The 64,892-nt window shown below is 36.6% G+C and overlaps 1 protein-coding gene across 1 annotated transcript; it reads left to right on the forward strand.

The window, feature by feature from the left end:
• The first annotated feature begins 26,241 nt into the window (after nt 1-26,241).
• LOC129275241 (pancreas transcription factor 1 subunit alpha-like) lies at nt 26,242-33,239 on the forward strand. The gene is made up of 2 exons (XM_054912035.2): nt 26,242-27,049; nt 30,225-33,239. Exons 1-2 carry the CDS (start codon nt 26,602-26,604, stop codon nt 30,533-30,535), a joined length of 759 nt encoding a protein of 252 aa, XP_054768010.1. The 5' UTR covers nt 26,242-26,601; the 3' UTR covers nt 30,536-33,239.
• The last annotated feature ends 31,653 nt before the right edge of the window (nt 33,240-64,892 follow it).

Consider the following 64,892-nt stretch of genomic DNA (forward strand, 5'->3'; position numbering starts at 1 on the left):
GTTATTGCGGTTTTAAAAAGAACTATAGGCGTATCAAGCGATCTTTGAAACGCCAAGTCTTCAAGATGCAGTAAAAAAATTATGAATACGTCAACAAAATAATATAATACACAATTTTAAAAGGCCTTTGAAGACATTAATATTTTATAAAATAAGGTAGATTGTGGCTTACTGAAGGAGTCAGATTTCAAATTGGAAATGAAATAATTCACTAGTAATTAACCAGTTTTATTATGTAAGCATGTAGAACAACTTCCTGAATGGAAACATAGATTTGGCTGAAATAAAAATAAAAGATTTATGAAGAATGAGCAAAAGTCCCTGTAGTCCCTTTTTGCATGAAACGTATCTTGGATTTAGTCCCATGCATGAAAACGTAAATTTCATGTCCAATTTTAATCAACTTCTTGAAACCTTTGCGAGTTGAGCTATATAAAAAAGAGATGATAAGCACTCCTTGCTGTTTCAGTTTGGGATGGTGGTGGTGGTGGGGGGGGGGGGTTTGAACACAATACCAAAAGGAATCTCATCGAAACAGACACAATATTACTATTCTAGTAAAAAAAAAAAATCCAAATATCATATGACCTTGCTGGTGCCGACACCTGTTGGCACATTGGAAAATTTGACACAATTCTGGTCAAAATGACCATACTTTTGTCCAGCAATTTGAACTCTGAATTTGTGCTAGAATTGAGTAGGCTTAGTTTTTGTGCCCATTATTATGATCTAGTTTTGAAATTATCCGAGTTTCTTTCTCTCTCTCTCTCTCTCTCTGGAACATGTCGAATATACCCAATTTGATACCCAATTTGACCCAATCTTACTTGTCAGTCAAATGCAATTAAATCGAATTCTCCATCATCGACGTGAAATATATCAGAATATTTGATAATCTAAAGTTTTGACCAACAGTTTAGTAATTATTTACAGTGTTGGGTAAAACGGGAACATGTTTGTTTGGTCGAATACAATGTAAACAAATATTTCATGGATACATATTTACCGAACACTGAGTCATGGCCATGTGGAGTAGGGGTGCTGAAGTACCCCCAAGATTTTCCTCGGGGGTGCTGCGTGTACCTCAGGCAGCACCCCATGGAATTCTGGTAGGTGTTAAAGAATGGAGAAATGCAACGAAAATGACCTAGATTTTGGAGTAAAACCCCCTTTTTCAAACTTACATCAGCACTCCCAGAAAACAAAATCGTTCCCAGGGCCATGCACTGAGTACAAATTTATAAAGTATTTGGGGCTATTTTACCCAAAGAGCAGGCATGTTGGATACAGCAAATGAATGCTGCCAAAAAAAACAAAACCATGCATGCCTAGGCTATCAACGCTCACGACGCAATAGGGTTCTCACGGAGTAGAAGGTATCCAAAGGTCGCAGTCATATATATTAATCGATATTATAATGCTGCCTTCCGTGCCTAAAAATAGATCAAATTTGTAGAATTTGTAGAATTACTGTATTTCATTTCTTTTATCAGACATTTCACAATACTCCACTAACGTACTAACGGATTTCTTCTTTATAGGGCAAGAGGGGAAGGGGGGGGGGGGGCTCCAAATCTTTCACGTAAATATGATTTTAAAGTTGTCATCGGCCTTGTGTTAACATCCTTGCCTAATGTCATCGACATGCTGCAAGTTTTTTTTCTTTGGGACCAGAAACATATATGTCAACCGAAAAAAATTCACCCAACAAATTTATGATGAAATTGCTTTGAAACAAATGACCCTTTTCAAGTAATTTGCATTAAAAAAACACGAGAAAAATACTTGGTGCGCATTATGCATAGATTGTAAGTTTCTTGAATATTTTACTCATAATGCCAATTTGTAGACTCACACGTCATAACGGAATAGCGAATTTGTTGTGTTCGAGTCCTGTACAGTAAACGAGTCTTAAATATGATAAAATATATCAGCAAATTCTAACTAATAACTCCAAGATTCGGGAAACATGAGAACCCAACTCCATTAACCAGGGGCGCCGGATCCGGACTTTCATTAAACATGCTAGAAAAAAAATTGTGCCGATATTTTTCTAATTTCTGACAAAATAAAGAGTTTAAAAGCCCTTGGCGGGGGGAGTGGGGGCTGGGCGGGGCGGGGGCATTGATAAAAGAGGAAGACACATATATTTTTATCAAGGGGCTGGGGTGTATTATCCTCCTTCAGCGATCAACGCTTTAACATTTATCAGCCCTTTAACGTACATTAATGAAGTAATGACAGAGCACTGTGACGAAAAATTTTCTCGATATGATCAACTTTTAAACGGAGTTCACGTCATGGCAAAGGGCATGGTTTCCATTTCAAATACGATGTGAGTGATGAACATGATCACAGGCAAAGATGCGGTGGTATTGAGATTTAACATTTTATGAGAGCGAGTCAGATACTCCGAGTAAAGTCATTAATTAAGATGGGTCGTAAACTTTTATTCAGATGATTAGCAATATGAGTATAAAATGGGGTAAAAATTAATGTTATTTTAATGCGTCAACTGTTTAACACAGGAGTTTTGATATAGACGTAATCTATTGACAAGATTTTTACGAAAAATTATGTGATGAGAGATGCGATAAAATTAAATATTCCGATTGAAAATGGTTTCAGATTAGGGGGTCATATAACATACTTTGCGTTCATGTTATGTAGTTTTTCACTTTTTATATGCATCCAGTATACTTAATTTTGTAAAACTTTTATTTAAAAAAAGTACAGCAAGCAATTCTGTTTCAATTCTGTCTCATTTAATAATTTGTTAAGAATTTGTATATGTGTATGGACATGACATGATATCAATATAGATTTAATTCTACCATTACTTTATCAAGAGGATTATAACATTACACTGTTGGGCAACATACTGTCCACGCAACAGTTGGTTCGTTTTGCTCACATTATAAATATTTGTAATAAAACATTATTGCATAACATATCACAAACATAGATATGATTATACAAAATTACATTAGAACGAGACAAATACAAGGGAAATTCTCTAGGATAATGTTACTGTTTTTCTTGTGAAGATGCACTCATAAAAATGTTGGGCAAAATACTGTCCACATCCAATTCTGGGTAGTTTTAAACCAATAATGTGTGCTTTGTGTGAAAACTACACAGTATTGGTTGAAACTACCCAGAGTTGGATAAATGTTTTAACCAATTATTGTGTTGACAGTATGTTGCCCAACATTTTAAGAGTGTGTAATGTTTCACTGCGACTACATGCAGAATGATACTCTTTTGTGAAACAAGACTTTTTATTTTCAAAATAAACACACTTCGCCGGGTCGGGCATGATGTGGCTCAGTGATTAAAGTGTCTGCTTCATTAATGGTAGGTCACGAGTTCGAACCTCGACCGAGTCATGCAACGGACTTCTGAAATGTGAGCTTCTTTAGCATTGTATAGTATACAGGTGAAGCAGCAAATGAATGTGAAAGGGGGGGGGGCAGGTGCCGCTATGGATCTTGTATTTAGGACCAACTGCTCATGCTGATAGGAAAGTTTTGTTAGTAAAAAATATCATCGTGTTTATCGCGATTGTTATTTACAAAATGGAAGAAAAGAATTGGCCTTCATTGGAAAACTATTAAACATGTTAAAGCCATTAAAAACAAGAAGATGCTTAATTGGTATCTCGTAACAGACGGTGATTATCATAATATATTCAGGTATTGCACCGTACATAAGTGACAAAGTAGTATTTGTAGTACACAACCAATATCACTTGTAAACGAAAATACAATCATGAGCGAGGGTGTGCCAATGAAGCTTGTTCGATTACGTTATGTTTTTTTTAAGTGATGTACGGTACCTTATTACAAATGTTTTTGAACATTACAAGAAACATATTACTTTTGTTTTTCATCAATGTGTGTACCATCCACCATCTTAGCAAAACATCAGTGTCTCAATCAATATTTGCGAGAATGGTTTTACGACGATGATAAGGAAAATAAAATAATACAGTCGTTGATTGGATTAAGTGATTGGTAGTAAATTCATTCTTTTTTTTTAAATACTTCTTTTTTGATTGATTCGATTTTTTTGAATTATCATTTCATTGTTGTCCTACTATATGAACTGATTGAGAGGGATCGTTACATTTTGATGTTTACCCTTCCCCAACCAACCTCGTCCAACGGGAAGGTTTTTTCCCCAAAATCGTATCACGTGATGAGGTAGCCCACGTGACAGATGAGGGGGTACGATCAAGGGGGCGGAGTGCGGTGCTGTGGGAATACCCTCCACGCGAGCCACGCGCCGAAGAGATTGTTCGCTTGTTTAACTTGAGTCGACCAATTCGTCTCCTAAAATAATAGAGAAAGAATAAGAGAGTGAGAGGAGATAAAACAAACCATAACACCTCACTAGCTATAGACCTTGTGAGTAGGTCGATCTTTTCGCGGCCCAGGCGCTGGGAAAGAAATTGTTGAGAGTTTCTCACACAGCCACTTCCTTTTTTCAAGACCAGGACAGGTTCATGTCTACTTTTTGCCCTTTTCTCTGCACCCCTCGTACCTAGTCTACAATTGTAGACCCACATCTGCAGTGTGTGTATCACAGCTGATTCAAGGAGTCTGCATAGCAGACTAGGTCTACTAGAGCCTGCAGATCTGGGTCTACAACATGTTTGACCAATGTACACGAAACGTGTACACAAGGCGGAGCTTGCTGAAACCCTCCGTTGCCAGTAGATACCATGATTGACAGCAGATTTGTGGAAGTAGGGGCAAGAGAGGGATTAGGATCCAGCTGTTCTGACCATTTCTTATCTTGTGGAATTTAAACAAATAGGGTATACTCCTCTTTCACTTTTGGGGCTTGCTACATACACATAGGATCCATATACATGCATAGATACATATATGAATGTACTTGAGTAGTCAGGAGATGGAATGGTTTGGATGATAGGTCCATGATGATACCAAAGTCTGTAATAGCTCATGGTTATAATAGCATAGGGCATATTTTGAAACATTTTTTGTTACAGCAAGGAACGTGTATGGAACTAATACAGTATATGAATGTGTAGAAGATGCCCTGATCACCCCCCCCCCGGGTCTTTTATAAGTGACATGGAATAAACCTTGTCTTTTTCTTTCTTTCTCTTCCTTTTTTTCTTTTTTCCTCTTTTCATTCTTCTTGATTTTTTTTTCTTTTCCTCTTTTCTTCTCTTTTGTTTTCTTTCTTTTTTCTCTCTTCTTTTTCTCTTTATATCTTCCTTTCTTTCCTTTCCTTTCTTCCTTTTTCTTTCTTTCATTCATTCATTTTTTCCTTCCTTTTTTTTCATTTTTATCTCTTTCTCTCTCTCTCTCTTTCTTTCTTTCATTCTTTCCCTTCCTCCTCCTTTCTTATTTTTTCTAATTTTATTTTCATTTTTATTTCATTTGCTCTCTCATTCTTCTTCCTTTCCTCCAATGTCCTGTTTTTTTTAATGTTATTTATCATCCTACGTGTATCTTTATCATTTCTACAATATAATGGAACTGATTGATTAAAGGACAAGTCCACCCCAACAAAACTTGATTTGAATAAAAAGAGAAAAATTCAACAAGCATAACACTGAAAATTTCATCAAAATCGGATGTAAAATAAGAAAGTTATGACATTTAAAAGTTTCGCTTCATTTCACAAAACAGTTTGATATGCACATCTCGGTCGGTATGCAAATGAGGGAACTGATGACATCACTCACTCACTATTTCTTTTGTATTTTATTATATGAAATGTGAAATATTTTTATTTTCTTGTCATTGTCATGGTGAAATGAAGTTTCATTCCTCCCTGAACACGTTTAACATTTTATGCTTCAGGCAAAGAGGTCCTAATCATCAAATTCGTAAAAATTGAAATATTGTGTAATTCAAACAATAAAAAACAAAAGAAATATTGAGTGAGTGACATCATCGACTCTCTCATTTGGATGTAACTGGCTCGTTCATATAACTATTTTGTTAAAAATAAGCGAAACTTGGAAATGTCATAACTTTCTTATTTTACATCCGATTTTGATGAAATTTTCAGCATTGTGCTTGTCTGATCTTTATCTATTGATTCAAATCAACATTTTTCTGAGGTAGACTTGACCTTTAATGAACCAAACCGTTTTCTAAAGTACAAAATAAGAAATTATATGAAATTTTAGCGTGCAACATTAACCTATGTACTACTCACATAAGATATGACTTGTTCTCCTTTCTTATACCCTCTTTATTTCTTCCCCTTCCTTTCCTTCTTGTTATCTTTTCTTTCTCTTTCTCTTTGTCTCTTTTCTTCTTTTCCGTTCCTTCTTCTTACATCTTAATAAATTAAGTTTTGTTTGCCCTGCCATTAGCATTTAGTTTCACATTTTCTTTATAATTCTATTCTTTCGACTTCAATGTTTCCTTCTTCATTAAGCCTATTGTGAATGTTTTGATGTTTTGTTTTATGGCTAATATCAAATAAAGATAAATTATGTATATTTCATTTACAGATGAGATTCAGACATCCCCATTGCACATGAAATACAGGGGCCGCGGAAGCGGGGGGGGGGGGGGGGGGGAACCATCCACTATTTTGGGCCATGGAGCAAGGTTTTGGCCATACATGCAGCTGCTCAGTGGAATGTCATATGTAAACACTGTCTGATGGCCTGAGCGAGAGTATTACATAATAACCCTGCTCATGGCTCTGTGGTTAAAGTAGGGGATTATCTATACTCCTCAGTGGTCATAAAATTTGGTTTACAGACAGATGAAGTTATCCAATGAAAGCTCTCTGAAATTTTGGGTGGGTGGGACTTATTTTGACCGTGGGAACAAGATTTTCAAAGAAGAAGCAGACTCTGAAATGGCTCGCTTCGCTCGCCCTTTCAGGCTGGTTTGCTTCGCAAACCAGCTGCAGATCCCACTTCACGAGCCATTCAGAGTCTGCATAGCAGACTACCTCGTACCCCTCAGTCTCACTCCATCGATTTTCTGCCTCTCTTTCTTTCTCCCTTCTCGTAAACTGATTTTATTCATTCATTTGATATTTTAATCTATCCCTTTGATATGGAACTATATGTATTTCAAACTGTGTTTTGATTTCCCATTTCTTTCGTCATTCTCTTTATCTTTCTCACTATCATTTTGTTATGTTAGAAACAAAACCTGCAGAACTTAAACTTGATCTGTTATCCTTTTCTCTTTCCACTTCTCTCTATATATCGCTTCAGTATTATTTCCCTCTTTCCATTTCTCTTTCTCGTTCTCCTTATCGTTTTAGTTTCATTTTCCCTTTCTATTTATTTTATTGTTCTATTTCTCTTTCCCTCTCTCTTGCTCTTTCTTTGACCATAAAAGTTCTTTGAATAATTTTATATAAATCCTATATACCCCCTTTTCTCTGGATCTCCATACATTCTTAATTTTCTTTTTTCCCTTTCTTTATATGTTTGTCTCTCTCCACCTCTCTCTGCCGGTCTTTTTTTCTCCAATTTTATTTTCCTTCGTTGTTTTTACTTTGTCATCCTTTTTTTAACTTAGATTTTTTTCTCTCTCACTTTTTCTCAATTCACCTGTATCATTAAGAATATTAATTTTCTACATCAACATCTCTTTTCTCCCATCCCCTTGCTCCTCTGCTAATCAAATTGTTCATATTAATTTCATATTTGTTCTCTTTTATATTATTCTTCGTCCTTTTCTCCCATCCTCGTCTCATTATCAAGTATATCACGCTCTTTTCTTTCTCTCTTGCTTTCTCAAGCCATGCCCTTATTGTGTAATCGGGAATACTATAGTTTTTATTTTGACCCCGTTGGGGTGGTCTTTTCTTGTCCCGTATACCCTTCGAGTTTAATACGGGTTAAAGAAACCCTATGTAGCACATATACAAAAAAGGACGCACGCTCACCAGTCGCATCTCCCATTCAAGGAGGACAAAAGCCCGAGCTTACACGGAGGGGACCGTTTAAAATATTAATACATCGTTCTGTTTTGTTAGAGGTGGTTTCTTTATGACACTGGCAATATAAGCATCGTATGCGGTTAATATGCACTCGTGCTACCCGCTGACCAGGCGAGGAGCGGGGGTTTACCCGGACTAACAGCTAGACAGGGCGTGCATGCAGTGAACGAGGGGCATTCGATGGAGGGGTGGATACTCGCTCCTATAGCGGAAAATTGCCTTAATGATGATTTTATTCATACTTATTAGGATGGTCACGAAGATAAGATCTGCTGAGATATTTTTTGATTGCTTTCAATGAATTTAACGGATAGTTAGTGATGCACTGATCAAGAATATTTTGGGCTGTACGTGAATTAATGACCACTACCGACATCTTCTTCGACATCAAATCACCATTACGAACCCGACCACCCTCCTCCTCATCATCACTACCACAACTATCGTCATCATCACCATCGTCAGCACGAGCACTATACCAGAATTATCACCATCATAAACATCATTATCATGATAATCACCACCACCACCACAGCCACTACTGTAAACATCATCATTATCGCCATCATCAACATCATCATCATCATCGTCATCATTACCATCAACATCACTACCACCACCATCATCATCATCGTCACCATCATCATCATCATGATCATCACCACTACCATCATCAGTATCATCATCATCATCATCATCATCATCATCATAAATACCATAATCACCACCATCATCATCCTCTCCATCTCCATCATCATCATCATCATCATCATCATAAATACCATCATCACCACCATCATCATCCTCTTCATCTTCATCATCATTATCCTCTTCGTCATCATCATCATCATCATCAACAACAACAACACCACCCCTATAGCACCTCCATCTGACTATCATCACCATCATCCCAATTAGCACCAAGATCATATCCCCACATGGCTCATAATTTACACTACTCATGCATGTTACAAAAAGAGTTAATTTTAGGCGTTTTAAAATCCGTTTAGGTTTTCCTAACGCTTTTTTTATGTATTGCCCTTTTTTCATTTTCATTTTTGTCTCGCCCACCAGAGGTGAAGGCGAGACTTAGGGATCCAAATGTCGTCCGTCGTCCGTCCATCACAAACCTAATGACACATAACTCCACAACCGTAAGTCGCTTTTCAACCAAACTTGGATGGAGATGGACTTGGGGGACCTGCATGTTATGCTGCAGTCGGAGGTCACATGGTAAGGTCAAAGGTCATTTTCAGGTCAACGTTAAAGTTTACATGCAGGTCAACGTTAAAGTTTACATGCAAGACTCTCTTATGACACCTAACTCCGCAACCGTATAAGTCACTTTTCAACCAAACTTGGATGGAGATGGACTTGGGGGACCTGCATGTTATGCTGCAGTCGGAGGTCACATGGTTAAGTCAAAGGTCATTTTCAGGTCAACGTTAAAGTTTACATGCAAGACTCTGTTATGACACCTAACTCCGCAACCGTATAAGTCGCTTTTCAACCAAACTTGGATGGAGATGGACTTGGGGGACCTGCATGTTATGCTGCAGTCGGAGGTCACATGGTAAGGTCAAAGGTCATTTTCAGGTCAACGTTAAAGTTTACATGCAGGTCAACGTTAAAGTTTACATGCAAGACTCAACTATGGACACCTAACTCCGCAACCGTAAGTCGCTTTTCAACCAAACTTGGATGGTCGATGTACTTGGGGGACCTGCATGTTATGCTGCAGTCGGAGGTCACATGATAAGGTCAAAGGTCATTTTTAGGTCAACATTAAAGTTTAAGTGCAAGGCTCTTATGACAAGTGTCATTCCATTAAAGTTTACGTGCAAGGCTCTTATGACAAGTGTTATTCCATCCCAGTCATTTCACTACGAAGTTTCGATATATCAATTATGTTGCATGCCCTCACAAATCACAATATTTCTGGTTATTTTCATAAGTGGGCGAGACACAAAATCGCTTTTGCCTTGTTTTAATTTCTATTTTAACTCTCTGAATATGTTTCATTTTTCTCTATTCTTCCACTCACTATTTTCTCCCCTTTTCTCTTACCCCTTCCTCTTCCAAACATTACCCAGTCTGCCCCCATAATTCCACCTGTTACCCCCGCGCCTCTTCGACCAAATCATATTAATGATTGTATGCGGTTAAACCACCAGAAATAACGAACCTTAAACGATCTCCATCTCGTGAATAAATTATATCATTAAAAAACATAGATAACACAGCCATCTACATAATGCTTCGTACATAATATCACATGTATTAGGCGAGTACGAATTATTGCGGTAAGACGAATCTATTGACCTAAACGGAAAAAAGTCTGATGGCAATAAGAATGGGGGACGCCGATCTGTTCGATCGCTTTATAATCATGATAATCATGAAGAATATCTTCATTTGTTTTCAATAAATATTTATTTTCCATTCAATTATACACATTACAATAATAAGTAATAATTTGAGAGTTTTTTCTCATTTCTTAAGATTACAATTTTACATTCTCCGGTAATGTATAGTAAATAGTCAGAAAACTGAGCGCTTAGAAACACCTGTATTAAGCGCCTTACAACTAATGTTATGATTAATATTATTATTATGAAGTATGATTAATAAAACATTATCTAATTTGTATTATGCTGCATATCAATTTCAAAGTAATAATTGAATTCTGTATGAAAAGAACCTGGAAGATTTCTTACTCTGATTTAGAGAGTAGAAAGAAACAACTAAATGATAACCCCTCTCCACTGACCATTTACTAGAGTCCTTTCTATCATGTCTATCCCCACTCTTTAAAAAATGATAATTATGATGATTAATAATAATAATAATGATAATGATAATAATAATAGCAATGATAATAATAATAAACTGGCGCTTATATAGCACATAATCAATAAATACTGCTATATATGCGCTTTACATAATACAAATTATTCTCAAATATTACAATATATCATGGATAATTTCTATTTATTACTATTCGATATCTCCATAATCAAGGAGTTAAAGATATTAAATAATAGTTTTGACGTGATCTAAGGCCAATCAGCAAAAGATATTACAAAAGCCAATATATTCTAATAACCATATACATGACATAACATTATACATGTATTTCCCCGTTCCGTTCCTAAAATTTGATTCTTCCCCTTTTTTGTTAAGAAGGCCGCATATTAATTATCAAACACGAGCACAACGTAACCGGACTAAATTCGCAATGTGTGCCGTAACTTCTCACTTTTATTATGGTCACCACATTAGAGGGGTGGTGGGGGGGGGGCATCTGCAAATGCGACATACCTCACTGTACGCATGGACCCTACATGCTGAAAGTAAACAATGCTATTGATATACAGTATAATTAAATAGGGAATGTATTAATCTCGTTAGCTTTCATATTCTATCCCAGTTACCATGCTTACTGAATGAGTGATCTAAATTCAGCCGGGGCACCCTGGCGGGCGATCGCTGATGAAGAGCGAGCAATACATTGCCCTAAAATCAAATCGTTTCTTAATTAAAACCATGAACAAAGTGTATCGTAATACTTTGACCCGGCCCACATATCGAATGTCAGCATGATTTTACATTTAACTATGATTAAAGTCAGCTGATATGGGGTTGGCATAATTTATCACAGACACCCATCCGCGCTATCAATATTACTGTTAATTAATTTATACTAGTAGTATAATAATGAATGTGCAATGTAGGTCAACTTTTATCTAGCTTGGCGATCAAAGACCCAGATTTTCACTATACATTACTAAAATCATTCAGATATTAATAATATCGTATTATGTTACACCTGTTTTGGTTTCAATGTTAAAATGCGGGAGAATTGGTCAGAATCGGTGACGAACACTTCCTCCTCCATGCGGACCCTTTTATTACCCCCCCCCCCTTCTCCTCTTCCATCTCGCGTTCCAGTTAAAGATGCCATCTCGGATGTTGACATTCTTCGCGTGGCGCCTGAGCGATGTCAAAAGGATCACTCTAACTCCTCAAGATGCTTTCATCCCGTTACCATGACAACATTTGGAAGTAAAGATGCGTGCTCGCTGGATGTTTCCGCAATGGTCACCGTCACGAAGCGCGTTCCGTGGTTCCCTTTCCGACGTTGCGGATCAAATAAACACGGTTGGCAGTCGTTGGAAGATAGTTTATATCACATTTGGGATGCCGTTTGTAAGAGAGAGAAGGAGAAGGAGAGAAAGAGAAGGAGAGAGGGATAGAGATAGGGGGAGAGGGAGAGATGGAAGGAAAGAATGAAAAAAAATGATGGAAACAGAAATGGAAAATAAGAGCAGAGGAGAAGGTTAAGAGAGCATGGGGATACAAAACTTAAGAGAAGCCATTGTAAAATAATGGAATGTACATTATAACATTGTATTAGATAACAAAAATATATTTTTTAAAGAATTAGATGATTTCCCCAGAATTACGTACATTTCTTCTTCCCATTCTCTATTTTCTTCTTTTCTCCTTTACTCCTCATTTTTCTCCTTCCTTCTCCTTCCTTTTATTCATCTACCCTTTATCGCCCCATTCATATACCCATCTCCAAATCTGCTCTTCCTTCCCCCCTCTCTCCCTCCGCGACCCCCTCTTTATCCATCCCACCCCTTACCCTTACCTTAATAGGGATATTTGAAGTAAACTCTCCCTATCCTTCACCGTGCTTCGCTCACAGATATCGTTTGTCTTCAATTTGCGCAGAGTTCTGTCGCAGAAGAAAATCGAAAATCACCCAGCTTCAAGCCACTACGGCAGCAGGACCCATCACCGGCACGTGCTTTGCCCGCGGCCGGAGCTCCCCCGTGGTATGATTCTTACACTCCGTTCGCTGACAAGGGGTGGTGCTTAACTATTGAACAACGCCATATAAATGCATTTTCCATTAATTCCTCATTACATGGCGTTATACCATGTCATTTAACTGTTGATTTTTTATGTTTCGTCGTCCAAAATGACGTAGCTGGGGAGGAGGGGGGGGGGCAAGGAGGGATATAATGGTGCAGCTTTCAGGGAGGGGGTGTCGGGGTGCAAAATATAGTAGAAGTAAAGTAAAGGAAGCAAGATAATAAGGACGAATAAAGAACTGGGCCCCGTCTTACAAAGAGTTGCGATTGATCCGATCAATCGCAACTATGGAACGCCAGCAAAGTCAACATATAAAATGCATGTTTGCTCAAAATATTTTCTGGATATAAATGTATATCCATAAATTCATTGATTTCTGGACAATTTGGTGTGTACTCCTTTGCTTACAAAGGACATTTTTAAAATTTCCTGTAGAAAAAATTATGACACTAATGGATTTCCATAGAGTTACGATTGATTGGATCAATCGTAACTCTTTGTAAGACGGGGCCCAGGTATAAACTATATACCAAAGAGACCAACAGTGTAATAAAATAGATAGGGGTGTAGAAAATATGGTATGTACATGCACTGTAGTTATCATTGAATGACGAAGTTACCATTTGATTCAATTCAATATCAATTTCATTTTATTGTCAACATGGAAATTCGTTTTGTTCACATCATAAATATGAAATAAAACATTATTACATATATCACATGCATATATACAATTATACAAAATTACATTAGAAAGCAAGGGAAATTCTCCAGGATAATGTTAGTGTTTTTCCAATAAAGATGGCGAAGTTATCGAAAACATGGTTCTATTATACAGCGGGCGGGGCCCCGGACCGTGTGTTGTACGGGGGTAAACATTCGGTGAAATAGTGACTGATGAGAGCCTACTTGATAGTGTCAAGAAGTACTTACCCAGTAAACGGGTTTGGATGGGTAAATGAGTGCTTGGAGGGCCTGAGGCCAACATACAGGTGCTTCCAGTGATTTGATGATTCAAATAGCCAGTCGAACTTGTCTTCGTGTGATGATGATGCCGACGACGACGAGACGACAGTGAAATAAACACATTAGCATGAAAAGAACGATGGCATGGGACTCCGGGATATTGGAGAAAAGGATTGTTTTTCCTACATGAATTATTCTAGGTAAGTCTTTTCGCTATAACAACAGCACTAGTATCATGATCTTCATCATCGTCGTCCTCTTCCTCATTCTCTTAATGATTGCAACCATCGTAGTCGTCTCGTCGTCGATCATTTCAGCAGGTAGTTTTCAGTTAATGACATCATAACTTTTTATGGTCAATACCTACACGGTGATCATCATCGTCATCATCACCACAACCATATCGTCGTCACCATCGTTGACCATCGCCGACACCATCCTCATCATCATAATTTCGACACATCTTGTTCTCTCTCTACTCTTTTATACTTTTTTATCTGCATGTATTATCTAACGATTTTTTTTTTTTTTTTTTGGGGGGGTCTCTCTATTTCCTTTCCCCTTTTCCTTCCTATATCGATTTCCAACATCATTGTCTTCTTGTTATCATCCCCCTTTGGTCGGACACCAAATGTTTCTCACATCACCCATTTTTTTAAAATTGAAACGTAAATCATAGCCATGAGCGCCATGATGGAATTTCCCAAAGTTGAGGAAGGGTCCTCTCCAACCAGATAACACCCGTATTAACACGATACAAAAAGACATACCATTCTTTCATTCTTCAGCTCCTGCGACAATTGCTCAAGATTAGCAGGCCTAATGAAGAGAACAAGTTCATTAAGAGACGGGGTCATGCCCCGGTGTTTATACATCAAGAAACCCCTTGAAAAGAGGAAGCAAAAAAGAATCGCATTTCAATTAAAGCAAATCATCTTTCCAAAATACCCCTGGATAATACCAATTGTAAGGTCTACACCATCTTTTGTCCTTTCTATTCTGCCGTCCCGAGTGGCTTAACGAGGGTTCATGTTTGTCCAAAGGACGTTTACCTCGTTTTCGTTTTTTTCTACCAATATGTTGGATTAAGGGAGATTATCATCTGTTGAAGATGATCTAAGGTTTTAAATTTCGTAAGTGGATTACAAATCGATGTGTTGTTATTATGATGGTGTTTTGTTCATTCAAAACTCTGGAAGCGCGGAGGTATGCGTATCAAGATCGCAGCAAGGAAAATGATATAAAAAGGCAAATGGAACGACTTCAAATCGTGCTCAAGTAATTTTGATACAAAAAACAAATATTCAAATAATGTACATGCGCAGGTGGCTTTGTCGTGTTGATAGGCCTAGGTCTTGGATTTTGAAACTTTTGAAAAGTCATTATCAATGGTGCCTTCCCGTATCGTGATTTTGTGAGAAATGAATGCATATTTTTTATTTGTAAGATTTATTTGTAGATTCACTAGTCAAGTTTTAAAACTATATGATGAGTCATTCTTTTCAAAATTTCTCCCGATGATTAGAAGAGTTAATGCATGTGCACCTCTGGCATGGTGTCTGGCTGGGTTTATCGATCGAAATAGTTTAGAAGATATAATTTACATCTTCTAATACCCCCTCGGATAACCTGTTGCCTGCTTCTTGTGGTCACTAAAATCTTTATTAGCAATTGTTTTAAGCTTCTTGTTGGTTCATATTCTTGGTTGTCCGGTGTCTGGTCAGTCTAGTTGGATCCTCGTTCATAATGATTCGTTCCTGAAATCATTGTTATTTTTTTAAAAAGAAAATGAGGGGATGTTGTATTATACGATGAATCAATATAAGAAGATTGAGAGCTGAAATAAATAGAAGGCTTCATCCATGGATTGGTAGAGGATGGAATATGAGAAGAAGGAGAAAGAATAATTAAGAAGAATAAAAGAAGAAGAGGATAAAAGAGAGATAGATAGGAAGAGATAGAAAGAGCGTGGGAGAGAGAGAGAAAAAAAAAGAGGGGGATAAAGAAGCAGAAGTCAAATAGGGGAAGAACCTTTCTCTTCCGTGGTTGGTAGCGAAGCCCTTCAAATCTATTATTTTTTATGTTATGTAATCCAGCAATTCTTTCACAATCCTCTCACTCCTGAAGATTTGTCATCTAACATTGTAAAATAAAAAAAATAATTAGAATATATTAGCCATGAGTCACAGAACTGGATGACTAATCGTGCTTACCTGGGCTTCGGGGTCAATATACTCTCGGAAATGTATTTTAAAAAATTTTGGATATCGGCAAGTTACAGAAATGGTGCCGAGGCAATCCAATTCAATTACATATATATTACATTCAAATTTCAATAAATTTCAGTTCGCAAATTAAAATAAAGTCATACAAAATGTGTGTAAAAATCGTTCAATTTTCATTCAACTTTGTGGATTGCCATGAATTTCACCCCCCCCCAAAAAAAAAAACATTGTCATGACATTGAGATAGCCCAAAACAATATTGAAAAATTACACGTGCACACGTTGGTATCAATAATGCATGAAGCATTTTTATTTACTTGACATGTGCTTGATGCAATATAAAAGAGCAATGTAGGTAAAGTTGTATTGGTCAAGGGCCGTGCCGGTAATCGATCGAACCCCGGACTTTCATAGAGTAGTCGCGTGCCTTATAAAACCACTAGGCCAAGGCACATAATGATAAATCGATAGGCATTTCAAATATTCAAGGAAGTAACATCAGGCAGGAATGAAATAAAAGGCGAGAGGGGGTGGTAGTATTTAGGAAAATTGGTTTAGATGGATGCGTGTGTGGGTGAGTGGGTCTGGGAGAGGAAATTTGAGTAAAGGGAAAGACGAAGAGATGGAGGGGGAGAGAGATGAATTAAATCAATTTTGTAAAAGACAATGGGATGGAAAGAAAGGCAAATCATACATGGGGAGGGGAAGAAAGAGTAAAAGAGGGAGTTAACAAGGAAGAGAGAGAGAGAGAGAGGGGTGATGACATTTAAAAAGATAGAAAGGGTGCATGACAAAGGAATGAGAGGCCAAGGGATGTTGTTTTCAACCATTTTCCATTTGCAGAAAATAAGAAATACATGAGAGAAATATGATAAAAGTGCGAGAGAAAGTAAAAGAGGGTGAAAGCAAAGAAAAAGTGATAGAAAACAAAAATTGAAAAAAGATGAAGAACTATTTGAAGCTGTCGGGACCAGACGGTGTAAGCGGCAACTCGTATTGTTGCGCTGGGGGAAGGCTCGGCGGCTTTGGAGTGTCCTCTGCTAATTGATACTCAAGTGGAGACACTATGATACGTGTTTGTCCTCGTACATCGCGCCGCGTGTGCTGTAATTCATCTCGTGTTTGATTTCATCCTCCTCGCCAATCCACAAACAAAAAAGAAATGATAGTAAAAAAACTTTCCCATGATATAAATCTCGGCAGCATCCCTGCTATCTTCCCATTCATCCTTTCTTTCATCAACTGTGATTAGCCTTAACCTAAATGTTTCGTCTCATCGTGCCATTGAGGTCGCGCGGTGTGCGTTGGGAGTTGAAACTTCTGTGCGTTCATGTTCAAATACAGAATGTTGTGAAGGTAAGGAGAAGTGAGTGTGAGAAGAGAGATGGAGAGAGAGGGAGAGGAATGAGAAGAAGAGAGATAGATCGAAAGAGAATGAGGGAGAGAGAGAAGGGGGAGTGGGGGCATTAAATAAAACAAAGGAAAAAAATTGGTTCAACTTCAGCAACAGCTGACATGCTTTTTTATATTAAAAAAATAAAAGTTTCTTTTAAGCTTTAACCGCTCTCGGATATTTGGTTTCAATAAATCATAAATTGACGAAAATCTTTTAAACCCAGTTCAGTCTAAGGGCAACATTTATTATCTCCATATTCAAAGTTACAGAACAATGTTCTGATACTGTTTTTTTTTTAATTGATCTAATTACTACGTCCTATACCTAACGGAATGCAGTTAAAACAAATCTAGTGACATTCACTGCCGTAACGATCATGAGGATTATCAAGTTAATGAGCAAAACTGACCAGAGCCTCGTTACACGAAGGTTTGCAGTCTTTTGCAAAATGACAATGGCCAATGACGATCGTTGTAGCAATCACACATAGTTGAAAGGATATTTTGTCAGCCAATCAGAGTCGTCGTTTGAAATAGACAAGTGATCGAAAATACATGTGTTACAGGGCCCTGAATTATGGTATGTGACAAGAACACCAAGATCACCAAGTGAATGTGACCCAAAGTCAAGACCCTAACTTTGATTGATTGATTGATTGATTTTATTCGTCAAGAATATCACAGGAGATTACAATAAAATTGAAGAATACCTTGACAGGATAGCCCATGAAAGCCGAAAGGCTTATTTCCAATGGGGTCCTATAGTTAGTATAAAACATTAACATATTGTAACAAAAAGTATAAACTAATAATAATAAAATACATACATACATATCCATCAGTCAAATAATATGCAAACATCTGAAGCAAACAACAATCCTCCTAATATATGAAACAAGATTATATTTCAACATACCCTACATTATCTACAATACTAGAGATCAACTGTACAAAATGTGTGATTTATACTGGTTATATTGATCTCGGGTAGCTTCCAGTTTTAGGTGCTTCTTTAATGCACTCTTAAATTGAGAAAATATTTTAACTGCTTTTACTTGATTGCTCTCCGACATCTCTGATAAAATTTATGTCGACAAAAAAATGGAAGACGATCTCACACTAGGAATTTGGAAATCGACAACCCGTGTCGACAACTCCGCTTTTACAGCTCTACTGCATTTGTTTGCATTATAAACACAACAATCCCACTTTGATATACGGAATCAGAACTTAGGACTCAGCTTTACTTCATTCCGTCGACTCTATAGAATTTCTACAGACTTTGATTCGTTAGACGATCTCACATTGAACAAAAAAAAAGCAGTCAGAACTCATAATCGATAAGAATTGAGTTCTGATGTCTCAAGCTGGTGGATTTCTGTACACGAGTATCGAAAGACAATCTCACACTGAAACGGAACTCAGGACTCAATAATCATGGCCATGTACGATTCCAACTCCTTTACTGAGTTTCGACAAACGCAAACTCGATTCCTAAATCGATATCACACTAAATAATTTATATACTCAGAACTCAGCCATACTTGGTTTCGATATGAGCCATCGATGTATACTGTCTCAGTTGACAGATCTCCTGCTACTGCTAACGGTAACTCAACACTCGGGACTCAACCAACTCAAGCTGAGAGTAAGCTTTTGACATTCGACTCATCTCAGGAAGTTCAAATGAACCAATCACCACCCTTCATGCCATCATGTGACCTACTCAAGCCCAAATGATGATGGTGACGACGAATCTCGTCAAGCATGTCAAGCCGTGGGCGGACGCGACAAATTATCGAACATAAATTGTATTTTCGTACAGTGATATTTACAACGCCCTTAATCAAAAGCAAATAATTTAAACAGAGAATCATGGGAAACTCACATGTGATGCACAAAATGATATCGATTTCAAATCACGCAAATATTGAATGACACCAATGGGAACGTGTGCACAAGTGGTTACTACTCTACGCAACAGATATCGTGTTGCACATATCATGCATATGGGAGTGATAAACTGATAAAAGCAACATGCCATGTATGTATAATCCTTTCCTTTATAAAATGCACATTATGATAATCATCAGTATTTTGCACTAATTGTGTATACAAGTAAGCATACGTTGCTTATTCTATACTACTTTTTTATGATTGATTTATTTTTCTTTTTCATCTTTCAATAAGGAGTTTTGAATCGCGTCGTAGAACGTTTTTAAGAACGTATAGGTTTTATTGTCATGTGTCCTTCTTGACAATGAGCAACCAAGTAGTCTTTGTCGAAAATGGATGAATCAAAACAGCAGCTTTGTCATGGACTCTGTACAAACAACATAATACGTCGTTTGTCCGTTTAAAAATTTTGAATATTATTCGTCAGCTCCGAAACTTAGGACGAACTGCTTTTCCGGTTCACCAAGTTTTTTCAAAGACCTCCGAGCTGTTCATTGTCATTTGACAGGCATTTCAATACATTTTCTGTGCTCTTGAATTCCTAACTGTTTATTGTCATTTAATGGGAATTTCAATATATTTTCTGTGCTCTTGAATTCGTTCTCGCTACTATAATTAAGATAGATCCGATAAGGGTGAACTTTCTTGTTTTATTGGGAAAGTTCACCCTTATCGGTTGTTACAATAAACTTAAACAAACCAATAAAAAGTGAATTTTCCGTCGAAATGTGATGGAAATATAGTTAGATTATGCATTCGTTGACTTGATTGATTTTATTTGAATTCATTTTCTATAAAACAAGTAATAATATAAATAAAATAACACATATAAATTAGCAAAATGAAAATGAGCTATACTAACCATAACCGATCATCTGATCATGATGCTCCTTATCGGTTGCCGATTTTTTTTTTTTTTTTTTTTTTTTTTGGGGGGGGGTACTTCTCCTATTTCACTATGAGAACAATAATCATGATAATATTTGGAGAATATTAATTATGTTTGGCTTTCAATATTTCAATATACGAAGTGTCGTTTTATACCGTAGTTTGACATCATTATTTTAAGACTGTACATCGAAACTTACCGAGGATTAGTCTGTTTCATCATATCTTAGTCATAATCATAATTAATGTACGAAACGTGTATGCAAAGTTTTGATCCATCCTGGCCTTTCGATATTCTGATTCTTTTTTTAATGCGTAATTACGCATGAGTTAGTAAAATCAAGAGTGCTACAGTGGGGCGATAACAAATTTATTTGGCGCAAAGTGTCTGAATTTTGAAGAAAAATAGATAATTATTTACGAGAAATTTAGTAATTTCTTTCTTTATTAATAATCAAAGGTGTATTATAAACGATGAAAAATGAACAAAAACGTTTTCGTGTACTTAAGCGAAATCACAACTAGGTTTCTCGAACGTATAAACGTATTCAATTACAGACGCCCATACACATACGCTCCAAATATAAAAAAAAATACAGTTTTTATTTGAATATGTATATCGATCTCCCTACGCTGTATGGGATGGTGCGTGAAAATTTCTCGCCGGGGCAGAAATCGATAGAAATTGAAAAATACGGATGGGAAAGTTCTCTGCTGGTGTTTAAATTGTGGAAAAGTTAACAGTGGTTAATAGGACGGTAATATATCAGTCACGCACATTTTGGGTACAGATCATTGTGAAAAATTGTGGGAATCAAAGCCTTTGAACAATGAACACAATAATCTGAAAAGCACAGTTCTTTCGGAGGGTATTGAGAAAGATTTGATAAGATGGTGAAACAGTTTTTAAATGATGATTGGTATTGAATGATTCACAGGGAGTTGGCTTTCTTCTTGACATGCTTCAGTTTTCATCCCTCCAAAAACACGTGTTATACCATACATCGGGGATTTACCCGGCATGCTAAGGAAATGTTAACGGTGTGAAGAGCACGGGCGTGGTCGCTTTTAACATTAATAAATACCCCCTTTCCCCCTCCTCATCCCCCCCCCCCCTCTAATCTCGAGCCCTGGTCATCTGTTTGTCGCCCAAAATGCACCAAAAAGATGGAATATATAGACAATCGTTTTGTTGGCATGGTAACGATCTTTGCTCATGTGTGTGGACTGTTTGGGCCCCTTGGCAGATTTCAGGCGACGCCCCTTCATGTGAATTTACCAGCTGATCGGTTGCAGGGGGGGGGGGTCGCTGTTCGATGGTGATGGTCCCGCCCTTATCTACCTTTACTCGATGCAGTTACATTTTCTGGAGGGGCTGGGCTTCGAGGTTTTTGACGAATAACATAGGCAAATCATGAGACTTTGTAAAAAGGCTACTGTCGCATGCGGATTTGGTTTAAAACTCTAACCAGGAACCAATCAGAGACGCTCTTTCATATTGAAATGCATCGAAAACCTTTGTGTTGCGGGGACCGGGCCCTATTAACATAGGGGGAGTTGTCGAGGGCCATTTGGGAACCGAGAGCGTGAGAAAAAATGATATACTGTTTGTTGTTTGATATATGGGATTAGGAGATCTTCGTCAATGGAACATGCTGCTCTTAGTATTTGATCAGTGAGAATCCTCTCATGAACTTGATGAGGGTGCACGGTGATGGTGATGACGAGCAGGGGTCGATCCTGGACTAAGATCTTATAATCATCGAGGAGGGCACAGAAAGTAACTGTTGATGGTCTTTGTTTGGCAGAAGCGAACACCCCATGTCTTCACTTAAAGGGATGGTCCGGGCTGAAAATATTTATATCTTAATACATAGAGTAGAATTCACTGAGCAAAATGCCGAAAATTTCATCAAAATCGGATAACAAATAATAAAGTTATTGAAGTTTAAAGTTTAGCAATATTTTGTGAAAACAGTCGTCATGAATATTCATTAGGTGGGCTGATGATGTCACATCCCCACTTTCCGTTTTCTTATGTTATTACATAAAATCATAATTTTTTCATTATTTCATACTTGTGTGAATAATATGTCTCCCTTATAATGAAATAAGTTGCAGCAGAAATATCTAATGCACTAAATCAGTTGTCAATCCATTTTTTCTAGTTCTTGGAGGAAAAAAATTGAATAAACCTAATTTCATATAATAAAATCAAAAGAATGAGTGGAGATGTGACATCATCAGCTCACCTAATGAATATTCATGACGACTGTTTTCACAAAATATTGCTTAAATTTAAAATTCAATAACTTTGTTATTTGTTATCCGATTTTGATGAAATTTTCGACATTTTGCTCAGTGAATTCTACTCTATTTATTAAAGGTCAAATCCACCCCAGAAAAATGTTGATTTGATTAAATAGAGAAAATCAAACAAACATAATGCTGAAAATTTCATCAAAATCGGATGTAAAATAAAAAAGTTATGGCATTTTGAAGTTTCGCTTATTTTTCACGAAACAGTGATATGCACAACTCAGTGACATGCAAATGGGTCAGTCGATGATGTCCATCACTCACTATTTCTTTTGTTTTTTATTGTTTGAATTATACAATATTAAATTTTTTACATACTTGACAAAAAGGACCAACTTGATTGAACCATATAGTATTAAACAATACTAATTCCACATGTTCAGGGAGGAATTAATCGTTGTTTCCCTTGACAATTAAGAGAAAATTGGAAATATTTCATATTTCATATAATGAAATACAAAAGAAATAGTGAGTGGATGATGTCATCAGTCTCCTCATTTGCATTCCGATCAGGATGTGCATATAACTGTTTTGTGAAATTAAGCGAAAATTTAAAATGTCATAACTTTCTTATTTTACATCCGATTTTGATGAAATTTTCAGTGTTATGCTTCTTGGATTTTTCTCTCTTCATTCAAATCAACTTTTTGTTGGGGTGGACTTGTCCTTTAAGCTATAAATACTCTCAGCCCGGACCATCCCTTTAACTAAAGGGGGAGTGCAACTTTGTTTGGTCTAAGATGGGGGCCCATGCTCCATTTGGCCCAGGATCAGTGCCTTATAATGTGAATTAATACAGGACTTAAAAATGAAGGTGGAAAAATAACAATACGGCATAAAGGGGTCAATGGATGCGAGAGTGAGAGGGGGAGAGGGAAGGAGGAGAGAGAAAGGGGTTGGAGGGTGGTGTAAATCAAATAATTTGTACAAACGTGAAAGAAGGAAGGAGGATGGAGAACAGTATTTACTTTGTCAATCGCCGTCAAGATGGTGAACATTAACATGATGAAGATGACACTCGGTACACATTAATGAGTGCATGGGGCCACGCCCAAACTAAAACTCCCGAAACAGCTAATCAGAAAAAACATGCATGGCAAACACGGAACATCCAAAGGAAGGGATGGGGGAGGGGGGGTGTTGGAAAAGTTGGTCAAGTCCCACCGTCATGGCAACATGGTAATGTTGGTTTCATGTATTAATAGAGTACAACAAAACAAAACAAATATAAGAAGAGATCAAGTAAAAAAAATACATTGCGATTTTATAAGTTTCACAGTTTTTCATAAAATTTTGATTATAGCTAGGCAGTATACAAATTATGGTAGGTGTTTAGATGACTAAGGAATTACCAGCACTCATTGAGATGACTGAATAGTTTACTAGAATTCGGTCAATTTCTATGGCTATTGCCCATAGAATCAGATTATCTTGACTACTTGCTTTGAAATAATGTTTTAAAACAATACTGCCCAGAGCAAATGTGACGAGATTTGTTTTTACAGTGTAGCTCGATTGCTTTAACCTTATTGCCATGCTCAACAAAGATAATCTAAATTTGATAACAAGTTAAAACTTCCAGCTTGCACAAAAACACACATTTTGTTTGATTTCCGATGGGTTATGACGCCATTATTACGTCAGAATGATCAGCAAATCGCTCGTTTTTCCACCACACATCAGCATGATCAACAAAAATATGTGTAAATTTGGGATTACTAACTGGGCTCGCGTGTCGTTCGCGTGCCCCCTTTTATCACCTGACTACCACAATTTGGTATATCTTGAATAAGAACTTAATAAGGTACATGTTTATCCAAGAGCTCCTGGGTTTGTTATTTAGACAACGAGAGATAAACGTTTTGTTTGGAGGTGATTAAAAGTAACTTTATCTAAACTCAGTGGTAAGGTATAGTATCAAAGCTTAACTCAAGAAATAACGTAGTTAATTAATGAACACAGCTAACGAACAAAGGATGAGTGTAACTACTTCTTAATGGATATTAAAACAATGGATCATTTTAAGTAATTTTAAATTTTATCTTTAAGAATATTTTGTGAAAATTACAGAAATCAAAGCGAAGCATATAAATGAACACGCACAGTCATGGTATTGGTATGTAACATGTGGTACGGTGAAACAACCATATGAAATTGCTTAGCTTACTATTTAGAGTCAAAGATAAATATTTATTCCTTTGTTCATGATGCTTGTTAACTAATTCAAGTTTCATTGTTACCAACCCATGGTCTTTAATTTTTCATCACCCTTGCAATCATAATTTTTGTTATAAGTGGCATTCTAATTATCATCATCATTATCATCATCATCATCATCATCATCATCAATGTCTTCACTTGTATAATAACATGGGTGGTTTTCGAAAGTTGCTCCCCTTGAACTAAATCACAAACAATTTATTTTTGTATTTATCATCATTGTATTGAATTATCACATTATATTTCTCTATATAGAATATACTTTGATAATTGACCACTTTGACATTTCAAACGCCAACAAAATTGTAAAAACTATCAATTTCGGGGCTCGCTCGCTTCACTATATCGCAAATATAAAAGTGCATCTGACTAAAATTTCGGCTCCTCAAAATGTTTCCCTCTCAACGTCACTGATCTTCATCTTTTTCAGTGTTGAGAGCTGGCTACTCTATGTATAAAGAAATCTTAAAAAAAACGGTAATGATATAGTCACAAAAAATACAATGTGATCACATAATTTTTGCATATTCACTTAAAATGTAAAACCTTTTAATCTACATAATATATATCTTTATATAAAAAATGCATTGTTGCTAACCACTGGTTGTTGAATATGAGTAGAAATTTTAATCCAACACGTCCCGTGTTGTTATCAATTTTCAAATTCTTGATTCAACAAGCAATTAGCCTTCAAAGAAAATTATAATTTCAAGCCATTGTGACATTTGACAAAGAACAATTAAATCTTAGAAAACTAAATGTTCTACAAGCAGCGGCTGTTAGAATGTGTTATTGTTTTCTGTCATTGTTTTTTTTTCAACTTTCCTTGCAATTGAGCAAGGGCCATTTTCACGTCGGCGTCGTAAAAGAAGCTATATTACCCGTGAAAACCGCTATTTGAAGAGATACAGCATTGGCCTGTTTTTTCTTCTATATTTCCACACCCTCTCCACAAAAGAAAATTGTTCGACACAATAAAAGGTCATTATTCAAAAGGCGATTCAATTGGGGAAATCAAAGTTATATAAATGGACTAAATAAACATGGGGCATCAAGTTGTGTCGCACCGCAGACCATTGGGAGGTGGGGGGAAAGGTTGGTATAAAGACGTATCAATAATTTCATTATTGAAATTTAGAGAGGGTGCGGTCAGGTTTGCTTTGCTGGCCAAGTGATGAGTGAAAGGCGTTACCCCCTTTAATAGCAATTTGATCCATCTCGATGCGTTTGGGGTGAAATTTAGATACATTTCTGAGCAAATACTGGACTATTGTTCCACCGAGCACGACTCTACTCCTCACTACAAGCATACGCACGCACTTCAACTTCGCTCACGTGTGGTTTATGTTGGACGGCGATTCTGCGCGCGAGGGGGCGTGTCGTCGCCCTGATTGGTCAAAACGGTCTGCGCATGGGCGGTTTACGGAGTATCTCCAGCAAGGGTTCGGTGTCGGATACCGGGGGCTCGGATGCGGACAGAACATCTCAGCGGCTCCGCTATAAAACTTCGCTCTCGGAACTTCTTCTGCATTTTTATGTCCAGGGTTTGACGAAGAATCCAAGGCAAGGTGCCCTGGGAATTTGGAATGGGATCGACACCCATTGGTACCAAACATATCATCCATACATCTCTTCATGCTTTTCTGGCAACCTATCTCATCTCAACCAATTTCAACCGAAACACTCGCTGCCCATAAAACTTCTAATAAGAGTTTGAAAATCCACCTGTGCACCTAACCAACTCAAACTTTTCCCAAACCAACTTCAGGTATTCACTTAGTGGTTCACTATGGAAAATATTCACTATGGTCACGAAACGCTTCTGTATCACCACCACCAAACATCGTATCATCACCAATACAGCCATCCTTACGAAAGGAATGTCTTTGAGCCTCTTAACCAGACCTACGGACGTCGGTCCCTCCAGCATGAAGGGGGCAAAACGACGAGGAGAAGGAGAAAACCAAAGTGCCCGACGCAACAGGTCCGACAGAGACAGGCTGCCAACCTGAGGGAAAGGAAGAGAATGTCGTCTATCAACGATGCCTTTGAAGGACTTAGGGAACACATCCCAACCTTGCCTTACGAGAAGAGACTGTCCAAGGTGGATACCTTGAGACTGGCCATAGGATACATCAATTTTCTTGCAGAGATGATCGAGAACGAGGGTGCAGAGCTCGAGTCGCCGGCGACAACTCCAGAGGAAACGCAGAAGAAAGTTATCATCTGCCATCGAGGTGAGTTTTACTTCTCAAAATTATTGCCATCTTTCTTCTCCTCCACCTCTTAAACACAATCTAACTTTGTCACCACCACCACCACCATCATTATCATCATCATAATCATCATCATCATCGCTTTCATCATCATCATCGCTTCCATCATCATCATCATCATCTTCTTCTTCTTCTTCTTCTTATTTTTCTATGCTTGTTATTCTTTCCCTTTTCACAATCAATCTCCTCCATACCGTTATAATCTATCAATTGGTTCTATTCTCATCGACCTGTTGACCATCTTCTTCTTTATTTGTCCATATTTTACTGTTATTATTAATTCAGCATTTCACCAACAACTTTTTTCAATATTGCAAAATGTAACATATGGTCCAATGGTCGAAATGCACAAGTTACTATAGCTATTGTTTCCCACACTAACATATGCTAATAAAGATTGCAAAAATAATATCAAACAAGCAAGTGGTGAGGGTTTAAGTTAAGTCGTAAATTTCAATAATTTTTTCTTCAATAATTTATATGTTCCCATTATAAATTGCACAAAATTCGTTCGCTACACCCAATAATGATGTTCATGACAATATCAGCAGGGCAAGCTAGCTAGTACAGTTAGATATATCAAGTTTGATAATAACATTTCGACGACTTTTACAAAAATGAGAGCAGCTACATGGCTAGACGGAAAACTATGAAACTCTTGCTATTTGTAAATCTTCATGATCTTATATTAGTTTCCTTACAATAAAACACACAAACGCGTCAGCGAAAATCGGCGCTTCGAAATGGAATAAGATATGATGAAATTAAAAAATAGCCGTAGAGTGGTTAACATGGTTAGAAAGGGCGAGGGGATAAAAGGCAATTATTTTCATGAAACGAAGTTTTCATCAGGTAGGACCCTGCAGTAATACAATGGCAGAGTAGGATCAGCGACTTGTATTCAAAAAGAGAATACCTCTGTTATACCTGTACGGGAAGGATTAATGCATTAGCTATAGTTCTTGCTGGAATTAACAAGGTTCCCTCTGGCCGTTTGCGCCATTGTAATCGGCTGGAGATCGATACTTAATCGATAACGGTGATGCGAGAAAGAAAAGGCAAGGAAAAGCCTAGGGACTCGTTTGACACACAAGACAGCGCAATCGACTGCAGAAAATGAAAGAACTATTATAAGTCGACAGAGAACATTGTAGCTTGTGTATTTTATACAGGACTCAAACATTGTTAACGCTTCTCTTATGTACTTTCCTTTCAAATCTTATCCAACTCTCGCCGACACGATGTCTTCATTTTTTCCAGGACCAATTGTCCTCGACTCTATTAGATCATTACTTATTCATCGATGATATGTTATATTTATCCAAAGTTATAGGTCGAGTCGAAAACGAGAGCCAAATATCGACAATGTAATAATAACTGTCATTATAGGAGTAACTCTATAATGTCTTTATGCTTACGGTACCACTCGTTTCGTTGTTGCTTTACGATTACAGGCCCAGTTTTTTGCGTGCGGCAACCAGGCAACAGCGTCATACCCCATATTTTTTTTTCAAATATAACGCGCTGATGTTCCCAACTTTAAGAAAACATTAGAAAAGTTCCTCTTAGTTAGAATCCAATGAACTTGTGCATTAGCGACTACACCAGCTATGACGAAGATCTGATGAAGATTTCGGGACCACACTCAGGCAAAACCTGTTATAACAAACGATTTTTCTTGTTTGGGGCGAAAAGAATGAGTTACGCAAATGAAGAAGCGGGTGATACAAATATGAGTATATCTTTACTACCATCTGAGCTTGTTGTCTTGATTATAATGATTAATGTAAAATAAAAAGCTAGACTGTGTAATCACCAACAGCTAACCTTTCCTCGACACTCAACGTCAGCGTGGTTCAAATTGTGAAACGAAATGTTTTTGACTTAATGAATAGATTTACGAGGGATTTTTTTTCAAGGGTTTCCTTTTCACGAACCTCATAAAACTCACCACCAACTTTTAAGTCGCATCTTGTCCATCAAACCTGCCGAATCTTCTTATCGAAATGCTCCTTCAAAAGCCAGCTAGAATGGTGGCATTATAATTAAGGTAACCGTGTTTTCTTCACATGACAACAAGCACCCCCTAATACCGGTAGCAAGTTTCCATACAGGTCCCGTTAAACCCATTTGTCATTTTGGGATTACCCCACTGGTATTGTCGCTTACCCCCTATACAATCCAAAGGGGGTTCTATTTGCCCCGGTCTCTAATCTCAGCGGTACCATAACATAACAAGGCCCTCTCTACCGATTACGGGCTTAACAAATCCGATTTTCATTCAAGATTACCTTTAGGTTTTCCAACACGAGTGTAAGGAAATTGGGACTCGAAAAGACGATTAAGACCAAAAATGAACATAGGGACTTTGAGCCCCCGGCAAAAGAAACCCACACCGCTTACAAAAGAGTGGATATGCGTATGCGGTAATTAAACTTGTGATCGGAAAATGACAAATTGGAAAAGGCGATAATTATTCGGCACATAAACCGACACCTAACATGCACCAAATAGCTGTAAAATTGCATTTATAGGGAAGCTTACAGTGTAGATCTAGCACGGTTTAAGCCGCTCGAAGCGACAAAAGGCAAATGCACTCTTCTTTCAAAATTATGATTCGTCGGTATAATGTCAGGAAGAGATTTAAGCAAGGAGATTCATTTTTGCGAACATTTCAAGACATGCAGGCATGAATGTCGAACATGTCCAACATTTAATGGTGATATATACCACTTAGTTGTCTCAGAGATTAACATCATGAAGGTGTAGAGATAGACAAATCGATCTACTCATTATACATTCGCCCCTTTCAATAATAATATGTAAAAAAAATCAAGGAAAAGCTAGAGAAAAGTGTATTACAAAGAAAATGAATAGTATTTGAAAACAGTATCAATTAGAAAACATTGCTAGCCCGAATTCAAGGTTTCCTATTACACATTCGTTTAACTATGCTGACCGAATAGAACATTATGAAATGTTGAAAGTTGATAACCCACAAAGAATAAAAATATCAGTGTATATGTTTTTTTTAATATTTCGTGCATACAAATTCTAAGAAGAAAAAGAAGCTGATCATGACAGTCATATCTAAACTTAAAGACATGCCCATTTTTTTCTCTTTTCTTGATTGCAGGATCGCCAACACCGCTAGACAACGAGTATGGCGTCACACCCCTCGCTGGCCACTCCCTCTCCTGGAGCCATGAAAAGAATACCCAACCAGGCCCAAATGGCACTATGGTCGCCAAGGTGTGGACGCCGGAGGATCCCCGACAGTCTTCCTCCGATTCGCCGTTGTCGACCGGCAGCATCTGCCAGAACTCGTCACCCTCGAGTTCTTTCGAGTCGTACGACTACGATGAAGGCGTGACGACGTTGGCCGAACTCACGATAGCTCAGCAACTCACCCCTATCCATCATCACCTAGAAGAAAGATGTCACTGAATGCTAAACGAAATTATTAAGTCCCTAAAGACAAGCAATTTCTTAACATATTCATATTCGTCTCATATCCTTTTCCCAATCCATATTTTTTAGTTGTCGACTTCTGCAACTCAATAAGCATGATAAGCAGAATCCCGTGGGTTATTTTATGAAATGACTTGTCGGATAGAACATTCGATGTTTTATCCGACTTCGCCGGTTTTTATCTGACAGTGACCAAAGAAACTATCAGATACATGCATGGCATGTTTTTCTCAATCAATCAAAACTTTTTTTATTCATTTTTTTATAGATCGGACATCTTGTCAGACGACGAATGTTGATGATAAATCCTTCTGACTTAAACGTGTTTGTAGAGGAAACATTCACCAGATTTATACACTATTTAACAATTGACGCATCTTTTTTTATTGTTCCTAATTTTCATCATTGAATTGAAAAGTGAAATATTCAAGAAAAATCGAAAGAAATTGTATTTTTTTTAGACACGACACAGCTTTTTATCAATATTTCAGAATAATATCCCGTGCGAATAGCACGGATTAAGTATTTTACAGCAACTCTTATATTAGAGATTATATTAATACAATCATTGTTGATTGAATATTTTCGTTCCATTCAAAAAACACGTTTTCATTTATTTTCAACACGATTCTGTGGAAATGAATATAATAAGAAATAACCCCCCTAAAGCAGAAGAATATACGGTGATATTTTATCATTCTCCAATATTATTGATTACCTATTACTCACCATCTTGAAATTGATAATCACAAGTCTTCCTATTTTCTACGCATATCATACTCGAATAAAGAGTATTCGATTTTTGTTACGTATGCTTATGAACGATTTAGCCTGATAAATCCTTAAATCATTTTGCACTCAATATTTCGGAGTCGTTATTCCATAGGCAAACTCAAATTAGTATGATAATGTGTAAACAAGAGTGTTAATTATTTCACTCCTTCCATTAAATGACCATTCCTTTGATCAATATTTGACAATTTCTTTGCAAATTCAATTGCTGTCAATTTTGCTTAAAAAACAATTAGTTCAAAGATTGCATAGCCATATTACAAATGCACCGTCCCAAATTTCAAAGGCAAACAACTCTTTTTTGTACCACATAACTCGCCCTCATTTTTTAAACAACTTGCATCTGACTAATTTTATTCTATTAGTGCACCATGTGGGTAGCACAAAACCAAATGAGTCATATTATCATAAATATTTTATCTTATTTTTTTCATTTCAATATAGGATCAGTTTGATGGGCAAATTGGCATATTTTACTACTTTGATGATTACAATAACACAAAAGGAAGTGGATTAAACACACTTTTTGAAGTAAATAAAAACACTATTCGAACGTACCTCTTCAAGTAGGAGCCCAACTCGTATTGTTATAACTCAAACATTTTTTAAACAAAAAATAAAACTCTATTTATTGTGTCACTTAAGTTTGTTGACAACCAAACTCGATGCATCCTCAACTCCAGAACAAAACATACTTTGTTCATCATCTTAAGATTGTATGATGTATCTTCGTTCGTAACCTAATCTCAAGATTATATTCGTTGAAGTATAGAGTAAGGAAATATGTTTCCTTATATTTTGTTCACATCGTGCCTTCTTTGTATAAATATCATATTTTTCTTTGTCTATAGATGGAGTGCGGTATTGTATATAATTATGAAAACTATTGTACATAGCAAATTATTAATAACTCAAACTTATATTGTGCTGTTTTTTTTTCGTTTGATACATTACTGTGTGAACGTGTGCATACTAATATGCCCTCAAAATATGTAATAAAACATAGATAAAACTCATTTTTTATGTAATTTTGATATGGATCAAAAAATTTCGTGAAAATTGAAATTTCTTATTTCACTTTTGAAAGAAGTGTTAACAACATTTTCTTTAAAATGGAAACTGGTTTCGAAGTTAATTGTTATTACTTAACAAATATAAAATATATGATTCAAAGTTAATACAATATAAAAAAATAATGTTTATATTCATGAACGTTTATCAAACTTATACAGTTTACTTAATGAATATCCAAACGTAGATTATCGGTTATAATTAGTATTCAATCTTTAAAAATTAACTTAGTAATAATTAATTGACTTAATCTTAACTTAGGCTGAGTTTGTAAAGATTTTCTGTCTTATATTTGTTTGTGAGTTTCTGGTCGGAAAATGTGCAATATTTGCTGTCCAACCTGTATTTTTAAGATGGCTCAAAAAGAATGTATATACTTTTAGATGTTAGACGTATACATTTCTGAATTTCCGAATGACATAATGAATAAAAAAAGATGAATTTTCAAAACATTCCAAAATTATCATACACATTCCAAATCAGCAATTGAGATATAGATTTGATAACATTATTTATGAATCATATATTGTGCGTTTCTTTGATGAAATGTCCATATTAGGAGCATAATTGAGACAATTTCGATTAATTTGTATCAAATTATTTACAATCAACATTCCAGAACGACAGATACTCCATGTTTATTGTGTGTCTTCATTTTTTGTCGGGTTTTGCTTGCTTGGAGTTTGTTTATGAAATTACTCTGATTTTCTGTATATGTATTAACTCAATTCTGTTTCATGTTGGAAGAAACAATTATATCTCTTTTCTACTGTTAAACAACCCCTTTTTTGAAGAAATAAAATCCTACTCTCAACTATATCAATTGTCGAATATTGTTATTTTGTTTATGTCTTTATGAATAGGTTATAAAACCAAGTATATATTATGCCTTCGAATAGTCTTCATCTTATCAACATCTAATTTATCTTAATGTATATAGACAATAATAAGTTTACCTTATTGGGGACTGACGCAAGCTCTGTTTGTATAAGATATTACCAAATAGATAATATTCTGACCCACCAGGAACCCTTTTCATTGAAGTATTACAAATAATAATAACGCCCAGCTGCTAATTAAAATCGTTGCTTCTATGGAAGTTACAATACTGGGAGATTTACCATGTCGTACATCTTTCTGAAAAGTACCCATAGACACGAAAATGATGAATACGATTATGAGTGTTGGATTTTATTATAATGATTTTGGTGGCGTGACTTGCTTCGTGAATAAAGTACAATGATAAAAATTAAATTTTATATCAAAAACTTGCATTGTCATCATCATCGTCATCGTCGACATCATGATAGAAATAACAACCGTAATATATAACTCTACCACCACCACCACCATCACCACCACCATCATCATCATCACCATCATCATCATCACCACCACCACGATCTCCACCACTACTACCACAAACACCACCACCACCACCATCATCATCATCATCACCATCACCATCATCGTCCCGATACTATCTACATACATTAAAAAATCGATGTGTATTGCGTCGCACTTTCTAAAACTATCACCTCTTTTGAAAGATTCCTGCACCTGTGTTCATAAACCACCTCTAAAGGCATTGAGTAATTAATATCCATATTCACTCAAAACCTCTCACATTTCTTCCTGCCATCCATACCCCCCCCCCCCCTCCATGACCACCACCACCCCTCCATCCATCCCCTTCGACAAACAATTTTAACCTAAAATGGCTGCCTGCTGATGACGCACGAGCCCATATCAGTGGTAGTAACAGGTGTATAAGAGGCGCCAATTTCCCTTCATTGCTTAACGTTGTTTAGCATTCGCATTCATCCATGGAATGTGAGGGTTAAGCATTTCACGCGTTACTATTCGCCCTGCTCAATCATTAACCGTTTTCAATTATAAATGTTTTGAAAATTTCATAAAGGAATTTCGTTTATATTGAGTGTAATTCTAACGCTGTTGCAATCATCATGATCTTACTAACTATTTCCTTACCTTAATGCTCTCTCTCTTTATATAGATATGATACTTTCCATTAATTTCCAACAAACAACAACATTTCTCTCTTCCATCTTTTTCTTGTTAACCTTTTTCTCTTCTCTCATCCCCCCCCCCCCCTCTCCCTGTCTGCATTTCTCTCTGTCTATCACCTCTCTCCTCCTTCCTTTTCATGTATATCTTCTTTATTTCGGTCTCTCTCCCCTACTGGTGTTATAAGTAGGGGGGCAACGGACCCCAAAAGGTCTACGACCAAGGAAAATAAAAATGGAAGAAAAAGATAGAAGAAAGAAAAATGGTGAAAGGTGATATCATTTTCTGGATATTATGTCAAACTCTATCACCAAATCACATAATAGATTTTCAAAAAAGTTAAAATTTTCGGTGGCTCGCTCTCGATTTTTTTGAAATTCTTGACTCGTATGCAATGTTGTGCCCCTTAAAATTTTGGCTCATTAAACCACCGTTCCCCTTCCTCTTTCTCTCTCTTCTTCTCCCCTATCTATCCCAATCCCCCCCCCCCTTTCTGTGTTTTCTAGTTTTCTCCCATTCTTTCTGTCTCTCTCTGTCTCTCTCACACTGTCTCTTTACCAGAACATACTAAAGGACATCGCTTACATAATACACGTAATAAATTCAATAAAGCAACACTGAAACCATTGGAAATGAAACTAATTATCATGTTAGTGAAATTGAATAAAACGTTCTCTCAAATGTTGCAAAATGGTTCCAAAGTCCCATGATTCCAATTTTATCAGTATTCTTTCAAATTCAATTATCCATTGGCACGCGAACTCTCGTGCTGCATAATTAACGCGTATCTTTAAATAAATCGTAAAATATCTAAACGGGCTTCTTTATTTGTTCTCCCAGGCCTCATTTGATCTGGTTGCGTTTAATTATTGATGTTAGATGATGTTAACATGTTCTGTATATTATTCTTTCTGTTTTACCTTTTATGCTCTTACATTGTTTAGTATGCATACCATAGGTAAGGCTATAATAATGATGTCGGACTTTTAAAAAACCAAATTACATTCTCTAACCTCAAAACTATGTTTTTATATTAAATTTTGAACTTATTTGTGAAATTCTCTCTTAATCAATAACTTAAACATTATTTCGTTTACTATTCGAACGTTCATTTCTTCCAGTTTGATTCTGACGATAGAAACGCGTGCTATTTTTTTTATAAACTATATCTTTTTTGTTAATTTTTGAGCCTAATAAAATATTAAGGTTGTGGTATTGGTGGTAATTTCACCTACCTGCTGAGGAAAGCACAAATGCTTGTTGATAAGAAATCAGAAGATCTGTGGCTTAAAGTCCTATCCTAGGGACCTGATAAATGTCTCACCAAATGGGCACTCTAACCCGACTGAGTTTCGAGCCCAGGTTCGAAAGTCAGACCACAGATTAACAAACCATGGACCTACAAAAAAAATGATATTCGCGCTTCTACGAATTTAATATAAGCTTAATTTCACATGGAATGGTGTATGACAGTTGGGTCAGCTGAAAATTGGTTGATTTGAGTCATAGTGAGTAGGAAAACAAATTAAATTTGATTCTGTAGACTACTGGGGAGCATTTCATCAACATTTTGTCCAACAAGTTGTTAGATCTGACAACTTTCCTTGATTGTAATTGGCTGAAAAGCACTGTTACTATGGTAACTGTCAGATAAAACGGGACTTGTCGGATAAAACGTCCGACAAGTCATTTCATGAAACGATCTCCTTGGTGCCCCTTTCTAGTCAAATTCGATTTGGCAATATTCAGCATTTTCATTCTACTGTAATTAGCCAGTTTTTATTCAATGATCTCTCGCCCAAATCTTTTCGCTATTCGCGAATTGAGTTGTGTAGTCTGTGGGTGCACCGCTTTTGCAATTTTGGAGTGAGTGAAGTGAGCGAGCCAAAATATATACACTTCCTCATGTGTTATATTCTGTCACATATTTAGCATGTAAATACTGAAATGGTGAGGTAATCATGGAATTTAGATGATATGATGACATTTGAAATAAGATAGGCTATTATGATCTATCAAAATACTATTTTTATAATGAAAATATTTGGTTCACCAGCCCCTATTGTTATAAGTACGAAAATGATCTCCTCACCCACCCTCTACCACCCCCCCTCCCACTCTCTGTCATGTCTGTCTGACTCCCTATCTCTCTCTCTGTCCCTCTTCACCTTCTCGCCATCTCGATGGACGAATGTCATCCGCTTGAAGACACGAAGAAAGATGTTGATGATCGGATGGAATTATTGGCCTTTCGTCAATAAACCGAGAGCGCCAAGCAGGACCTTGGCAATATACCGTGTATGTGTGATCAATTATACATGCCTTCCGTTGCTACACAACCTCCTCAGTTAACGCGCAATTAAAATTCCTTCGCCTTATAGTTTTTTTTTACCCAAGCTCGATTGGCGTATCATAATATTGGATAGTCCGCACGTGTGAGCGTTCCACATCTTTTATTACCTTTTTGGAGCATTTTTTGTTTCGTCACAATACCAGTGTCCGGAGTCGAATGAATTAATGAAATGATGAGTCAAGGAGTAGAGGGAATATTGAATTTATGGATTGGGTAAGAGGAGGCAAGCTTGAGTATTTCTAGCATCTCACTTGGGTTTTATCGATGGGTGGAAATGAGAGAAAAAAAAGAAAGGAAATAAATAGTAAGAAAATAAGAAAATAGTCAGGACCTTCTGATATGTCACATTATCTATGAAAGGTTGTCCGTGGCTTTGCCCAAACCATTTGTTATTGGCATGTAACTTCAAATATTGTTTCTTCTTGTGGAACTTTAATAATTACCATTATTGCGCCATTGTGTGGATAGGGAGGGGATAACTTCCGAATTCGATGAAGCGTAATACAAGTTTGTATTATTCGTATAACAGTTATTTAGCAGGACATAGCCTTCATGCTAAGAGCCGATGTTTTTTAACCCGCTCATTTTATTCGAGATCATGTCTTATAAAATATCAATTGTTTAGTTATTCATAGGTGTAAAACGAATATTTTTTGTGTATAAATGGGATACATTATTGATGACATTGCATTTTCTATTGGAAATCATACAATGTCCCATCATTTTTTGGTCAAGAATTTTGATGTTTACATGATTCCATGCAAACTGCAATGACGTTCAAAACTACAACCCCGCATATAGGCAACTGATGAGCCTGCATGCTCGTTCATGGATATTACCCTCATATCGCCTCTCACGGACGTTTTTTTTTATTCAGTAAGTAATTCACTTCCAGAGCAGAAAAGGGAAATAAAAAAAATGACACATTCGAGATACTCAACAGGCGAGGAATGAAAGAACTCAAACTGTCATCAGGTAGTTACCATGCAGACGGTACTTTCTGATTCACTGCCTATTAAATGCGGAGTCCCTCAAGGAAGCATTTTAGGCCCCATTCTTTTTATGTCTTACATCAATGATATGTGTACTTGTATTAACGAATCTAAATTAATTTTATATGCTGATGATAGTGTCTTGCTATATTCGGATACAAATCCCAAGATAATTGATAAAAAACTTAGTGCTGATTTGGCTAATTGCATCGAATGGATGTCTGACAACAAGCTTAGTTTACACGTTGGGAAAACGGAAAGCATTTTATTTTGTTCTAAACGAAAGTTAAGATATACACACGATTTCAAGGTTTCATATAATAATCAGGTAATTGAAAGAAAAGATTCAGTAAGATATTTGGGAATTAATTTAACAAGTAACCTATCATGGACGGGTCTGGTAGACTCAATCGCCAAAAAGGCTAATTCACGCTTGAAATTTTTGTATAGATATCAAACCTGTTTGAATATGAAGTCTAGACGTATTTTATGCTTTGCGTTAATACAATGTTTATTCGACTATGCTAATGCGGCTTGGTACGGTAGTCTGGGTGTTACGGATAAGAAAAAGATAAGAATAATTCAAAATAAAATTGTGAGATATATAAATGTTTTAGGACCAAGAGCACATGTCGGATATAATGAACTTGAAAAGGCAGGATTACTTCATATAGATCACAGGTCACAACAATTAGTATTACACCACGTGCATAAAATATTCTATTCGGATAAATTAGATCATTATATAGCAAATAATTTCACCCGGGTATCAAATATCCATAGGTACGATACTCGAAATAGTAATTTTAATTTCGTATTACCAAAACGTGAAGGACATATTGGAAACACTTTTTATTTTAATGGCATCCAATCTTGGAATGCTCTTCCTGATAAAATAAAAGCCGTTAAATTCTTTTGTCAATTTAAGAGTGCATTAAAAAATCACCTAAAACTGGAAACTGCCCGAGAACAGCATTACCAGTAAAATAACACATTTTGTACAGTTGGTTTCTAGTATTGTAGATAATGTATACATTAGGGTATGTTAAAATATAATCTTGTTTTACATATTAGGAAGATTATTGTTTGCTTCAGATGTTTGCAAATTATATGACTGATGGATATGTTTGTATGTATTTTATTTTTTTTCCCCAATATTCCAGTACTTGTCGTAGTTTATATTTTTTGTTACAATATGTTAATGTTTTATACTAACTATAGGACCCCATTGGAAATAAGCCTTTCGGCTTTCATGGGCTATCCTGTCAAGGTATTTCCTCAATTTCATTGTAATCTCCTGTGATATTCTTGACGAATAAAATCAATCAATCAATCAATCAATCAGTCCAAGCAAGGCAAAGGAGGTCCGACATTGCCAGTCTTTGCCGATGGGGGCGGAATACCAGATAGAGAAGCGAGTCGCACCCGCAACCACTCAATTCGTATTCGACAGCGCACCGAGGAGGAACTTAAAAGCCCACCCCTCCCCATCCTTGAATAGAATGATTATTGGAAGCCGCAAGCATAACCGACAGAAAATGCAATATTTTTTCTTAAATAAATTAGGATATTGGGGAGGGTATTTATATGGTAGTATTGACTTATAACTGTATAATGTTCAACGGCCCCCGCCCCCCCCCCCCCATGCTCAATATTGACCAAGCTGAAGTAGAGAGGAACTCATCGAGTTTGAATGTTTCAAATGTGTTTGGAATACCGTAGTATATTCAGAATGCAGTCATGGCAGTGGTGTCCCGGAGTGGTGTAAATCCGGGGGAGGGAGGGGAAAGGGTGGTGGTGAAAGAAATACATGTAATTTCAATTCATATTAACATGTATTTTCTTCCATTTTATAAATGTCTATATTGTTATAAGAATAAATTCATATAAAAATCAGTTTGTCATGAATATGTTCAAGTTATGTTTAAATGTAGAAGAAGGCGTAACACCCTAGAAATATTGAGCTGAAATGTTTGAAATCGCGGATACCGTAAAATCAATGGCTATAATTATTTTTCTGTTAATGGTACACGTTTGTCACTGTTTGTGACGACGGCCTTATCTTGACAATGTACTTCTCGATCAATGTTTAACTGTGATATAAACTTTATACTAAATACATAAAAGCAACACGCTCTACAGTTGGGTTTGATGACCTATTCATATCAATTTGTGAGGGAGCGAAGCGGGCAAGAATTTTGCAATAGTTGGTGGTGATTGGTGGTGGTTTTTTTTACCTGATTGCTAAAAACGCATGAGTGCTTGTAAGCAAACAACCAGAGGACCGACATCTTAAGGTCCTTTCCGAGGGACCTCGTAATGAGGATTAATGCCTTAATTAAAGGGATGGTCCGGGCTGAAAATATTTATATCTAAATAAATAGAGTAAAATTCACAAAGCAAAATGCTGAAAATTTCATCAAAATCGGATAACAAATAACAAAGTTATTGAATTTTAAAGTTTATCAATATTTTTGTGAAAACAGTTAAATGCACATCGTCATGAATATTCATCAGGTGGGCTGATGATGTCACATCTCCACTTTCCCTTTTCTTATGTTATTACATGAAATAATAATCGTTTCATTTTTTCGTACATGTGTAAACTATGTGTCTCCATTATGATGATGACATAAGTTGTGGCAATAAATAACTAATACACTTAATAAGTTGTCAATCCAATTGTTCTAGTTCTTGGTATAATTTTTTTGAATAAACCTGATTTCATATAATAAAATACAACAGAAAAAGTGGAGATATGACATCATCAGTCCACCTAATGAATATTCATGAAGACATGCTTAGAACTGTTTCACCGGAATAATGCAAGACTTTAAAATTCAATAACTTCCTTATTTGTTATCCGATTTTGACGAGATTTTCAGCATTTTGCTCTGTGAATTTTACTATATTTATTGAGATATAAAAGTATCCAGCCTGGACCATCCATTTAACCAAAGGGCACTAGCGCACCAAGTGGGAATCGATTTAGCCTGTTGGTCAGAGTGCAGATAAAATTTAATTGGAAAAAAATATATATAATAAAGCCAAAGAGCAATCAGAAACCCCTTTCCTTGCGAACATCTGACCACTGGCAATAAAATAGACAATTACTCAACAGTATCAAATTTGATACTCCCCGTTAGTACATTTTGCAATCTCTTTTTGTCATTGCTTATGCATATATAACAATAAAAATACGGTTTAGAGAGATAAATAACACAAGATGGATATGGACAGGGAAGAGTATTGATAAAAATATAGTTATAACGAATTAATAAGAACAAAATTGAATAAAAATCGAATTCGTCAAATGGAGCATAATATATGGCCTTTATCAAATTCAACACTTATCCAAATAGATCGAATACTGCTATTGGATCTCAAACTATTGAACTGCCATTATACAATCAACCTCCCCCCTATTCATCTACATTACTAGTATACGATTCTCCCTTGTACAAACAACTAATATGTAATCAATGATAACGCTATAATGGCCTTCAATTATTCATAACGGTAGCTATTTCCAATAGATTGTTTGGGAGGAGAAGTGGTGTTATTTTAGAAAAGATTGTAACAGCCATTTTCAGTATATTCACACATGCTGGGTGACGAAAATTTCTCACGAGTGTTTTGTTTTTACGAGATACGATAGCGCACGCGTAAATGTAGACCAAAGTTATGATTGCACAGACTCGCGAAACGTGTTGATATCACACAAATTGATTTTACATAAACGATTGGGGCTGATTCGTATTTTAATGGCCGATTAGAAAGGAATAAATTGCCCTATATGAGATCATGAAGATTAGATAGAACGTGCTTGTAGATTTTTATTGTTAGACACGAGAAAAAGGAGTGGAAGAATTCGATCCCGAAAAGCCTGCTGAATTATGTTGGAAGCTGCGCTAGTGGTCATAACGAGAAGAAATTTCTTGCATATTTGAAAACAAGATTTCGTACGCTTTTTCTTAAAAAACACTTTTACCTTCATACTTCTAACATGTCTAAACGGGTGGTTTTATTCATCAAATAAAGCCATTACAATAATGCCACCTGTCTCATCACAATCATAACATTCTTTCCATCTCAATACTTTTTTTCAAAACTTATCATATGAAACGAACAATTCAGGTGTCAAAAGAATTCCATGTTATAACCGTATCAACAAGAAGCATGATCAATAAACAAAATTCAAGATTTATTAAGGGACCTTCAAGGATCGAAGGTATAAGAGAATGGTCAAAATCAAAATCAAGGACTTGGCAACACCCCCGTCTACAATCGCAATGTACGACATGTACGACATGAACACTGCCGTGATTTTTTTTTATCAACCAAAAATTGCTCATTGCAAAAAGATCCATAAGACACCATGGTCCTCATTTGTAGAACTCTCTACCAGAGTTTTTAAAAAGATTGTCGTCTCTTTACCCATTTAAAGCAAACATTAGCTCCATGTCTGATATTGTCAGAATATTTAAAATGATTTTTTGTGTCATTGTTTCCGTTTATCATGAAACAATTCTTCCTTTGATTTAATCATCACCATGCAATATCTCCAACATGACCATCATCATCTCCATAGCCTTCATCTTCTTCATTGGCACCATCAAACTTATCCTTATGATCTCCATTTTCGATACTCAAATTATTAACTGTTTTTCATTTAAAATATACTCATTCTGCTTCATAAGGTACAGAATTTAAAGGACAAGTCCATCCCAGCAAAAAGTTGATTTGAATAAATAGAGAAAAATCAAACTAGAATAACGCTGAAAATTTCATCAAAATCGGATGTAAAATAAGAAAGTTATGACATTTTAAAGTTTCGTTTATTTTTTACAAAACAGTGATATGCACAACTCAGTGACATGCAAATGAGACAGTCGATGATGTCCCTCACTCACTATTTCTTTTGTTTTTTATTGTTTGAATTATACAATATTTCATTTTTTACAGATTTGACAATAAGAATCAACTTGACTGAACCATTTAATATCAAACAATGCTAATTCCACATGTTCAGGGAGGAATTAATCTTTGTTTCACTTGACAATGGGGAGAAAATTAGAATATTTCATATTTCACTTAATAAAATAAAAAAGAAATAGTGAGTGGATGATGTCATCAGTCTCCTTATTTGCATACCGACCAGGATGTGCATATAACTGTTTTGTGAAATTAAGCGAAACTTTGAAATGTCATAACTTTCTTATTTTACATCCGATTTTGATGAAATTTTCAGTGTTATGTTTGTTGGATTTTTCTCTTTTTATTCAAGTCAACTTTTTCCTGGGGTGGACTTGTCCTTTAAAAGGCATCAAGCGTTCATGGAAAAGACCACATTCACATTCTAATTAATACTTTTGATGGAACAGTGGATAGGGCCTGGAGTGACTTTGACGCTGCTGCTGTTGTTGTTATTGCTAAAGGGATACTCCAGGCTGAAGATATTTAATCTTAATGAATATAGTAAAATTCACACAAAATGCTGAAAAGTTGATCAAAATCGGATAACAAATAACGAAGTTATTGAATTTCAAAGATTTGCATCATTCCGGTGAAACAGTTTTGGGTTTGTCTTCATTAGGTGGGCTGATGATGTCATATCCCCACTTGCTCTTTTGTATTTTTTTATATGAAATTAGGTTTATTCAAAATTAAAACAATTGGATTGACAACTGATTAAGTGCATTAGTTATTTCTTGCTGCAACTTATTCAATAATAATGCAGACACATCGTTTACACATTTATGAAAAAATGAAACAATTATGATATGTAATAACATAAGAAAAGGGAAAGTGGGGATGTGACATCATCAGCCCACCTAATGAATATTCATGAAGACATGCCGAGAACTGTTTCACAGGAATAATGAAAAATTCAATAAGTTCGTCGTTTGCTATCCGATTTTGATGAAATTTTCAGCATTTTGCTTAGTTTGTGAATTTTACTCTAATTATTCAACTATAAATATTTTCATCCCGGAGCATCCCTTTAATGACGATGGAGATGGTACTGATGATGACGAAGATGATAACGGTATTGCAGTAATGAGGATGATCATGACGATGAAAATGATGATGACGATGATGATGATGTTGATATTAATAACGAAGATGATGATGGCAATGAATAAGATGATGACGACGATGATGACGATGACGACGATGAAGATGAAGATGACGATAATGATGGTGATGATGATGACGATGGTGATGACGATGATGATGTTTCTGCTGATGATGATAACGATGATGATGATGACGATGATGATGATAACGATGATGATGATAGTGGTGGTGGTGATGGTGATGATGATGATGATGACGATGATGATGATGATGGCGATGATGATGTTGCGACGATGAATGATGATGATGACTATGATGATGATGTTGACATTAATGAAGAAGATGATGATGGCAATGAAGATGATGATGACGACAACGATGATGATGAAGGTGGTGATGATGATGATGATGTTGGTGATGATGATAACGATAATGATGATGTTGATGATGATTATTGATGATGACGATGACAATGATGATGATGTTGATATTAATGAAGAAGATGATAATGGCAATGAAGATGATGATGTTGATATTTATTAGGAGCATATTGTTGCTAATCATGACTACTGGACTAAGGTTTCATATTCATAGTGTTCATGATGGGAATGACGACAGTGATGATGATGGCGACTACGAAGCCGACGACCAGTGAATCTAAGATGATGTATTTACAATCAGGTTTGCGATCAGTTGCAAAATTGAAACAACGAATCTCATTGGTTTAGTCTCATAAACATGCATTCAAGAGTGATTCATTGACCATTACAAGTATTGAGTTTGATTTCTATTTTGAATTCGTCTAATAGGGAACCATGAGTTGTGTTCCATGTTGTTGTCATGGTATACAAAAGTTAACATAACACCCTTTTTTTGCATTCACATCATTTTTTCTTCATTTCATTACTAATTGTCTTTTCCATTTCATCTGGACATTGTAAAATAATTCTTTTAATGGGATAAATCAGAACAATTAGATATTCGTCACAACGTTACTTTAAAAAAGAAATACACACCCACTTTGTTACAATAATAGAATCCCCTTAAACCGACCTCGTGGAAGAGCGAAAATTATAGACCCTTAAATAATTTGAATTTCCAATTGAACAAAACAAAATATACTAATAAACAGTACTCCACCCGTCTTATAGAAATAAAAAATGACCTGTCCTGCCCAAGCAAACAATATGAACAAGTGTTTTATATTGTAACGATCGGAATGCAGTAGACTACATTATTTTCGTCGATAGAGGACGGTATGCATCACGGCCTCATATCCTGACCTCACGGATACTACGATGACGTTTGCCTCTGGATATATGGGCAATGGTCGGGGAAGGGAGAAGGGAGAGAGGGGGTTCCCTCGAATATGAAATTTGAGAGTGGAGAGCGTCAAGTGAATCTAGTATACTGAATTCCTCACAAACACAGAAAGAAACCTCAAGTTATTCTAAATGATAAAGTTATTGGATGAGGATAGATAAGAAACATTTTGCTTAAAAAGTAAGACGTAATAAAATTGCATCATCATTAATCATCGAATCATATTGTTTTAAAGATAATGCTTAATGGTAATTATTTTCCTCAAAAATAAACAGGGAGTTTGAGATAATTTCCCGCTTTCTTTACTTTATTTGAAACTCTGGTCTAATGACAGTCAATTGTGACACACATAAACAGTAGAGGTTCAGTTTATCAGCTTGTTTGGCACTCATTCCTAATTGTCTGAGAATGATAACTAAAATGGTTTTCCTTACCATTAAAGCATGAGGAAATATCGAAGTAGAGAAAAGAAACATACAGTTCGAACTTAATTCTGTATGTTTTGAGCTTTCCATAATTTTCGTACAGAGTAAGTCCATGGCCTAGGTGGCTATAAATATTATTGCAAACGTTTACGTTTCTTCTTATATAATGTTCGTTGAATGTTTTTTTATATGCTCATAATATTTGAAAAGCCGTATGGTTTAGCTTTTTTATCTGGAAATATGTTACTATTTTCACATCGTTTATCTTTGAATCCTCATTGATTCACATGAAAGAATTAAATGAATATAATAAAAATGAACAATCTGTAATTTTGTCATATTTTCAGAATGATGGTGTTCAATAAAAGCTGAAAAATTGTTTAAACAAAATGCATATGAGTTGTTCTTTCAAATTACTGAATTTCCAATCTCGTTTCGTTTTACTCCCTTAGGTCATGTAGGTAGCGACGTCAAGGATTACTCAATTTGGAGTGAATTAAGAGTGAATATAATTACAAGAACGAACGCTTCTCATAGACTTCACTTGTGAAGTTAGTGAAATTCACTTAGCAAAAAGTGAAAATCTCTCTCAATCGAGTTAACTTTTTTGTTCACTCCCTCCCATGAGTTGACTTCACTCGATCTTGTGACAGTAAAATAGACAATTCGACCAAATAGGTAATACATGAAGTGGTTATTGACGACATTATGTAAATACAAATGACAATACTGATTTTATTTATTTATTATTATTATTATTATTTTTTTTTTTTTTTTTGGGGGGGGGGGTAATTTACCCAGTGTGGCCACGCAAGTTATAAAACTGCAGCGGTCCATGCATAACACAGTATTTAATCGTTACCCTTTTCCAAAAAAGTATAAATTTATGGACCACATGGACGAATAGTATTGTCATGTTGACAACACTGAATATGGGCTCCCAACCGTTTTTTTTATTTTTTTCTTATACGGAAAATTAATACTATGCCACTATACTATAATGCTGAGCGCCCACAAAGAAAGCATAATATCCCATTTTTTATATACATGTTAGTCTATCATGTCTATGGTACGACTCGGCTGGGGATCGAACCCGAAACTTCTAGTTCATGAAGCCACTATGTCCAGTTGAGGCTAGAAGGGCATTAGACCAAATGAAAAAGTGAGTTTAGACCAAGAAGGAGATTGACCTTACTCTGTCCCTTTATGTTTCTATATTTGCATAATTGATTTAAAACCGTGTAAACGCCACTATAGGCACACAATCACCGGGGGTGCCAATTTACGATTTTCAGCGAAGTAGGCACGAAATTATCAGCGTCATATCCTTCCCGTGCCCTATAAACTAACTACCCCAATCTCACCCTAACCTGATTCTCATATTGTTTAATTTCTGATTACACGAGGAGAAGCCAAGTCGACGGAGAGAGAAAAAAGAGAACTTGTCCGAGATAAATATTGGTTAAGTGTGCCTCCCTATTGACACAATTCTTCAACGGAGTGTTAATGTTATTTTAATTTTGCGCAATCTAAAAGCGATTATTTTTCGAATGCCAATTTTCCTCCCTTTAATATACGTTTGCTCCGTCTTTTGTTTCGTGAATATAGGAAGATAAACTTTGCGCTATGAGAGATAAGACATATGTGTGGATTCTCATCGTATTCTTTTTTTTCAAAATAAAGGTGAATAATAGGAAGATGGACTCTGATCGGTTCATTCACTTTTAGTTCACCATCTCGATTGATACTTGTATACTCCCTTTCCGGTTGGGTAGGCCATGTATTTTATTGGTGGAATAAATGCAATTAAGTGAAAGTTAATCCCCATGGCACGATGGAGCAAAATGAGTGATATATATAAAGATTAGGTAAGGTGCAATGACTTGAACATTTGTGAGCGCGACAACAAAATCAAACAAAAAGATCATTACTAATTTTGTAATAAATCTGGCATATAAAAAGCAAATAGGCCAGATATAAAAGGGAATGCGAAGAGGATTGTGATGATGAAAAATAAAACAATTTAAAGTGAAATACCCCTTTTGAGAAAAAAATATTGTTGAGGGGGAGTCGAGCCCCTATATTGCCCCGGGGGCCCACCCTGACGCCCATCTTTTAAAAGAAAAAAACAGAACTGAAATAGACTTATCAGGGTGATCCTCTTCTCAAAGAGTAACTTTGATGATAAACTAAAAATGGTATCCGCATTGGAAATGCAAAAGAGATTTTAAGGGGGCCTGGCTATTACAAGCTTTAATTGCATTAACCATTTTGATGTCTTGAATTGTACTATGAAATTAGTTTGTGGTTAAAATAAATTCAAATTTAAATTGTATGAAATAAATCAGAAAAGGCATTGCCTTTTATGGAAAATGTATCATAATAGGAAAATGAGATATGTGAGATGATTGTTAACTTAAAGAGATATAATGTTATAGCAATGGTGATGGGAAAAAAATGTACAATGCTCTTCATAAAAAAAAATCAATAATTTTATACGATGAAACTTAAATTGATGAAATAACATGAACATTCAAAAGGGAACACATAAACACCAGTCGCCACTGGTTGTAGAGCAACAGACGTGCAAATAAATTACAAACGGCGAGCCAAATATAACTTGTTAATCAGCCCGTGTCTGCGAAACAAATGTTCCAACGATCGGTGTTTAATCGAATCCAGTATTCTTTGTTTCACCGTTCCTCCTCTTATTTTATTCCTTTCTTCTCGAAATGATGGTTTTGTTAATGCGTACTTGCTGCGTGACTTATCCGCGAGGGTAGAGCTGTGCCAGCAGAGGTATAATTCGATTGATTCTCACGATTGGTTTGAAGAATTTACCTAAGAATATTTGCCTTCTCGAAGAAAGAGAGATAACGGACAATTGGGGGAACAAAAGTCCCCTCATCATTCGTGATAACGAATTCGTCTTCAAGGGTCTGAAAATCTCTATGAATAAACACATAAATCGTGACTGAGTTCTCTTGTGCGAGCCGGTGCGTAAGGCATGTAAGGGGTACTACTTTACCCCCCTCCCCCCAACACGCACCCCTCTCTATTACCCTTTCGAATCCTCTTTGTAAAAGATTTGTATGTTTGCTTGATAAATGCAGATACATTCAACGCAGAGAGCGTTGTCTTTCTATTTGTTTAACAAGAGATAACTTCTGCCACTGACGTCACTGTTTTGTCTCTTCTTTACAATAAAAGATGTATAAGCATGATCATTTCTGTCAAGTAGTGGAAATTGCATTTAAAGTGGGAGCTATACTAAAATAACAAATATTGCTATATACATGTATCTCAAAGTAAACTTTCAATTTGATCTTGGTCTTTCATTAATTCGTTAAAAGCGTCTCCTATGAATTTTGAAGTTATTTTTTTTTGGATATTATCCTCACACTTCTCTGTAAACATGCTTTTGTATTATGCATACTGTTATACATATTCTACCCCTAGAGATTTCTAAAAAAAAGTGTTAAGTTTATTTTGAAATGCATTTTGCCCTCCCTTGGTCAATATACGCCTACATAAAAAATATAATATTGATTTGAACAAAGGAGACAGTAAATCACAGTAAAATCAGTAACAGAAGGGTACCGTGTTTTAAAAACTTCTATTTTAGCTGTATTGTAATTAAATGATTTATACAGGAGCAATAGTTCTATTTTTTGGATGCCAGATGTAATGGTCTCTTTATATGTGTGTTACCAGTACGCGTGGTCACTCATTCATAGACTATATCTCACTTATCTTTTTTTTCAACTGGTTTTGATAATTTGATTTTAAAAATCGAAGTGAAGATGAATACCTACATGTATAGGCGTGGATACAGGTAATGGGCCATGGAGAGTATTTGTTAGATCTGCTATATTCCTCGTCAAGTAGTGGCTGAGACGAGACTAGCAGTCCACGAAGGGAGTTGGCGAGACCCCGAGTGAGAGCGACTGGGCTCGCATCGCTGGCATCCATCCGGCTCTTTTTCCCCCTTTTTTCTATGCCTGTTATTCTTTCCCTTGCCGTCATAATCTATCCATTGGTTTTCTTTTTATCATCATCACCACCACCATCATCATCATCGTCATGATCGTCATCATCATCATCATCATCGTCATCATCATCATCATCATTATCGTCATCGTCATCATCATCATCATCATCATCATCATCAACATCATCATCATCGTCATCATCATCATCATAGTCATCTTTATCTTTATCATCATCATCATCATCGTCGTCGTCGTCATCGTCATCACCATTATCATTATCATCATCATCTACGCCAAAATCATTACTATCATCGTTATCGTCGTAATCAGTGTCATAATCATCATCTTCACAATCATACATGTATACATTTTCACAGGGACACGCACAGATAAATATTGTTATCTGGGTTCTTTTTAACATTCATGAGGTGCCGATTATCTATGCCTATTTCATTATTACCCCGGCTATAGCTGCTAAAAGCCCTTGTGCATCCAAGGAATTAATCCTACCGGGTACCCATTCATCTCTCCTGGGTTGAGTAAAGCAAAATGTGGGTAAATTTCTTGCTGAAGGAAAACACGATTCGAACCCACGTCCCTCTTATTGAAAGACGAGACTCATAACCACGACAACCCCCCCCCCCCCCGGTACAAACACATCACTGATACTTTCATCAGAATCATCATGTCCATTGTACCTAATATTGTAAAAAAATCGTGTCCCGAAATCCTTTTGCTTTAATACTTTAATTCCATGCATAACATGAAAAAAATGCACTCGTGCGCATTTCGATCGCTTTGCTCCCTCGCTCGCCTACCCAAGCTTTGTCTCTCAGGAGGAGAGAAGGGGGTGGAGGGAAGTGTTGCTAAAATGTTCTGTTGACCTTTATCCCATCAACGTATTTCACCTACTTAAATCCTATCTTACCCCCTATTCTCCTGACTCTCATGAACACATTGCTGAGATCCACATGATAAAGTCTAAATGCTGCACTAAAAATTGCAATTAATAATAACTCATGCATTAAATTTCAATTTAATAACGCGTGAAATTTTCTCAAACAACAAACTGGCCAAAATTGATCATTAATTAATCACAAAACCCTCAACTTTGCAAGTTTCAAACAAACAAAAACTGAAAGAAATTGGAAGGCTAATTCCGACCCGGCCTAATTTTCATACCCTTTGTTTCAGTGGGCAGTGCTCGCTCAAGCATGAATAGTTTTCCAACTTTTTGGTGTCATTTGAAAGTTGCATTTGTTGGCTTTCCATATATATAATTATTTCCCCCAAAAGTTATATATTTTTTTACTTGGCAGCCATTTCAAAAGTGTATATTTTTTCTTGGGACGCACTGTATACAAGACGTAAGTTATCCACATTACCATTATTGTTATTGTGCGTTTTGAATGTTTGCATGGTGGTGAGACTAAATAACAACATTTTCAGATCCCCCATGTAAGATAGTCTTGAAAAGGATTGTTTGGTAATCTATCGGATAATAGTTCATATATAATATTTCCCGAAATTTTCAAACACCTATTTCACAAAATTTTTATTTGAAATATGCTGTAGACTTCCCACTTTCAACTTTAAAAAAAATTCGTCTTCATTGTAAGCTCGGTCGCTTCGCCTTTTCTCCATTATGAAAAGCAACCTACATTAGGTATCGAAATTTAAGGAACCTTTATCTATATTATCAATAGTGTTCCTTATGATTAGTGGATGGAAACCTGAAATGTTACTCAATGATAGCTCCACCGCAAACCAAACACAACGTGCTCCATCATCTTAAAACCAAGTTCCCACTTTCATGATTTGCGCCACGATTCAAACTGCGTACTTAATCGTGGAATAATCGTAGTGATCGCATCAGATCGTAACAGATCAGTCGTGACAATCGTATTGATCGTAATTTTTTTCTCGAATTTTTCAACAATTTTCGCAAACAGTATCGAAAGGCCAATCGTGGATTTCGTAAAGGATCGCATGACAGTTGGAACGATGTATAGCCAACGTCTATCAGATCATGTAACGTTTTTTACGAAACGCCTTTTACTCAAAGAACTAAGGAGAGGGGGGGGGGTAATTTATGCCAGAATTATATTTATCCAAAATCGGTGTGTGCAGTCAGGTATTGGGGACATTTTTTTTTCATCGATTAGATAATTATTTACGTATTGGGACCTACTTTTAACATCACCATCCAAAGAACGAATAATGGACTTTTGAAGAAGAAAATAACTTCGCATTTGTATTAGAAAACCATAATCTATAGTAGTGACTTGCAAACGACTGTTGCCAAACGCTAATCCATATAGCGGACGTCGAAAACTTAAATGTAATGCAATTATATTTCAATGAACATCGATCGTAAGTGCAGATTTAACGTGGATCGATGGATTAGACAGCTGACTTTGTCCTATTAGGTCAGGGAAACTAGAATAATTTGGCAAGGTATTGATCCTCATTTTCCGCTATCCACCAAGATGGGCGCCACAACAAACGCTTCACAAGGAGTGGTGAAGCCCGGGTAGAATGTGAAAGCTAATATATACGTATTAAACTTAGCAATCATAATGTGTTGGCTCTTGCTGTAGTATTCCCCATGGATTGTAGAATGTAAATACATTTTGCAACAATCCAATAAACTGGTAATGGTATAACCGGCGACACCACCATTGTATGAAGCGCTACGTGAAGTCAAGTGCCCGTATTCTGAAGTCAGGTTAAACTCTGTGCTAAAATTATGGGAAGCCAAAACTCTCAATTTTTTTATTAAGTTGTATGTTTCTTATTTTTATTGTGCTCTTTCCTGATTCATTGATGGTGAAGATAATCATCTATTTATACTTCCTAGACAATTATGAATGATTTGCGAGCCAAATGAGTTGGAATATGATATCTCTACCGTTAGTGATTTATGTAACAATTGGCTATCCATACTTAAACCACAACTTTAAACCTGAGTTTAAGTTAAACCTGACTTCAGAATACGGGCCAAGATGTTTTATCATGTGATCGCTAATGATAGTGAACGATATTTGACTTGTCATAAAATGAATTATGAAGTTACCAATGACTAGGTCTGTACAGAACAATGAAAAGGATTGGTATTAATAGTGGAGCACCCATAGTAAAATTTACTCTGCCATTTTTTTTTGAGGGGGGGGGGGGGCTTCACCCCTCATACATATTTCATTTTGGGTATCTTATGTAGCTCCAACCAGACTCTGTCTCTGCAGTATATTCTTTTTCGCCACCCCGCTACTCAACTGCCTATTTCCCATCGATGGATCCGAACCTAACGTTCTCTTATACCCTAGTCACATTAGAGGCGGAATGCCGTCGGAATGAAAATTCTTGGCACATTCCTGGATATTCGAAGTGCATTCTAAAAATTCTGACTGCATTCTGAGTGCATTCCAAATATTCGGGTCCATTCTTGTGTCCGGCCCGAATGTTTTGCTCATGTTCAAAACTTTCGAGGTGCATTAGAACTGGAAAAAATATCGAAAGGCATTCAAAGTGCAGTCCAACAGCACTCTGACTGCATTCCAAATATACTGACGACATTTCAACAACATTCGAAACATTCCGATCGCGTTCATGGGAGAATCGAATCGCATAAAAGCACGGCTAGCTGTTGCTGCAACGTCAGTCAGCACTGAGGAGTCACTGAGGAGCATTGAGGTCATCGAACGGCATTTTTACAAATTTAGATCAATTCGAAATTCCCTCCTGAATGTGGCTCGAATTTTGAAAAAAAAGTCAGTCCCGCTGGTTTTGCTTGATTCCTGCTGATTCCGAATAAGTGTGACGGGGGCTTTAACCTACTTTTTTTTCACCCTCACGTCTCCCCATTCATTGCCGAGTCCATCCTATTATGTGCTTGGCTATTTGAGAATGAATACAAGAAAACGGTATTGATAGCTGCTAAACAGCGGCTCTTTGAAAATTAGTAACTATAAATCTATGTCACGAATATACTCAATAGCTCAACTCGCATGAATAAAAATATATGAGATTATTTGTATTTACGTCCCCATTATTTTGTGCTGTTATAAAAACATGTCAGTTGACAACAGCAGATGCCTTTGAAAAATGGGGGTAAAGTGCTGACAAAGAAAATAAAATGGTCATTTTTATATTTTCGATGGTCATGATACAGATAGTTAATGAGAAGGGATATGGGATATTCGTTGCCCCGGGCAACCGTGAAAGAGGAGGGCGTATGTCTGCGAGCGACAGAGACTCAACGAGATCAATGTTGGTGAACAATGTTTATCAATGCATACATTAATAGTATCTCATTGATCGAATTATACCTCTATTGATGATATAAGGGTTGAAGTGGTGGTCATTTATTTAAGCCCTGTAGTTTTATGCATGAGAAAAAATGGACTACAACTACACGGTGGCCCGTTTCATCAAAGAGTTGCGATCAAACACAACTTGATTTTCGACCAATAAAACGCGCGTATTAGGGACTTGCGATTAATCTATTTTGGCATGAATACTTTTTAGCTAAGAGAGGACTTATTTTGTTTAATTTAAGGTACGGTATCAAAGTTAGTATCATTGCCCAAAACTTTGAAAGCAATGTCAATCAGTAATTTTAATCATCATCATCATCAATCGTCAATTAGTGATTTTAATCGATGAAAAATATCATCATCATTGGTATGACAGTCATCTTAGTAACCACCACCACCACCACCATCATCATTATCATCATATTAATAACAATAATAATCATCATCGTCATCTTCATCATCATCATCATCTTCATCATCATCTTCATCATCATCATCATCATCATCATTATCTTCTTCTTCTTCATTTCATCATCATCATCATTATCTTTATAGATAATCCCACCCCCTCCCTCTCCTCCTTCCCTACCTCTCCTACCCCTCCCGCTCCCTTCCTCATCCTACAACCCCCCCCCCCCACTTCTATAGAACTCTTAATCTCCAATGTATGATCCCATGCGCATCGGTTTTAGATTGGAATCGTATGTTATATATTATTCACCTAGTTTACTCTCATTAATCATGTATTAGAAAAAGGAGTGGGAGATCGACGACTGGTGTGTAGGGGGGATGGGTTATGATTGATGAGCGTAGGAGGCTAGGGGTGTAGTCGGGGAGATAGAGAAATAGGTGGTCGGATAGGGCAGAGGGGCGAAATATGATTTTTGGAAAAGATGTGTCAACCAGTAAAAAAAAAAGAAAATGCAAGAAATAATTAAGTAAAGCTGGTTTCGTTGGTGGGTTTTTGGGGAAATTATTACTGAAGACATATTTAAGTCTTAACTTCAGACATAATTGTCTGAAATTACCTATTGGAAAAAGATAGGAGAGAGAAGCAGAGATGGTAGAGAGTAGAGATATTGAAAGAAAGAGAGAAAGAGAGAGAGAGAGAGAGAGGAGTGAGGGAGGGAGAGAGAAAATATTTTTTTTTATAAATACATTAGGAAGAGAGAAAGGAAACGATAAGATATTCAAGTTACGAGGAGGCCAAGTGTAAATGTTCCGACTTTGGAGGGAGGGGACACCCCTATTTACCCCTCAAACAAATTGACATTAATGTATAAGTAAAACAAGAAATGAAATCTGATAAGCAAATCTAGATATTTTTATAATGCATGAAAACAAGCGTTTTGAAAAACGGACACATCCCTGGTTTTCCTATTATATTCTGCTCCTCCCAAACGGCCGCTACGGAAAAGTTGTGATCGGCGCAATCAGCGCTCGCCATTCAAGTTTGAAAAGATATGACCAAAAAACTGGGTATGATATATCTTGTTTGAAGAAAGGATTGCAACTGAAGTTTGAAGCACATCGCGCCTTTGACATGCCGCATGAGTAAGAGCGAGGGAAGGATAGAGAGAGAGAGAGAGAGATGGAGAAAGGGAGAGGGGGAAAGAGAAAAAGGGATAGTTGTATGTCTCTGTCTTTACATTGGAGTCGCTCATTCTCGGCATAGACGGTCATCATCTTTCATTTGCGCGGGTAGCGTCGGGATGGGTAAATTTTCTTATCCAAAAACAAACAGACTCTTAGCAGGCCCATCGGAGAGTGAAAACAGTGATTTTCATGTATCCAAACGGTACACATGTCTTTGCTTGTTTTACGCAGATGATGGCGGGGACATCTTCAACAAGGAAAATAAGCGAAACCCTGTTTCATGTTCCAAAAAACATCGCACGGGGATTATGTCGTCTCATCTTCTCCTACTTTTCATTCTTCTTGAAGCACCGCGCGCCTTAGTATTGATGGATCTGTATATAATGATAACGTTGCCATTAACAAAGCCGCACTCTGCTTTGGGGAAAATGAGACACACTTCGTCTAGCCAGCATTGTTCATATTTTCATCTGTATTTGTTTTTAGTTTTCTAAATAATGAACATTTTGCGAACATTGACGTGTTACACCTCCTAAAGACAATGAAAGATTAGAGCCTATGCTCAAAATGCGTACAACTACCTAGTCTAGACACTGCTACCAATTCGATGTCTCTGGAATAATAGCATCAACCATCAATCGCACATTTGCACAACAAACCAATCGAATATTACAATAAATTTCGCGTGATGTTTTAACGCCTTACCGTATCCCCCAGAATGTAGTTCATGTTCATGTTATCTTCTAAAGGAGTAAATTGCTACCATGAGCGTCAAGGTATTATGCCACCCCCGACATTCTATGCGCTTGTTATTTAAAAAGGGACGAATGTAACATTGAACATTATAAAGTGCATTATCCTGCAAAGCAATTTTAATTAATTTTCAAAATTAGTCAAACATAGGACATTGCCTCAAATCTAAAAAAATAAAGGACCCTTCGGAAAAAGTTCCATCCAGAGGCCGTGAAAAGTACAATTTGACGATAAATTAGTGTAAGGGCATAATTTATCTCGTTAAACACCGTGGAATGATATAGGCCATAAAGTTGTCCAGCGAAATCAATAAGAAGCTAGTCGACGAAATTAAACTTATCGAATTAAATGTCCTGACAATATATGAATATGATTTAATTTGTTAGTTTGCCCATGAATGTCCCTATTATGTACTTTCTGTTGCTTTTTGGTACTGTACTACAACATTGTTTACATAGAAAAGTTTATAAGAAAGATCAAGTAAATCAAGAATTATGTGAGTCTTTAAAAAAGAGTCTGTTATCAAAAACTTAGATATATAGATATAAAAAATGAAATAATATCGTAGCATATTTTTTTTGTAGAAGCGAGAACATGATTTACAGTTTAAGGCAATTATCTAAAACAGTGGTCTTTCTTTTGAATGGTACAGGTATTCAAATTCTGGGGTGGGGACTAAGGGTCTAAATAGACAGGAAAGAAAATATGATCAACAGGTGAAAAGTTACTCGAAGTTTGACAAATAGAACAATTTGTAATGAAATTTATCATTAAAAAAATAATTCACAAAAAGAGAACAATTCTCTGAATTTCCACATATTTGTAAGTTTCGTCAACCTTATGGTTGCATAATGTTCAATGACGTCATCGTGGTAAATATAAATAAAAACGTGGTACATAATGAAATAAAGTATATGTTGATTTATTCTGTTATTTGGAAAACGAAAATCTTCAGTCTTTGATAAGATCTATGCGTTTCTTAATCACAATCTTCCATCAAAAATCGTTTGCGATCCTTAATGTTTTGTGATTTTCTCAAATTTCGTCTATTTTCGTCACCCTCGTCACCCTTCCTGTTGTCGTACTCGATGACGTAATTATAAAGAAAAATATTAACAGTTGACCTTGAATTTGTTTCATAAAGGAAGTATGAAGAACTGGAGGTTTACGAAGTTGAACATTTCAAAATTTTTCTCTTCCTAAAATAATATTTTTTCTTTGAAGAAATTAGTCTAAAAATCATAAATTTCATCCAAACTCATTTTCGTCACCCAATTGGTGTTACATAAGATATATAAATATAATAAGAATTCGAGGTGATTACGTAATACAAGGGTGATGAATTTCTCACAAAGTATACACATATATTGCCTGGAGTACTTTATTTGCTGAAAATATCAATCAAACTTCGATATAAACTTGAAAACGTGAATGAATTAAAATGAAATAATGTCCTGTTTTTTTCTTCGACATCGCAGAAAACTCCAATTTCGTCACCCGAACCAGCGATAATGCCTTGCAATGTTACGTAACATACCAACATACAGCGAAGGCGTTCTTTAAGTCTGCACTTGCTCTGAGTATACCGTCTTACCAAGGACAGTATATTAGACATTTTGAATTTGGATTTTTGTTTGATTTATTTCATTTGTTTCTCAAAATCGAAATTGATTTTCGTTAAAAAACAAGTAAAATTTAGATTTTCGTCAACACAACTATAAAGAACATATATTGGTGTAATAATAATTGCCTTTAGTGTAGCCGTTATGTTTTTGTGGGTGTGATAATACTCGAAATATTGCGGAAATGACTGGTAGTGCTTTGACAAAAATGTCCAATGACTTGGAGCAAATTATTCATTTTAAACTATTTTTTTTTTAATTGAGAAAGTGTTGTTATTATCATTTCGTCACCCTCTAGTTGTTATTAAAATGGAGAGCTATCGTTAAATATTACCTTTGATGACGTAATACTACGTCACTAACCCTCATTTATAAGCACTAAGGCACGGCGTGAAAGCATTGTATATGCATGATGTCAGCCATTTTCCCAATCGGAAGAAATATTTTAGATAATCACACAATTTCTCAAAAACGTGGTGAAAATAATTCGGCAATTAACAAACTTGTCAGTGTTTTCCCATAATCAAACCATTTTTGTGAAAGTTTATTAGCAAGTCCCCAATATACAATGCTTTCATTGAATTAAGTTAATAGAACAGGGACTACTAAAGAACAGTCGGAATAAAAGGGACAAAGGTGTTTCTAAAATGGGTTAAAAACAATCGAACGTCCTAAAAAAATGAAAAGCATTCTGTGATTTTCTGCGCAATCAGTTTTGTTGACCATATGCCCTTTTAAAAAGATTTGGTTACGCCACAAGCATAATCAACGAAGCAATGTAGCACGCTTTGATGTGATATATATCCCATTTGGTTAAATTCCAGCTTTAAATTAGTGGCGCATTTTTATGACCCCGCTTTTTGGAAAATGTTTAGAACTGACGTTTTCACACTTCATGCAAAATTGAGAATTAATGGAAGCGAACTACGCCGTGACCGAGTACCGACTCGGACGGCGTTCCTTCCCCCACTCACAGCAGGCATCCAACTACTCGCTTGGGGTTAATGCATCTTTCTTAATATATCTTGACGCATGACCACTGACTAATGGCTAACCTACAATGTTTGCCAAAAGCATTAAAACAAAATGCCTCTATTTTGCCTCAATTTAGGAAAAGAAATATTGAAATCTAAACAGCCAAGTTTGATAAACGCCAGTGGGGACCGAAAGTGAATTTGTTAACACCATGCACTTATGTTGACTTGACGGTTTAACGATGGACGGACGACATGCGCACATATGTTGCCCTTGTGGATTACGCCTGGTCATTGATATTAAATACAAGTAGAAGGGGTTTTGGCGCGCAGCGTAAGAAGCCAATATGTTATTGCTTCGAAGATTATATACTCGGCAAATTGTTGATGAAAGGATAACAGAAGAAATGGCAAGTGTCGGGACAGGGTGGAACGCAGGTCGAGAAAAGGGAACGATGTGGAATGGGTAGGAGTAGGGTGAAATTATAAGACGAAGGATTCATTTCTGAGATTTGAATGAAGCACCTGCTGATGTGTAGCGCTGGTTAAGGCGAACGAGAAGACATCAGCAAAATGAAATCAAGTTCATTCGTAACAGGTGGCACTTTCTTTGACCGACATGGGGTCAATGTAGCCCCCATCGCCGGCATCCGATCATCCCCCCGAAAGACATTGACTATACCCCCTTCATCTTAACCCCATCGGGCATGCCGCGCTTAGGGCTAGCCCCAATCTATAGACACCCTCTCGATAAATTGTGTATGTTTAACTGCATAGATGTGCACCTGGGGAGGAGTGGCTTGGAAATGGAAAGGCGAGGGAAAGGAGACGCAGAGGAGTCGGGCAGGGCGGGCAGCTGGCATGCACGAAGTCTTCGTCTCTTAGCCCCCTACCACTAACAATGTCCTCTCGACTAACAGGTCCGTACATCAGCCTTTCCCTTCCACTTACTCCCTTATACTATTGTCCCTTGACAATGTATGCACAGTTCGTGATGGCGAAGTCTGCCCCATTAAAACACACTTTTCCATTGGTCTAGGTTTCCTCTAAGCCTTTGAAGTAAACAGAGAGAGAAACAGAAGGCTCCTTTGTTAGAGGAGTAAAGCCAGTGGAGACACACGGCAGATCGAGAGAAGGAGGCGAGCCGGCTGTCCGCCACCCGTACCGGCCTCCACTCGCATTGTTACCACACTTGACACACTTGAATTGAAAAACATCGGTGCCAAAAAGTCTTCCCCATCACCTGCTAGCGAGCTAATCATTATTATACCTCCAATCCGCGGTAGCTCTAACTAATGACACTCTGCAGTGATTGGCTGGTGAAGGACCGGGCGAGGAGCGGGGGAAGGAGGCTTTCATGTCTCGTTCTTGCACAGAGGCAGCATCTCCTTCCCCGTCACTGACAATGAACTACGATTAGAACAAAGAGCGAGAGAGTCTTGCCACTTTTTTCTACGCCAATCACATATTTTGAAAAGCAGATGTTTCATGAAAAATGCAAATAAATGAATCTTTCACCCTCTTTAGAGCCTCCTTATAAAGTTTCAGCGAATCATATCGTGGGGTTGAGATAGGATGAGTGAATCTTCGACCCCATCACAAGTTGACTCACTCGTCGAATGAATATTCAAATGAGGTACGCGGTAGGGGCAGAGTGCGTAATTATCATAAATGATACTCGGCATGAACTCTTTAAACGAGACTCAAGTGTGAGGTGCATCGCTCGTCACAGGTGCATGACATCTTATCATCAGTCGTCGGCGTGGCGCGGTCTTTTTCGACATACAGTGAATACAAAACCATCCCACCCCGTTGCTAGGCGCGTGTTATAGGCAAACAATCCAAGCCCAGACACGTTTCTTTACTTTTCCAGCTTTGACAAAGTCCAAAGTATTATCGCCCCCACCTGCTTTGCCTATTCCAGTCACAGGTGTCGCGACGCAGAACGCGCGCCGCAAAAAACTTTGGTTGCGCCCTCCCTGCCGAGAACTTTTCGTCACCCTACCGCCTTTTCCTATACAAAACACGCCCCTTTTATTAAAACATCATATTTAGCAAGCCTACATATCATACTATACGTAGGGAAGGTATCAGAATCAAGGCGCAAAAGACACACGAATCATAGAAGGAAATTTCGAAGAGCGCGAAGCAAAAACGTCGCTCAAAGACGCAACAAAATTGCCTGCTCGCGCCGCGAAAAGCCGAAATGCTGCACGCAGTCAACACTGAGAGTTTGTATTGTCCTCTTTGGGATAACAAAAGTGTACATTATGAGCGCACAACTGACCAGACTAGGGCAATCGGCACTCGAAACCACCTTAACTGCCTGTCAACTTTTGCTGGGCGTTTTCTCGCTATTTTCGCTGTGTCTTTTCGCAATTATGCTAAAATTTATTGCTGTAAATATCATTTCCTCTGATTTTACCATTGTGTATTGTTCACTTTCTATTGTTTCGTACACACAGAGTGATATATGAGTGAATAGAGTAGTATATTATAATGCGATCCTACCATAGGCGTGCAATTATCGGTACTGTATGTTGACTTTATCGCACGCAATAATGCCTCGTTGCAAGAGTCGCATTCTCCTTTTCTTAATATTTTCCCTTAAAACTTATCAAAACAATTCCCTTTATAAAAATATAATGCTACTTTTATCCGCCGTATCTGAAAAATAAATAGCCAAGTTGAAAATGCGTTGTTCTGAGAGAAAAGGCTGCGTTAAAACATACACATTGACTATTTCAATATTCTGATTTGGGGGGCTGTAATGCCTCTTAGACGTGCATTCTTTACAACGAGTATTACCTTCTTTCTTCAGTTTCGCTAAAACAACATTATTTTAAGATGCTTCGGATTTCTTTTCAATTGACCATCCCGTGTGTTTCAGAATGAAACTTCGCCTAAAACTTCCAGCTATAAGAGCTCAATTTTGTACTTTGTAGTAATCATCGATCGCGTTAATGAGTGACATAATAAATGAAAGTTTGTTTATTCTTTTTGTGATCATAAATACATCAACACCATGTACCATTCACCTAACAGTGTTTTGTTACTTAGCAGGTCCAGATTGATATGAGCAAGCAAACTGATCCTCGCAAATGTAACATATTTGTGATTGAAATAACAAGAAATGTGTAGATTCACAGATCTTAACAGGCCTACACAATAATTAGAATCCATAGTAAATTATGAATGTAAACATGTCGTAAAATTAGTGTGGTGCAAACGATGAGTAATAGTTTTGTTACAAGACCAAGACGATAAAAACGATAATTTCTTTATTAAATATGCTTTGCAGTCAGGCTATTAAGTTTACCCCTACATTAAATCATGTTTCTTTTTCATTTCTATTTAGATTTAAAAAAAGAATAACAATAAAACACCTGCGACTAATGACAAAAATGGAGACACCTCGCAATTGTAATGAATTGCCCCAACACATCCAAGCATGATTTCATGCAAAATATAAGAATTGTGTTACTGACGCACTCCATAATTATGCACATAAGATAAAAGAAAAATGTGACCCAAATATCTCAAACTTTCGCATCTTTTTAAAAATCAACTTTATAATTACCCATACCAGATCCATGCGCATGGAACTAATGTTTGTAATGAGTTGTAAATATGAAAGAGCAGTTTCAATTGGCCCCCTGGTCAGTATTGTGAACAATGAACGCATGCAACAATGTATTTCATTGGTCATTTGCCTTAAATGATCGATTGCAAATTTGTGTTATCTTACTCTTGTAGACAGGAATATTCATGGTCCACACTTGCCACCATCTATCAATTTTATTTCATAGTCGAAAACCTACAGCATTAGCTTTAGCTGTAGAGTGTTATATAAAAAAAACAGTGTTTGGTACCGCAAAATCGTAAAATAGCTTTAAAAACGGACATACTGAAGCTTTTCGACAGGCACTCATCGGCGTAAAGTCGCATGAATGACCAGGGGTCCGTTGCAGAAAGAGTTGTGTCTAAACGCAAGTCAAAAAATAAATCGTAAGTCCCAAATGCGCGCTGTTGATTGGTTGAAAATCAAGTTGCGAATGATTTTTAGAGTTGCAATTGATTGCAACTCTTTCTGCAATGGGCCCCAGAAAGCTATTATATATTGTTTTGCTCGAGCGTTCTGATCATTCATGCTATTTTACTCCGATGGGTCTGTTTTTAAGACTATTTTACGAGAGCGGTATAAACACAAAAAAGGAGAAAATACACTTTTTTATTGGAACTGACTGATTTTACAATACCACCTTTCCACTCATTCACATCATTACAATCTGCACCAATTAAGTTGGTATGGTTTTAATTCGTCATATTCCAACCGCATTTACTTATTTTATTAGTAGTGGATGAAGTAATTTTGCACGTGAGAGTATTTTTTTCCGACATGAAATAATCTTGCAGCACTATTCAAATGTTTATCACGTATAGTATTATGATCCCATAGAGATATCAAGCCGTATTGAAGAAATATGTTAATGCCCTACATTAATTATGTTCATGGTAAGATTTTTGCTGTATTTAGGCAATTTATGCTCTTTTAGAAATTAAGATTTTCTTACGTGGAAGAGACGAGTTTTAATCGCAAAAATTGTTCAAGAGTGTTCCTGCCCGCAGCAAGAAGTCAGTCCTTTTGACAAGAAAGGAGGTTATGAACATGGCGTTATCCCTCATAGCCTCCAGCACTGCCTCCCTCTTGCGGTGGATTTTAGTTAATCTCTTCGTCATTATTTTTGTTCAGTAGCAGACCGCGGAGGGAGGGTGGGGAGAGAGGGGGAATTACGGGTAAGGCTATTAAAAACCGCAAAATATTAAAGAACTATGGCAGCGGTTCAATTTCGGTGTATAGCTCTATCCAATAACGAAAACCACAAAACCTATTCTTTTGTTGTTGATCGCTTTTATCGGCTTTATTTGGCTAGTGAGGAATTTCAAATCCTACTTTATGTTTTATTTTTATTCATGTTAAATCCTACTTTATTAAAGGAGAATGAAACCCTTGAAACCAGCTGAATCCATATCAAAGAGAAAAATCAAAGAAACATATTGTTGAAAGTTTGCGGAAGATTGAATGAATAATAAGAAAGTTATGAGCATTCGAATATTGAGATCACTAGTGCCATGTAGATCCTCCCAACGGCAATGCGACCAAGATCTGTGATATCACACACGTACAACTCCCTCATTACTTTAGTACTTATTTCACTTATATTCTCACTTTTATAGAGTCTATCACAAGGTGAGGTGTTCTCTTTATGAGATGACAAGTACAGAGGTTTCACAACATTATATCATTGATGAATCGTTTGTCATATGATTAGAATGAGCAAAAAGAGATGTTTTGGGGTATATTTTCAGTGTCCAAATGGGAGAGTTGTACGTGTGTGACATCACAAATCTTGGTCGCATTGTCAATGGGAGGATCTCCATAGCATTAGTGATCTCGACATTCAAATGCTCATAACTATTTTATTGCTAGTCCTATTTTACTCAAAGTTTTGTTGATCTTATTCTTTGATTTTTCTGCTTTCACAAAAGCTAACTTGCTCCAAGAGTTTCATTCTCCTTTAATGTATGTATATTAACGTTTTCCTTTAAAAACAACTTTCTTCTCTCGTTGGGAAGGCGTTCTACGCCTTTATCCACCTCCTACCTCTCTCTCTCTCTTTACCCCCCTCCCCCGCTCCAATAGTCTCCCACATCCCACTCTCTCTTGCACAACTCTCTTCGTCCTTCCCATTCCCTCCTATATAATCTCTTATTTATGCATATAAACATTGAAATATTGAATTAAACTTGATTGACTGTGATCTTCTAACCAAAATTATTAACTCGATATTATTTACAACAGAAATCGTCGACTCGGTCCGACTGGAAAAGAATTTCCATCACCCCCCCCCCCCCCGCACATGCCCTTTGACCTACTGTGTTTATGGCCCGATATTCCTTAACAAAAAGGGACAGGGTCACTCATGGGGTGAAAGTTGAATAGTGAACACGTCA

This window comes from Lytechinus pictus, chromosome 13 (genome assembly GCF_037042905.1).
Source record: "Lytechinus pictus isolate F3 Inbred chromosome 13, Lp3.0, whole genome shotgun sequence".
Lineage (NCBI taxonomy): Eukaryota > Metazoa > Echinodermata > Echinoidea > Temnopleuroida > Toxopneustidae > Lytechinus > Lytechinus pictus.

What these genes read in the sequence shown, in the direction of transcription:
- LOC129275241 (XM_054912035.2), top strand. Translation starts at nt 26,602, where the DNA reads ATGGAAAATATTCACTATGGTCACGAAACGCTTCTGTATCACCACCAC. An exon ending in AGTTATCATCTGCCATCGAG is followed by an intron (nt 27,050 to 30,224) that starts GTGAGTTTTACT and finishes TCTTGATTGCAG; the next exon opens with GATCGCCAACACCGCTAGAC.